Raw genomic sequence first — 60,948 nt, 5'->3', positions numbered from 1 at the left:
TAGTTTTAAAATTTGGTCATAAGTTATAATTAAACATATGAATATGAATAATTTAAATTTTGTCAGGAGTAATGGTACCGTGAGATGATGTCTTTTAATTTTTCAGACATTTAAAAATTAAATTATAGTTTCAATAAATTAATTAATAAATTTTACTTAATGAATTATTGATCTAAAAATATTAAATGATAAATATTTCGTAATTTATCCAGTGGTTAATAAAAGTTTTTAAAAAAACTAAGAAGTCAACTAAGAAGTCAACCGCTTCGAAGGCATCCATCCTTTTGACATTTCCAATAAGAGGAGGGCATTTATCTAATTATGCCCCTTCGTCTCTATGGTCTACTTCCTTCCTCTCGCTCTTTCCCTTTTCCCCTGGACTTGTTACCGCCACCGCTTTAGCAGCAGAAGGCGTGAAGGGCCTGAGGTTGATTTCTTCGTCTTTTCCTCCCAATTCTTCTCGTTCACTCCACAATCTCTATTGAGTTATTTTCCCACTTCGATGGATTTGATGTAGTTGTTCTCAGAATTTTAAGCTGCTGGTTTTTTTTTCTACCAGATTGTAGTAGTGAAAAAAAGCATTCTTTGGCGACCATGGCATTGAGGAGGAGAATGCCTTCTTCCTTTTTTTGCTTTGGCTATTTGTTTATTGAGTTGGTTGTGCTCCTGGGGGTGCTGGTGCAGAGCCCTTTGGCTGGGGGTAACGGGGTCTTTAGGGTGCGTCACAAGTTCCTGGGTCGCAGCCATACCGTCGGCGATCTTCGAGCTCACGACCGGCGTCGTCACAGCCGGATCCTCGCCGCTGCCGATCTCCCCATTGGAGGCGTTGGTATCCCCACCGACACCGGGTTGCTCTCTCTCTGTATTTGATTTCTAGCTGCTCTTTCTAGAACCGAATTTGATCCTTGTTTTTTTTTCTTCAAAAAATTATTTTCCCCCTATTTTTGGGCGTTTTGGTGGGGTTTATAGACTCTATTTTGCTGAAATTGGAATCGGGAACCCGTCGAAAAATTACTACGTCCAAGTTGACACAGGGAGCGATATCTTGTGGGTGAACTGCATCTCTTGCACCCGGTGTCCTCTTAAGAGCGACCTCGGGGTATGAAAAAAGAAGTGTTTTTGAGTTGTTGCTAACTTCCTTTGGCCTCTAATAAAAGTGAGTCTTGGACTTGGTTGCTGCAGCTTCAATTGACGTTGTATGATCCAAGGGCCTCGGCAAGTGGGGATTTGGTCTCATGCGATGAGAAGTTTTGTGTATCCACTTATGGAGACATTCCAGGCTGCGTAGCAAACTTGCCGTGCCAGTACAGTGTGCTGTATGGTGATGGGAGTTCCACTACTGGCTATTTTGTGACAGACACCATCCAGTATGACCAAGTCTCTGGCAACCACCAAACAAAACCGGTCAATGCAAGTGTTACATTTGGGTGCGTCTCTCCTATTATCTGCCAATTTGATATTTGATGCTTTTAACCAATATTTCTGCACTCAAGGATTGGGAATTACAGGCTTAAACCGGTCATCACATACATTTTCTTCTTGGCATGTTATGACAGGTGCTTAACCTTGGTGTTGCTTTTGCCTGAAGTATAGTTTTAACGCTTTTCGTTCTACCTGGTAGTTCCCTCCTAACATTTTTTAATATAAGTACTATGATAGAAACATAAGGATTGAATGGGTTGGTCCCCTTGTGTCTGATAGTTTCCCATCACTAAATGGTGTATTAGGTCCATCACTAGGAAAACCAATGTACACAATTGCAATTATTGTGTTTTTTCACACAGACTATCATGGGCATTTCTGTTGATATACTGAAAAGTTTGATTTCTGCTTGTTTGTCCTAGGACATCTAGCATTTGATGTTGCTAGGAAATTGGTAATGCTTAGATGCCAGTGACTAAGAAAATGATGCTTCTTTTTTACAGTTGTTGAAACCACAACAACCAACTACCTGTAAAGTGAGAAATACAAAAATGTATAGAAGAAAACGACACAAAATAATGCAAAAATAGATCAACAAGAGAACATCTCTTGTGGATCGACAAGACTTTGCATCATATTTTTGCTACATATTGTAGGATCAAGATAAGCGCCAAAGGGAGTTGGGTGAATAGCGCTTATAAAAAGTTTAAGCAAAAATGTAAGGAAAATAAATATTGATTTTTTGAAATCAAGATTAATTTTGAAATCAATTTATAGTTTAAGTTAGAAAATAAACAAAAAATAAGAGTGACATAGATTGATATTTAATGTGGTTTGGTAATCCCTAGGTTCCTATTCCATGGCCTAGTGATTCGTTATGTGAATTATTCCTCGTCAAAATCCCACTATATTTTCTCCTTTCTCAAAACCTTTTGACGGATAGATCTTTACAAGACTTGGTTAAATAATTAAATATAAAAATTTAAAATACTGAACAATAACAAGTAATAATAATGATATCTTAAAGAAAAATATACCAAAAGTCAATATCAAATTGTTTGAATTGTGAGATCTTCGCTACCTATGGAGAGCTTCTAAATGCAAGAGAAGAGAGCTTGTATATGCCTTTTAGAGAGCTTTTGCTTCTTAGTTGATGCTCTTGATGAGTAGGAGAGTCCTCTATTTATAGTTGTAAAATGGTATGATCTGGTTGACCAACTTAACACTTTGGTTGATCAGGGTGACCCTAGTTGACCACTTTGCCATTCCGGTCGACTTAGTTCATCTGTTCAGTTGTCACATATATCGCATCATTTGGATCAGCTACAAACTATGTCACCTAGTCGACTAAATATTTCATGTAGTCAACCAAATAAAAGGCAACTCGATGTACAAAGGTCTTGTCAATGCAGGATGCCGAGGAAGGTTTATTATACGCAATCTTACTTAACATTGCAAGAGACTATTTCTATGACTCGAACCTGTGATCACTAGGTCACACAACAACTTTATTGTTGCACTAAGGCTTCCCTTCCAACCAACCCAAAATTTTTTTATTTGATCTGAGTTCCTCCATTATCAAACGAGGAAGGGGAAAACCAAAAAAGACTTGGTTAGCAACAATAAAACAAGATAAAATTTATTTAAATATAGATGATGATATAATAGGAGATAGAGCTCAATAGCGTAAAAGGATTTATACAGCCGACCCCACGTAGTGGGAAAAAGTTTGGTTGTTGTTGTATCCGAGTTCCTCCATTATCCTAGTGCTGATTGCTAACACATCATATGGTTCACCATTTCTATTCATCCGGTCAACCAACCCAAATAACTTTCGAGGCTGAATCTTATTAGTGATTGTTTCCCTTGGCTACGTCAATGGTTGACTAACTTATCATATATGTGTTTTGTTCATAAATAATGCATAGGCTTTTTAGTTTAGTTGATTGTGCCAACGTTATCACATAATACTTTAATGTTTATGTAAATTAGCCCAAAATCTTCTAAAGTATTCATCATTATAATAGTTGAGCTATAAACTTACCCATTGCAATGTACTCAGCTTCAGCAATCGATAAAGCAACACTTAGATAGGTGGCATCTCCAACTAATTAGAGAAGAATCTAATAGCCGGCATCTCTCATTGACACTTTTTTTTTTGTCCAACTTGCAGCGCATAGTAGAAGTCAAAGTACCCAAGTCAAAATTTTCTTTCGTAAGGTACCATGATCCAACATTAAGAATACCCTTGAAATAAGATTCTTTTAATGGTAGATAGGTGGGACACTTTGGCACACATACTGCAAACAATCAATATATCAGGTTGGCTAGCACTTACAATGGACTACCAATTGCTCTCCTATAATACTTAAGGTCCACTAGTTTTCGTTCGGGTTCATGGTCTAGTTAGTTTAAAGCCATAAGCGTGGCTATTTTTTAGCATTTTCATCCGAAAACTTTTAATTAGTTTTTTTTGCATACTTAGTTTGGTGGATCTACCTTCTTTAGTTTGTTTAATTTGGAGTCCAAAGTAAAAAAGTTAGATCACCTATAAAACTCATCTTAAATTCACTTTCCATTTTAAATTTACTTAAGAACATAGTATTTGTTGAACTAAAGATTATGTCATCTATATATACTTGTGCAATAAAAATATTATTGTTGTAGGTTTTAATAAATAAGGTTGGGTCAATTTGTCCACACTTAAATCTTTAGAAACTAAGTATGTTGACAACCTTTCTCACCAAACCCTAGGTTCTTATTTTAGTTCATCTGAGGTCCTTTTTAAGTTTGAATACATGATTAAGGCAATTTAGATTTTCGAAACCTTGTGGTTATTTAACATAAATTTCTTCTTTTATGAACCCATTTAAGAATGCGGGCTTACCATCCATTTGATATAACTTAAATTCCTAATGGGTTGCATAAGCTAATAACATCCTAATAGACTCAAGGCTATAGGGACATAAGTTTCATCATAATTTAATTCCTCTACTTAACTAAATCTAGAGACTACTAATCATGCCTTGTTTCCGATTACATTTTTGTTATCATCTAACTTATTTCTAAAAACCTACTTAGTATCAACAATAGTTTTATTTTTAAGTTTTGGTAGTAAGTCCCAAATTTGATTTCTATCAAATTGTGCTAATTCTTCTGGAATGGTTATCACCCAATCATGATCAGGCAATGCTTCATCTATAATTTTAGGTATAATTTAAAAAACTTAAGACTACTTGACTTAAATTTCTATAGAATAACCTAGTCGTTACTCCTTGGTTTGTGTCATCTAAAATTTGTTTAGGTGGATGACTAGAACTAGAACACACTCTATGCACCCTACTGGATTGAGGTTCAACTTGATTTGTTTCTTCATTTTGTTGACTTTTAGATTCAATTTTAGTTTCAAGTCTAATTTTGTTAGTCATCTTTTGCTCCTCTAGATTAGTGTTTCCTAGGATTAGTTTTTTAAAATCTACCTTAACTTATTTACCTAAGTCTTGGTTTATTTGAGATTTTCTTGGGTAAGTTTTGGTGTGTTCATAAAAAATGACATTGGCGGTTGCTTTAACTTTTAAAGACTTCTTGTTATAGACTCTCTGCTAGCGGTTGAGTATCCAATGAAGATTCGTTCATCAGACTTAGTAGAACATTTTCCTCAGTTGTCTTTAGTGTTTAAAATATAAACTTCGTATTCAAACACTCTCAAATGTTCCCGATGTTGTACATAATATGCAACATTAACTATCTTGGTCCAAAAGTAACCAAGAAAGGTGTATTCATTTAGCATGGTATTGGCTGCTTCTTGTAGGACTCAATTTTTCCATTCTACAATCCCATTTTGTCATGGAGTTTAGGGTTATTCTCCTTCACGATCACTTCTTATCTTCTTAATTTTGCTGTTTTTCTTATTTTTAACTATTTAAAAAAATTGGGTAAATTTATCTAAGGCTTCATCCTAATGTTTTAAAAATTGAACCCAAGTGAAATGTGGAAAGTCATCAATTATCATTAAGCAATATTTGCCTTGACTCCATGACTGTCAAATAAATCTGTGTAGTAATTCTAGAGTGCAAGTGGTTTTGGTTTGATTAGTCAATTTATGTGTTGATATGGTTTGCTTACCTTCTTGGTAAGCATTAGAGACCTTGTCATTAGTGTAAGTCAACTTATGTAAACCTCTTATTAAGCCATGTTTACCTACTTTTGAAAACTGTCTTAAGTAGATGTGAGTCAGTTTCCTATGTCCCAATCATGGTTCCTCTTGTTGTGTTATAAGACACTTGAGTGAGGAACTAGGTAGGTTGATCGAGTACATGTTTTCTTTTCTAACTTCTATCAAAGAAGCATCAATGTACCTAGTGTGCTTTACCACACACTTGGTGGAGTGGAACTCCACTTTATATCTAATATCACACAATTGATTAATACTCAGTAAATTAAACTTAAGAGTTCCAATAAACAAAACTTTTCAATATTAAATTCTGAGCATAGTTCGATGTTACTTGACTTGAGCACTTTTAACTCACCATTATTGCCCAAGGACACTGCTCCTATGCTCTTGAGCTTGAGGCTGGTAAACTTTCCTTTGTCTTTGGTCACGTGTCTACAACACTCTAGCAACCATTCCTCTATTTCTTGCTGATCCTGCATTCAAATAATCTATGTTATTTTGGTATCCAATACTTGTTAGTCTTCTTTTATTAACAATAAATTGCTTGGGAATCTAACCTTTAACAATTCTAGAAATATAAATAGGCTTCCTGCTAGCAAGAGATATGTATGACTTTTATTGTGCATTTGACTGAAATCAAAGTCCAACATTATGATACACAACATGTTAAGACCCAAGTATAATGTTTATGTACTTGGAGTCTAATATGATGAACTTGTCTAAAGTTTTCTTCAAATATTCAACTTAAAGTTTTAAGGAAGAATTCTCTTCCTCGGTCTTTCGGAGTTGACGTTCCTTCTTGAATCTTACCGCTCTGTTTACTTGAGAGTACAGATTCATTCCCAGAAAATTTTCATCCGTTTATTTCACGAAGAGGATGGATTTTATATCCTTTCCGTTTATTAGTTATAAAATAACATATGGATGGATTTATAAATCCATCCGCTGATCCATTTGTGAATATAATTTCATCCACCCAAAATCGGGCGGAACACATTCCTTCCTTCATCGATGCATCACAACTCTCAAACATTGGCACGGGCTGCACTGTGCGGGCGTTGGCCTCGCTCGGCAGCTCGCCCTATCGACCTCGCACAACCACCTCACTTGGGTGCTCCTGCCTTTGGTCCGTAAAAGCTTTCGAGCCGTTGCTCCCCTTGATCAGTATGGAGGAGGAGAGGAAGTGGAAGCCAGATGGAAGTAAGAAGTAGAGGAGCAAGGTAGATTTGGATCAGAGAAAGAAGAGAAGAAGCTTCCCTAAAATACATAGAACATTAAGTCCACACTACTCCCGTCCGAAGGCATGGGACGCGGTCGATGATGAAGGGATTCCAACTATTTATCTTCGTCTCGCTGGCGAAGGGCAACTATCCAGTAGGGGCAGCCTCACCCTCGCCACAAACAGCGGGGGCGGTCTTGCATGACCATCTTGCACTCGCACTGAGTAGCAGGCGGCTTGCACTTCCTCCTCGTGCGGTTACGAGCCACGGGCAGCTGTATAGCGCCGCAAGGCGGTGACCACTCATGCAACCTTGCTTATGTTTCTTTCGTTTCGTCTTCCATCTCTAGGGATTCTTTTCCTATCCTTTCTTTTCTTTCCTTTCTTTTCCCTTCCCGTAGAGATTTATTTCCTTCCTTTCTTTCCTTCCACAATCCACACCTCTGAGTAAACAAAGCATACAAGTGGAAGAAGTTAAGGTGGTCTCCCCCTTAAGGTCTTTGACCTACTTAAGGAGTGACTTGATCCTGTCCTTGAATTTAGTTGATGTATTTGTAAAGCATGCTATAGTTTGCTATAACTTTTCTACTTGTGGATCACATACCTCATCGGCAGACTCTTTTGAATCGCTGAGTAGATCATCGTCTTCAAACCATCTTCTAGTAGAGACTCAAACTCATACTTTTAAGCTTTAGCTTGAGCCATGAATTAATGCCATGTGTATGGTGGGATGATTTGGCTCATCCTCTTTTGACTCTTCAGAAGATCACTCGTCTCAAAGTGTCTTAGTGGCTTTAAGGGTCTTCTTTCTACACTTCTTGGGTTTTCATCTCTCTTATCTTTGAGTTGAGGACATTCAGATTTGTAATGCCCCTTTTTGTTACACCAAAAACATGTAACACTTGACTTTGACTTAATGCTTTTGGTTTGAGTAAATTATTTGGCCTTGTTCTGAATTGAGGTTGTCACAACCCTAAAGATTGTTAGGGTCGTTTGTGCTGGGGGCGGGTGAATAACTTGCCGCGCGCTTGTTGCCTGCTTCGTGATGGTGATGTGCAGCGGAAAGAACACGAAACAACAATACAACATTAACAAGTAGGATTTACTTGGTATCCACCTCAAGAAGAGGTGACTAATCCAAGGATCCACACGCGACACAGACTTCACTAACAAAAATACTCCTTCTCGGTAACTACCAGAAGTGGAGAAACCTCGTACAAGACTCACCCAAGCATACAACTCAACACAAGATGAAAATACAAAGAATACAATTGAAAAACCTTTCTTTTTGTTCATTTGCTGCTTGTAGATGCCTCTTGAACCTTGGAAGTGCAACAATACTTGTGTCCAAGAGCTTCCAAGAACTGGCGGTGAGTAGTTGGAGAAGTCGTGTGAAGATTGGGAGAAGAGTTGCGTGTGAAAAGTTGTTGAGAAAAACGCTCGCAACGGTTATATACTGTGTGCTCCAACGACTCCCAATCGATTGGGCTTCGTCCCAATCGATTGCCACGTCACATCCCAGCCATTACAGCCATCCATCGCTTGCATCCTGCGCAACGGTCGAATCCCAATCGATCGGCCGATCGATTGGGGAGGCTTGAATCGATCGGCTGATCGATTCAGCCTTCCTCGCATACATGCATGAGAAACATCCTCCAATCGATCGCCTGATCGATTGAGACCCATTCTGTGCTTCCGACATTTCTTCCCAATCGATCAACCGATCGATTGAGATGCTGTTTCTCGTAACATTGTGCTAATCGATCGGTTGATCGATTGACCTTCCCTTGACTTGCTTAAACCAAGTCTAGGGTCCCCATATCTAACTTCCGGTCAACCGTGACCTGTTGAAACTCCTCATGCCTAGCATACGGTCAACCTTGACCTGTTGGAACTTCTTCACCAAGTGTCCGGTCAACCCTTTGACCCACTTGGACTTTTCTCCTCGTGCCAAATGTTCGTTCAACCTTGACCCACTAGGGCTTTCCATCTGCCTGACTTCACTCACCATGACTTTCACCTACCTTTACTCACCAAGACTTTCACCTACCTTCACTCACTAGGATTTCCACCTGGCTTCACTCACCAGGATTTTCCGCCCGACTTCACTCACCGGGATTTTTACCTGCTTCACTCACCAGGATTTTCCAACTGTCTCGTTTCATTCATTAGGTCTTTCACCTGGCTTCACTCACCAGGATTTTCGCTTGTCTAACCTCCAGTTAGGACTTTCCCAGTCAAGTATCCGGTCAACCTTGACCTACTTGATTCTTTTTCACATCAAACTGATCAATCCTTGACCAAAGGGGAATTGTACCAACAATTTCTCCAATCGGACGATTGCATCTGCAATCTCCATGTATTGTCAAACATCGAAACCCAAACATCGAGACTCAAGTTTGAGCCAACTCAAGCTTAGTCAACCTGGTCAACCTTGACCTAGGGGATATTGCACCAACAAAGACTTCCATCCTTATATGAGGAATAACTTATGCTCGGACAATATGCATCATTGTCTCAAATAGTGTTGTAAATGGCGGTAGGCGGTGGCGAGGCGCCATCATCTCGACCGCCTAGGCGGTTAATTTTTTTTATTTTTTATATATAATATTATAAATTATCATTATTCTTTATAATATTTACTTTTAATAAAATATATTAATTAAAAATTTAATCTAAATATTTAAAAATAAATAATAATAATATAATTTTTTAAATATATATTAAATTAATGGGATAATTTAATTAGATTTTAATTAAGTTTATTTAAATTATCCTAATCATAGCGGAGTTGTTTAAAATTATTAAACTAAAGTTATTTAATTAAACTCTAACTTACCTATATACCCTGCTTCGGTAGGGCAACGAGTCTGGCGTGTTGTTAGGACTATGCGTCGAGGGAACTAATAAGTAATAACATTAAAAAAAATTTACAAGAATGTATATAATTTTAAAATATGAATGCTAGTATAATTTTACAAGAATGGTTACAAGAAGAAAATTTTACCCGGAGTTCGCAACATTCTTGTTCGTTTTGCTACTGGAGTTCCAAATTCTCCTTCAGCTTTATTATACAAGTCCAATTGGATGTTTGCTTTAAGACGATCATCAGAAGACAACATCCTATCCATGTAAGTATACAATCTATCTCTAACTTCATCACAATCAGAAAATCTTTCTTCATAACGCAATTGCGGGTTCAAATAGTACCCGACTGCGTGTAGAGGATGATGAAGTTGTGGAGTCCATCGTGAATCAAATTTTTTTCAAATGGGCTTGTATTTTTTGTCAACTCCCCCACAATTAAATTTTATTGTGTCTTTTGCCTTATCCATAAGTTCATAAATATATCCCATGGCCGATCTCTCCTCCGAATCAACTTCCCTTAACACACTTACAAAAGGAACAACACTCTTAACACAAAATGCAACCTGTGGCCAAAAGTTGGGATCATTAATAACAATTCTCTTCACGACCTTCCCCTGAGTTGCTTGAGATAGTGGTGAACTAACCCAATCTTCGGAAGCAAACATTTGTTCAAGTGGCCTTTTAACCTTATACATACTCTGAAGAGTGAGAAATGGAGTAACAAAGCGAGTAACAGCGGGACGGAGAATTTCTTTACCGTTTGTATACTTTCTCATCAAAGAAAGTATAGTCCCATGACCATAAAGGAACTTCACAACCATCTTAGCTTGCTCAATTGTGTTAGAAAAAATCTTCAACTTTGCAATATCCTCCAACATTAGATCAATGCAATGCGCCGCACAAGGTGTCCACCAAATTCTATGTCTAGTCTCCATAATATTTTTCCCCGCCTTAATGCAATTCGAAGCATTATCTGTGACAATTTGAATTACATTTTCCTCTCCCACCTCATCAACAACATCATCAAGATATTTAAAGATCAATTTTCAATTTTTAATAGAAGCTGATGCATCAATAGATTTCAAAAAGAAAGTGCCGGCGGGACTATTTACCAAAAAATTGATCAAACTTCTATTCTTTCCATCCGTCCAACCATCGGACATAATAGTGCATCCATATTTTTTCCATGCTTTTTTTTGCTCCTCATATATTAGGTTGATGCCATCAACCTCAGCTTTAAGTATCCAAGTGCTTAACTCATGCATTGAAGGAGGCTTGAACCCTCTTCCATATTCCGCAATGCCTTCAACCATAGGCAACCAATAAGGATCATTCACAACATTAAACGGAAGTGCGGCAGAGTAAATAAAACGACCAACTCTACGCTTCACATCAACCAGTAAATCTTTTTTGTATGTCGAATTTAGGGTTGTTTGTCGAGGTTCGGAACTAACAAATCCATGAAGGGTATCTTTACCTTTTGATTCACCACTATCAGAACATCCAATTGAATTTCCCCCTACACTTCCAACTCTTGATAATTGCGTACTCATATTCGGGGACCTTCACCAATCTCTCGTAACAATTCGGTTTGTTTGCTTTTAGATGCTCTAATTTTGTCAAGTGATTCTCTAATTTCTTTCTTAATATCATCCGGAACACTAACACAAGGTGTAACCCCTTTATGAGTTTGAGCTAAATGTTCCTTCAAGCGAGTAATCCCTCCATTCGATATATGATGACAAAATTTGCACCGAACAGATTTCCCCCCTTCATTTTGATAACAATACTTCCAACCAATATCTTTTTTACCTTTTTTTGACAAATTCGTAGACATTACAAATTCCAACTAGACAATCAAAATCCTAGAAAAACAAAAGAAAAAAATCAGAACAAATAATTAATTAATTAGAAAAAAATGGGAATCAATCCAGGCATCTAGATCGATCCAAGGAATTGGATCGATCACTAGATCGATCCAGGGCAACCCTGGATCGATCCAGATACCCGACTTCTGGAAATCGCGAAATCTTTGCTCCTTTGAGAAAAAAAATGAAGAAAACGAAAGGAAGGAGAAAAGCTTACCTCCAATCGCTGTCCCTCGCCGCCGCCCATAGGTCATTGCTCGCTGCTCGCCTCTCGCAAGTTGTCGCTCGCCGATCGCCGCTTGTCGCCTCTGCCCTACCTCGACGGTCACGATTCGACTCTCCTTCGCCCTACCTATTGTGTAAGCAATTTGCAATTATAGCGCCCGTTATGGGCTGCTAGGTCATGATAGCGCACGCTATGTGCGCTATCTACGCTTTTGTCCCGAATAGCGTGGGCTATTCGGGACAATCGCTAATCAGCGAACGCTGCAGAGCGTTCGCTGATCGTAGCGCGCGATAGCGTGCTATGTAGCGCGCTATTCGCCGCTATTGAAAACCCTGAATTATACACATGATCAAGTTGATTGAATGGCTAATGAAGTTGACTAATACAATACCAGGTTAATTGAACACCCGATGGGTCCGCACCTACTAGGTCTGCCAATTCCAGATCAATAGGGATGACAAACCCCCTTGTACCTTCGTGTAGTCTATCAGTTGGGTTCCATACCTTAAATAGGTGTAAGGTATAGACTTTATGTTGAAATAACACTTACTTTCTATTGTTGCTTATCTTTATAGTTGTATTATCTTCATTTTCCCTTCTGTAATCAACATTTATGCTGATTCTTTTTTATAATAATTTTAATGCTACAGTTGTGGTGCTCAACAATCTGGTGATTTGGGTTCATCGAATGAAGCACTTGATGGGATTCTTGGTTTTGGCCAGTCAAATTCGTCCATGCTTTCACAATTAGCTTCTGCAGGAAAAGTGAGCAAGATATTTGCTCATTGTTTAGATACTACAATTGGAGGAGGTATTTTCACCATAGGACATGTAGTGCAGCCGAAAGTGAAAACAACACCCTTGGTACCTGGCCAGTAAGTAATTATCTGACTCATGAACATTAGTGGTTAATTTCCCTTTTTGTTCTGTTTTGTTATAAGCTGTTGAGGGATTGAACCTGTTCATAATGAGATAATATAATGTACAATTATTTCCAACAATTGATTCTTTAGATTTATAGTAAAATCTGATATTTTACATGGAGCTGTAACATAAATTTATTTCTAGTTAGATATTTTTCTTTTGGAAAAAGTATTATGCATTGTCCTGTGAGATTCAAAAATATCTGGTTCCTCATCCTTTATTTATTCTACCATTTGGATTATATTCAAAGATAAAATGCTAAATTAACTGTTGGAAGCCAAATTGTCTAACTATAATTTCAAAAAAAAGAAAAATCAAGTTGTAGAAAATCATGAGCACCCATAGAATGTAGAATTAATCACTTTTAGATTTTAATTTATGTCTATCCATGAGTAACAGATGCATGTAAATTGGTGTCCCCTTGTTAAGGATAGGTAGACAGAGTAAAAGCCTCTGATAGTAACTCCAGTTGCTCCTCGACTGTAAATGCTTTAGCCTAGCTAGTGCAGGTATTCCACTTTTTGTACTTAAAGTTTCTTTCAGAGTTACAAACCTTGTTTTTTAGTTTAAGAATTACTATTTAAATCTTTTTCTTCTTCTTAGTTTTACTGTTAAATCTTATATTTTTTCTTCTAAGATTTACTGTTAAACATTTATAATTAAAATAATATGATAGCGATTCTTCTTTTTAATACTGAGTTAATAACTAGTTATTACACCCTGAAGTTAACTATAAGATGTGCTTATCTTGTCTTTCTTTTTTTTTTTTTTTGGTACCATAATTCTGTTATCTTTGAATTTCTAACTTTTTTTTAAAAATTTCTGTTAATAAGCCCTTTGTTTCAGGATGCATTACAATGTGAATTTGAAAGCAATTGAAGTTGGTGGATCATTTCTCCAGCTTCCTACTGATATATTTGACACTGGAGACAAGAAAGGCACAGTAATTGATAGTGGTACCACACTAGCTTATCTACCAGAAGTTGCCTACAATGCACTGATGAGTGCGGTTAGAAAATTTTTCGGACAATCATGCTAATTTGAATTCTTTTTGTATATTAGTTGTTGATTTTTCCCATTTGTAGATACTTTCTAATCATCAAGGATTGAGAATCTTCACCATTCAGGACTTTATGTGTTTCCAATATTCTGCAAAGTGAGTTTCCAATTGCAACTATGTTATTTATGTTTCAGAATTTCGAAAGGTTAGTATGTAGTCAAATTCTTGTATGAATCTCTAGGAACACCATCCATTGTCACTACTAGATAAAACATTGTGTGAGGCTGTGAGCAACATTTTTTTTTTCTGAAACATCTCTATCTGCGTGTTAAATGCTTCCTAATTGCAGATGTATTTAATTTTTTTTGTGGGTTTTGATTGATATCTAGGTTCCGAGCAATACTTTTAGGATCATATTTATAATCCATATCTCAATAGTTTAATGGATAAATCCAGCCTATTTTGTTGATAATGCTGATTATCATAGTGTGCTCCATGGTTTCAACTTCAATTTTTGAATGTAGATCAGTTCTGATCGACACGATTAAAATGTATCATTCTGATTCACAACTGATATGAAACCTTATTGGCACAGGGAAATGCCACTATCCTGCCCATGCAATTTAATTTCATTTGTATCAACCAAGACAAGATTTGTTGCGGCTGGTACCATTTTAAACTGGCTGTGAAAGGAAGATTCTCTTTGTATAACCTATCCTATAATTCTATTTATCAGATATAAAAGAGTGAGGAAGGGAGAGAAGAATCAACAAAACTATAAGAGCAGCAAAGAGTAGTGATGTTGGAGTCGAAGAAACCAAAAATATCTATATACCTATGCTTGTTCTCATGTCAATTGTGTCAATCCAAGTCTAAGTCTCAAGTCTCAATGGTTAACTGAGATATATTTATGAACATGTCGAAAAACCAAAGGATATCCTACGAGTATTATTTAACCCGAATCTTGAAGAATTATATGATTGATCTCACCAAGATGCTACAAGAACCAATTCTCTCATACAGTGCATGATACTCATTTTGGTATCAGTAAAATCATTTATATATCTTTATAAATTGTTTCTCTAACTTTTTAAATGCTATAAGCTTATATTTGAAGGTAAACAAGCTAAATGAAAGTGAATTCTTGGAGAAAACTATTCGAGTTGATCTCAGTATGCTTTGAAGCATAAAACATGACAAGTGCTAGCACAACAAATGGTACCAAAACTATACCATTTCAGCCCAACAAATAAACTCTGGCATAGAACGATCTTTAGACTTCAGTGTGTACATATTCTCATGAGAATGACCCACTTTGACCTTGAAAAAAAAATATTTTCAAGATGCCTTGATATTTTAACATGCAACATTATTTCCATTTCTCTTCTGTTACTTGAGACACCATCTCTTTAATTAATTAATTTATTTATTTTTGGCATAAGTTCTTTAATTTAAAGTTAATGCTTTATTTCATATTTTCATCATATAGCATCTATGCTTTCATCATATAGTTCTTGTTTATTTAGTTTAATGAATTAGACAGAATTAATGAATAAGGTCGAGTAACCTAGTTCTGGACCATCTTAGAGATTGTTTTACATGGTTAACCCAAGTGTGTGGTTGCCTGTCAAAATGATAATCCTTTTCCTTCTAGTCTGAGAGAAAAACTTTTTCAGGAAGAATACTTACAAACAAATCAGAGTTGGTTTACCTATCATGACCATGATTCTATTATCTTGATACAAGTAATCTTCTAAATGTATTTAGGATATAAAACTGTATGTGTGAATTTGGATACTAAGGTCTAAGCACTTTCTGAAAATTAGTGATCACTGTGCTTATATTCCTTGTTTCTTAGGCTACCTAATTATAGTTAGATGAACTATACCTTTATGATATTTTTGGTGCTTCACATCTTTTCAGCATTCTTACCTAATTTATATAGTTCAGTTGTATCTATTCAAAATTAACAAAGTTATTACCCATTTGTTCTAATCTAGATATCTATTTTCAATATAATTGTGAAGTTAGTTGGCTTACTTGTATGTGTCGTATGATAATTGCAGTGTGGATGATGGATTTCCAGAAGTAGTTTTTCATTTTGAGAATTCCCTCTTGCTAAATGTATATCCTCATGATTACCTTTTCCAAAATACGGTAAGCTCATGTAGCTCTATATTTAGTTAGTTATTTTCAAACTTGGCTGGAATTCTTGATTTCGTTCATATCTGCACTTTTATGCAATTGGGTTGCTTCTTGACATGATGCTATTAGTCTTCTTTTTATTCTTTGAGTTGCATTTGCAACCAAGTGTAGATATGGTTGGTTCTAACGCTGCTGTTATCATAGAGACATATTGTTGACCATCTTACACTTGTATTTTCCAAAAGAATTTCCTTCTCTTTATTTGTTCTAGTTTTTGAGCAATATTATGTCAGTTAAAGTGATCAACAATAGGTGAACAGTGGATTGAGCCCGCATCAAGGTTGGGCATAGGCCCCACAGGCATAGCTGAGTTGGTACCTAAGTGGTAGATTTGCATCACGGGAATCCCCTAGGTTCATTCCCATAGGGAATTATATTTGCATCACAGGAGCAAATATGTACTACGTCTATCAGGAATAAATTTACCCAAATTCTAGGGAATTAAAGTCAAGGGGGAGTTAAAAAATTAGAATGACATTGTCATCAAAATTGGGATGAAGGGGAGCCTTAGCACAATGGTAAAATTGTTGTCGTGTGACCTTGTGGTCACGGGTTCAAGTCGCGGAAACAACCTTTTGTAGCGCAAGGTACGACCACATATAATAGACTTAATATGGTCAAACCCTTCTCCAGGAGCCCGCATTGGCAGGAACTTCGTGCATTAGGTTGTACTTTTTTATTGTCATCGGAATTGGGATCGCTTGGAGGTGAATCATGGATTCACAATTTGCATCTTAACAAGAAGATACATTATAGATAAGTTGGCTTATCTTATTGAATTAAATATGTAGGTCAGTTTTAGCAAACTTACTACTTTGGCATTCTGGCTTGATGTCCAACATCTCACATTTTTGTTGTTTGAACTCATTTCTTTGATGTTCCTACTTGCTAACAATGTCAATTTTGCTTTCTGTTGCGGCAACTATGACTTATACTTCACATATGAGGGTTTGTGATATGATAACTACATGTCTTTTTTTCTCCTTTTGGTGTTCTTTCAACTTCCATCTCGCAGTTTTCTACTGATTATTAATGCTGCTTTACATTACATTTCCTTCAATCTCTTGTTTGTTGTTCGTCATTCTTGTTTTAACTTGATGTCTTAAATTTGATCGTCTTTCTCTTGGCATTTGAGCAAACAGAAAAATGTTTTCTGTTTTGGCTGGCAAAATGGCGCAGTGCAGTCCAAAGATGGGAAAGATATGTTTCTTTTAGGAGGTACAAATTTGGAGTTTTTGTTTTAGAATTATGGAGCATGACTTCCTTTATGTAAACTCAAATTTGTTTTGTCCATGGATATTAAACTTCCTTGAGAATGCAAACATAACTCATATATTTCACATTATTAACACCATCTTTATCAAGATGAGACATATAGTTTGAGAAATCAATTTAGCTTCGCATATGGAAGATTGACAATGGATATTATTTAATATCACAATTAATAGAAAAATATAGTGAAAAGTAGGGTTTGCGTATGATTTTTTATTGAGCTAGAAAAAGTTTATGATAGTCTCTAGATAAATATTATGGTGGGTTTAAAAGGAAAGGAATATCTAATAATTATATTGGTATGATAAGTATGATTAAGGGTTAATGTTTTGTCTCAAGTTGAGGTCTTAGTAGAGAAATTATACCAATGCCATGTCGTGTGCCGATATGTGGTGCCAATGCAATTAGGAGTTGGAGGGAGGAACAAAGAAGATGAAGAGGTGACAACTTACGTTGTTGAAGTTGAGCTCTCGTGACTTCCAAAAGCCTTGCCTTCGCTCTCATCGTAGAAGCTACTCCCTTACCTTTCATCATAGTCCATGGAAATCTTGTGCTTGCATCATCTCATCTCTAATCTGGACCTCCCATTATAGAAGCCACACTTTTGGCTCCCATCAGGGCCGGCTCAAGGCTTAATGGCCTATGCCTAGGGCCTCTATTATATTGGGGCCACCAAATATATATATATATATATATATTGAATATTTAAAATTATAGTTAAAATAAATTTTAGTCAAAATTTATTTTCATCGATCATTTTAATTTTTTATAGATTAAAGTTAAATTTGATTGGACTAAACATTATTTTCATCTGTAATTTTAATTTTTTACTAGCCAAATTATATTTGGTCAATAATTTTTAATTTTTTATAGATTAAAGTTAAATTTGATTGGACTAAAATTTATTTTCATTGATAGTTTTAATTTTTTACTAGCCAAATTAAATTTAGTCAATAATTTTTAATTTTTTTAGATTTAATCAATAATTTTAATTTTTTATAGATTAAAGTTAAATTTGATCATTTTTATTTTTTTACTTGTGTTAGTTTCGATTGATAATTTTAATTTTTTAATATTAAAGTTAGATTTGGTTGGTAATTTATTTTTATTTTTTATTAAAATTGGACTCATAATTTTTAATTTTTTACTTATAAAAATTTAATTCAATAATTAAAATTAAGTTTAGTTAATAAATTTAAAATACTTATTGGTTATACTTAATTGATATTTTTTTTATAAAATTACTTTTGAAATTAAAAGCATATTTAATAATGTACTATTATTTTTCTTTCTTTCTTCTCCTTTATTATCATTTTTATACCATTATTATTGTGTCCTTGTTCTTCTACGAGTTATTATGCACACTTTTTTTTAATAATTTGCTGTTGATATTTATTAGCTAAATATTTTTGACTAAATAAATTTAATTGATAATTTATCGAAGTTAAAATTGATAAAAAGATAGTTTGGTTCACGAAGGTCCTATGATATAGGATCCTAGGGACAGGTCTATTGTACATAGTGCCTATATCTACTAATCAAATATATTACATTTAGGTCACACAACAATAATTTTTACCGTTGTGTCAAGACTTTCCTTCATCAAAGTTAAAATTGATTAATGTTTTTTTAAAAAAATAGCAATTAAAATGTATATTAATAGTATTACAATAATTTATTACTCATTGTCAAATTAGTTAACATAAAATATTTTTTATTTTTTAATTTTACTAATAAAGAAGTGAGATTTGACACAAGATAAAATTATTGCATTCCTTCCAAATTGCATAAATAATCATTGACAATGTTTAAAACTATCCTTTTAAATTTTACTAATAAAATAAAATATCTCTAATAATATTTTTAATATTTATTTTTTAAAAAAATTATTAAGGTCTTAATTTTTTTTTTCCACCTAGGGCCTCAAGAATGATTGAGATGGCCCCGCCTAGGGCATTTGTGGCATGCAAGAAGGGCCCATGTAACTGCAGCAGACTTTGAAAAAGGAATTGATCGTGATTTGGAACATGTTCTTTCCATGACCCCTCTTTGTTGATATTTTCGTATTTGTATTTTTCTATATATTCTATTTTTTTTTATTCTAGCTTGGCTATTCCACCTAGCCGAGCCATTCCCTTTCCCTTTTATGAAAATATCACCTTCACATCCCATAGTAGCTTATGGAAGTCTTGGTCATTACCACATTATTGTAGATTGATGTAATGCATCATTTAGCTAACTTAAAACTCACATAAGAATTAATATTAAAATCGATGCAACGTGCAGGGAGGATTATCTCATAAAAATTAATTTCACACAAAAATTAAAATAAATTTTCATTAAATGAAAGTGAATTTGTATGAGGATCTAAATGCCTTTATTAGTGGAATAAAAACCTTATCCAATTATCTTAAGATAAGGCCAAACTTAACCTAACAAATATAACAAAATTTTAAAGGCTTAAGACAACATTTAAAACTCAAATTTTGAAAACTAATTCCAAAATTATATTGGATCGAAAGTGCTAGAGGGGGGAGGGGTAAATAGCGCTCGTGACTTTCACTTTGATTTTGGAAAACTTTCGAGTAAACGCAGCGGAAAAGTAAACAATGCAAACGCTAAGGATTTTTTACTTGGTTCGGAGCCTGGGGCGACTCCTACTCCAAGGCCTACGCTCGTTGAGCGTTTACTTTGGACAATCACTATAAGTTCGCAAGAGTACAATTTTATATTATAACAATTAAGTACAGTAAGAAAATATACCAACAACTTTAAGAATAGGAAATTCGAAGCTTCAGGTTATCGGTGTCTTGCTACAGCTTTATCGGGTGGTTCTTTGAGCAATGCACGGAAGATGGATCGTGTTTTGGTTGTTGTGCCTTACTGCTGCTCGAGACCTACTTATAAAGCTCGTGGAGAGCGCCTCCAACACCATGGAGGGCGCCCTCACCCACGCCGAATCCGCAGCGTGGATGAGCTATGAAGAAGTCGCCTCTTATCCACCTGAGGGCGCCCTCAAGCTCCATGAGGGCGCCCTCGCGCCAAGGTCCAGGGCGCCCTCAAGCTCCATGAGGGCGACCTCGCGCTAGTGTCTAGGGCACCCTCAAGCTCCATGAGGGTGCCCTTGCGCCTTGCTGCGAGAGGGTCTCTTCCTGCAAAATAAGTTAGTCCAACAAACCAACATATCCTGCAAAACAAAGTTAACATATAGATATGTAATATTAAAGTATTTAACAGTCTCCGAACTGTCCGGTTCTAACTTCGGATTCCCGACCAGAAACCCTAGGTCGAACCGACGCCTACTATTCCCTCACCGGGGAACGCGTCCTCACCTACTCCACTTAGGAGAGTTTATCTGTTGTCAGTTGATCCTCCAGACCAACTGGATTTTTGCTCAACGCCCGAGTCTCCAGGACTTTTTGCTGGACGTCCGCTCCACGACTTGCCCAGTCTTTCACTTGGTTCGCGACACCAAGACTTTCCACCTAGAGTCCTCGACCCTAGGACTTTTGCCCGAAGCCCTCGACCCGCTAAGACTTTCCGCCTAGGGTTACCACCCCTTAGGACCTAGGGTTACCTCCCCCTAGAGTTTTTCACCTGCCTAACCGCAGCTAGGACTTTTGCCTAACTACACTTAGGACTTTTCTGTAAGCTCATTTAAACACGTTAGATTACAAATAACCTTAACTTTGAACTCTTTGCCATAATCAAAACTTAGGTTCGATCGTCTGATGCTTCCCGCACCAACAATCTCTCCCTTTTTGATTATGGCAACAAAATTCAAAGTTAAGTAAAATAGAAGGTACTCAGAAAGTATAAATGCAATATTAAGAATCAAGCAATTGCAACGTTAAGTAAATGCAACAAACTATTTCTAGTATTCGCTTTTATTTTACTTTAACTTTCTTAATTTTTACTTTCCTCTCCCCCTTTGCCATAAATCAAAAATACATAGAGATGGAAAGAAAATAATCTACTCCCCCTTGAAAGATAGCTTGGGAAAATATTTACTTGTTTGAATTTTTGAAAATGATTTAGCAAATAATAATAGGTTTGCAAGTTAATTTAAATTCAGGATTTAAAACCAAGTTAATTTAAATTGAAATTTTAGTGAGAATTAAAAAAAACATATTGAAAAATACTAGGTTCAGACTTTTAATTCATACTTCAATCCAAAATAATTTAATCAAACCTTTAAAAAATATTTTTATTATCTCAAAGCCAAGTTAAAAAAATGATTTTTAGACTTAAAAATAATTCAGACTTAAAAATGATTTTATTTATACCCAAGAAAAAATAATTTTTCATCTAAAAAAAGTTTTAAATTTAAGTCAATAAATAATTTTTAAGTCAAAATAATTCTTAAGTCCAAATAATTTTTAAATCCATGTAAAATAATTTTCCAAGTCATAAAAATTAAAAGTAATTTTGAAGTCAAAATAATTTTGTTTTAAAACCAAGTAAAAGATAATTTTATTTAAATACAAGAAATTACTCCCCCTTGATTCATGCCAGCCAATTAAAAATTTAAAGTCCTATAGTCTAAACATGAGTAGCATTTACTAACAACCAACTGACTAACCTTTAATTACTAGCTATTTACCAAGAAGTAGTAGCTTTCACTTGGTTAGTCAAGTTAAGTAAGTGTTTCAATTAGTTTTGACTAAGCATGGATCACTTAACTTGATTAATATGATTTTGGTATTTAATGCCCAAACTTATGTCGATGCACAGACATAAGCATTCTTAAGTCCAGACAGTATTCTATGCATCTCACACTATTCTAAGTGTTTTTCATACACAAGCAAGTTAATCCTAGTGTGCTTGTGAGATGCTCTGGCTGAAACTAAGGGTACATGCTTTCTAGGGGTAAATTCCTAGGCTAAATCCAATATTTTGAAAAATTAATAAAATTGGGATTTTGAAAAATATTTTTCCTAGAATTTGAAATCAAAGTATTACAATTTTGAAATTGCACAAGAAGAATTAATTTTGAAAGCAACCTTTATTCTACTAAGCACATCCCTATCTGTCTTCTGAGTGCACTGAACTCAAGTTCAGGTAAGGGTTTTGTGAAAATGTCGGCCAGGTTTGACTTGGACTCAACATAGTTAAGTACAATTTCACCCTTAGCTATATGATCCCTTACAAAGTGGCGTTTTACTTCTATGTGTTTAGTTCTTGAGTGGTGAATTGGATTTTTGGTTAGGTTAATTGAACTTATATTATCAATTGAAATTTTTATGTTTTCATATTCTAGTTGATAGTCCTTTAAGATATGCATCATCCATAATAGTTGAGATGCACATTCCCCTAGGGCTATGTACTCAGCTTCAGTAGTGGATAAAGCTACACAGTGTTGCTTTCTGCTTGACCAACTTACTAGACACTGACCTAGAAATTGACAGCTACCATTTGTACTTTTTCTATCTAGTTTGCACCTGGCATAGTCTGAGTCAGAATAGCCAATTAGGTCAAAGGTGCAAGTTCTAGGGTACCAAAGTCCTACATTTAGTGTTCCCTTAATATATTTAAGTATTCTTTTAATGTTTGTTACGTGTGACTCTTTTGCACAAGATTGGTATTTTGCACACATACCTACTGCAAATAGGATGTCCGGTCGACTTGCAGTTAGGTAGATTTCCTATCGCACTTCGATAGTATTGTAAGTCTACTGGGGTTCCTTCTAAGTCAATTTTAACATTTGTAGCCATTAGAGTATTTCTATTTTTTGAATTTTCCATTCCAAATTTTCTAATTAATTCCTTGGCATATTTTGTTTGAAAGATATAAATTCCATCTTTAGTTTGTTTAATTTGTAAGCCTAAGAAAAAGTTGAGTTCTCCTACTAGGCTCATTTCAAATTCACTCTCCATTAATTTGGTAAATTCTTTTAAAAACTTAGTGTTGGTTGAACAAAAAATTATATCGTTTACATAAATTTGGGCTATAAAAATATCTTTTTCTAGTATTTTTACAAATAAGGTTTGATTTATTTGACCTTGTTTAAAACCTTTAGATGTTAGATAATTTGATAGTCGTTCGTACCAAGCCTTAGGTGCTTGTTTTAGTCCATATAGAGTCTTTTTAACCTAAAAACATGATTCGGGTGGTCCAAGTCTCAAATCCTGGGGTTGACTTACATATACCTTTTCTTTGATAATTCCGTTTAAAAAAACGGATTTTACATCCATTTGGTATAACTTGAATCCTTTGTGTGCTGTATAGGCCAGCAGCATCCTAATGGATTCAAGTCTGGCTACGGGGGTATAGGTCTCATCATAGTCTAACCCTTCTACTTGACTGAACCCTTTAGCTACTAACCTAGCTTTATTTCTTGCAATTTCACCCTTATCATCCAATTTATTTCTAAATACCTATTTAGTGTCAACTATGGTTTTGTTATTGGGTTTGGGTACTAGTTCCCAGACCTGGTTTCTTTCAAATTGGGCTAACTCCTTTTACATTGCTAGTATCCAGTCTGGGTCATGTAGGACTTCTTCTATAGTTTTGAGTTCAATTTTTGAAATGAGAGCTATCTGACTTAGGTTCCTATAAGATGATCTAGTTCGAACTCCTAGGGTTAGGTCACCTAAAATTTGGTCAGATGGGTGATGGTCTTATATTAGAGTCAATAATTGGTTCTTGTGATTGACTAGATTTTATTTGAATATCTTCATCATCTTCTATGTTTCTTGAATTAATATCTTCTGTGTTTTGATTAATATTTTCATTTATTAAGTTAGGTAAGTTATTTTCTTCATAAAAAATTACATTAGTTGTTTCTTCAACTTTTAAAGTATTTTTGTTATAAACTCTATAGGCCCTACTGGATGTGGAATACTCTAAAAAGATTCCTGGAATTGATTTTGATGTGAATTTTCCTAAGTAGTCCTTAGTGTTTAATATATGAACTTTACACCCAAAATTTTTAAAATAATTTAAGTTGGGAATCCTGTTGTAATATAATTCATATGGAGTTTTATTTTGTATTTTATTAATTAAAATTCTATTTTGAATGTAACAAACTGTATTAACTGCCTCAGCCCAGAATTGATTATTTAGGTTGTATTCATTTAATATGGTTCTAGCTACTTCTTGTAGGGTTCTATTTTTTCTTTCTACTAGACCATTTTGTTGGGAGGTTCTAGGACATGAATATTCATGTTTATATTCATTAATCTCGCAAAATTCAATAAATTTTAAGTTTCAAATTTCCTCCATGGTCACTTCTAATTTTTTTAATTTTAGTATCTTTTTCATTTTCTACTAAGTTACAAAAAGTTTTAAAGATTTCATAGGTTTCATCTTTAGATTTTAGAAATTTTACCAAGTAAACCTTGAGTAATCATCAATTAGTACTAAGCAATATTGGTTTTTACTTAATGACTTAGCCCCATGTGAATCAAACAGGTTTAAGTGTAGAAGCTCAAGTATTGAGTTAGTTGATTTATGGGTTGACTTAGTTTGTTTACCTTGTTGACATGCATTACAAATTGAATTTTTGATAAATTTTAATTTGGGCAATCCTCTAACTAAGCCATTTTGACTCATTTTTGAAATGAGTCTGGTATGAGTGTGACCAGTCTTCTGTGCCACAACTTAGTTTCCTCTTGTTGTGTCTAGGGATGACAATTTCACTCGAACCCGATGGAGGATCCGACATCCGACCCAAATGGAGGAGGGTATGTAGGGACTATCAATACCCAACCCGAATGCCCGATTAAATAATATATATACATATATTAAAGAAAATTTTCTTTTTCCAAAATCAACTTACTATTTTTGTTGATATTAGGACGAGAGTATATAGATGTTTAATCTATTTTTTTAATTATATATATATTTTTTATAGGTTGTTAATTTTAATATATTTTTGTTGAATGATAATAGTTGGATAGAAAGAAGAAAAATTATAATTATAGAAGATATTCAATCATTTAATGGGTATGAGTATACCCATCGGAGATCCTATACCCGATGGGTATGAGGATGGAGATATAAAATCCGACCCGAACCCGACCCATTGCCATCCCTAGTTGTGTCAATAGACACTCAAGTGAGGAGGTTGGTAGATCAATTGAATAGATATTCTTTTTCCTAATTCCTTTAAGTGTGATTTTAGGATTTTCAATATTTTTAATTAGGCATTCAGATTTTAAAAATGTGACTAAGTACCCTGAGTCACATAATTGGCTAATACTTAGTAAATTAAAATTCAATCGATCAACCAATAAAACTTTTCGAATATAAAAATCGGAACTTAGTTGGATATTACCTGTTCCGATTACCTTGAGTGTTCCGTCGTTGCCGAATGCGACGGACCCTAGGTCTTTGAATTTCAGCTTAGTGAATTTCAATCTATCTCCAGTCATGTGTCTGGAGAATCCATTGATCCAAATCTTTATGTTCCTACACATAAAGTATTTGATTTGGTTCAATTTGATGGATAGAAAGATAATTTGATTGAAATTAACTTTTAATGTTCCATCTCACCCAGGCTAGGTTATCAAACATGGTATCCCTATGGGTGATTGTGAGATGGTTTTATTGAGATAAACAGTTGCCGGTTCGGAATTGGTTAGATTAATAAATTAATTGATTAGTTGATTTATTAAGTTAAATTGATTTATAAATTTAAAATTGATTTATTTAAAATGAAATTATTTAATTAAGTTAAAATTGATTTATTTAAGTTAAAATTATTTAGTTAAAATTATTTATTAATTAAGTTAAAATTATTTAGTTAAAGTTATTTATTAATTAAGTTAAAATTATTTATTAAGTTAAGTTAAGATTTATTAATTAAGTTAAAATTATTTAGTTAGAATTATTTATTAATTATGTTAAAATTATTTATTAAGTGAAGTTAAGATTATTTATTAAGTTAAGTTAAGATTTATTAATTAAGTTAAGTTACGTTAATTTGAGTAAGTTAATTTAATTAGATCTAAATTATACCTAGGTCCATCTCACCTATTTCTAAATTATCAACCAAAGAACCTTATGGATTTTGTGAGATGGTTAATTTAAGTTATGTCTAAGGATTAATTTACATTTGAATTAGACTCAGGTTTTTCAATTGGTCAATTAAATACACATTTCAAATATTAGCTTCCAGGCTGTGGCGAGACACTAGACCTTCTTGGGTATAGGATCACCCACCACTTCTAGACAAAGCTTCTCAAAGAAATTGGATATTTAATTTTCTTTTTGAAATCTTTAGGTCTAACTAGTCAAGTGTAAATTACGCATAGGTCCTTAACTAGCCTAATCTAAGCATGTATAATAAAAGCAGTAAAAGTAATCAATCAAACAATTCTAAAAATGGTCTTCCTATCAAGGTAATGGATTTGATCCTTAGGGACCCAATATTGTCCAAGTCCAACTTGATTAACCAAGTTCGACTTGGGGACCCATGCTTGGATTAAATTGCTATTATTTATATTAACCAAAGATAAATATGACTTGTATTTTCTTTTAGTCTTGAATCCAAGTCCGGATCTGTTGTAAACGGCTCGCTGTTGTCCAAGAATCAGATCAAGATCCTTGGAAACCAGAGTGAACCGTTCCAACGTGTCCTTTAGTTCCTTGACTTGATTTTTCAGGCTAGAATTCTCTTTCTCAAGCTTTTGGACTTGAGTTGAGGTTCCAGTTTGATCAAGATCAGTCAAGGAGCTAGAGTTAGTCACTTCTTTAAGGAATGTTACTTCCTTTTGAAGTGACTTGACCCGGACATTCGATTTAGCTAGCTTACGTAACAAATAATTGACTAAACTGTATAATTTTTCTAACTGACAAGCACTTACAGTGGGTTTTGACCCTTCGGAAATGGATACGGATCAGTGGCTTCGCTCGGACTCGGCTTTCGATTCGTTCTCGGTCTCTGATTCGTCGATGTTTTCCCGGGTCGTCAGTGTAAGGAAGCTCGTCTACTCGAGCTCTTCGTCGGAATCTTCTGAAGAGAACTCGTCCCATGTGGCTTGTAGTGCCTTCTTCTTCCTCTGCTTCTTTGCTTCCTTTAGGTCCGGACTAGGGATGACAATGGGTCGGGTTCGGGTCGGATTCTATATCCTCCGTACTCATACCCATCGGGTATAGGATATCCAATGGGTATACCCATACCCATTAAAGGACCGGATATATTCTATACGTGTAATTTTTCTTCTTTCTATCGAGCTATTATCATTCAACAAAAATATATTAAAATTAACATCCTATTAAAAAATATATATATAATTAAAAAAAATAGATTAGACATTTATATAGGCCTACTAATATCAACAAAAAATAGTAAGTTGATTTTAGAAAAAGAAAATTTTCTTTAATATATGTATATATATTATTTAATTGGGTATTCGGGTCGGGTATCGGGTATTGATAGTCCCTCCATACCCTCCTCCATTCGGGTCGGATGTCGAATCCTCCATCGGGTTCGGGTGAAATTGCCATCCCTAGTCCGGACAATTGGCCTTGACGTGTCCCTTTTGATTGCACCCGTAGCAGGTTACTTCGAATTTTACCTTTGGACTTGTCTGTACCTTTTTGGTCTGAATCACCTTCTTGATATCCTTCTTTGTGAGCCCGTTCTTTTTCCTGTAGAGCTTGCGTACTAGGTTGACGAACTCGGCTTCTATCTCGTCATCGTCATTATCTGAGTTCGGTTCTTCTTCGGACTCGGGTTCGATCTGATGTTTTTTCCTTGCATCCTTTGTCTTGCTTGTACCCGCAAACAATGCAACACCTTTCTTGACCGACCGAGCATTAGTCTGTTCATGTAATTCGAATTCAGAAAATAACTCATCTAATTTAATTAAAGATAAATCCTTAGAAACTTTGTAGGCATCGACTATGGATGCCCACAAAGTGCTTCGGAAAAGCATTAAGTGCGTACCTTATAACATCGCGGTTCTCCACTTTCTGTCCGATCGCGTGCAGTCCGTTCAGTAGATCTTGAATTCGTGCGTGAAGCTGGCTAGCTGTCTATCCTTCCTATATTTTGATGTTATACAATTTATTAAAAAGTAAGTCACGCTTACTTACCTTTGTGTCGGACGTGCCCTCGTGCAGCTAGATCAGCTTCTCCCACAATTCTTTTGCGCTTGAGAATGGACCGATTCGGTTCAGCTCCTCCTTTGTAAGTCCACATTGGAGGGTGCAGGTTGCCTTAGCGTTAGTCTCGACTTTCTTGATTATGCTTGCGTCCCAGTTCTCGCATGCTACCGGTTTTCCTGAGCCGTCGACTGGAAGTGCAATCCCAGTCTTGATGATTATCCACATCTCGAATTGAGTTTGAAGGTATGACTCCATTCGGCCCTTCCGGTAGCCGAAGTCCTCACCGGTGAAGAGCGGAGGGCGGGTTATGTTGTAGCCTTCTTGATGGGCCATTATAGCAAAGGGATATCTCGCACACAAGAAAAACAAAAACTTGTTCCAAGACCAAGTCTTGGATTAGTAGTGCGGGGTAAGGAAAAATAAAATTCGAATTCGAGTGGTGTTGCACCAGCTTCGAGCAAAAACTTCGATTGCGAAAAATGGATCAGAAGGCGACAATTATACCGATTCCGATCGACTATGAAAAATAAGAAAATTACCACGAAAAAAATGCTTGAATGGTGGTTGCACCAATTCGAAGCGATCCCGCTCTGATACCAATTGTTAGATCGAAAGCGCTAGAGAGGGGGGGGGTGAATAGCGCTCGTGACTTTCACTTTAGTTTTGGAAAACTTTCGAGTAAACGCAGCGGAAAAGTAAACAATGCAAACGCAAACACCAAGGATTTTTTACTTGGTTCGGAGCATGGGGCGACTCCTACTCCAAAGCCCATGCTCGTTGAGCATTTACTTTGGACAATCACTATAAGTTCGCAAGAGTACAATTTTATAGTACAACAATTAAGTACAGTAAGAAAATATACCAACAACTTTAAGAATAGGAAATTTGAAGCTTCCGGTTGTCGGTGTCTTGCTACAGCTTTATCGGGTGGTTCTTTGAGCAGTGCACGGAAGATGGTTCGTGTTTTGGTTGTTGTGCCTTGCTGCTCGAGACCTACTTATAAAGCTCATGGAGAGCGCCTCCAACACCATGGAGGGCGTCCTCACCCACGCCGAATCCGCAGCGTGGATGAGCTCTGAAGAAGTCGCCTCTTATCCGCCTGAGGGCGCCCTCGCGCCAAGGTCCAGGGCACCCTCAATCTCCATGAGGGCGCCCTCGCGCCAGTGTCCAGGGCGCCCTCAAGCTCTATGAGGGCGCCCTCTGCTCAGCCTCCAGGGCACCCTCAAGCTCCATGAGGGCGCCCTCAAGCCTTGCTGCGAGACAGTCTCTTCCTGCAAAATAAGTTAGTCCAACATACCCTGTAAAACAAAGTTAACATATAGATATGTAATATTAAAGTATTTGACAGTCTCCGGACTGTCCGGTTCTGACTTCGGATTCCCGACCAGAAACCCTAGGTCGAACCGATGTCTACTGTTCCGTCACCGGGGAACGCGTCCTCACTTACTCCACTTAGGAGAGTTTACCTGTTGCCAGTTGATCTTCCAGACCAACTGGACTTTTGCTCAGCACTTGAGGCTCCAGGACTTTCTGCTGGTCGTCCGCTCCACGACCCGCTCAGTCTTTCATCTGGTTCGCGACACCAGGACTTTCCACCTAGAGTCCTCGACCCTAGGACTTTTGCCCGAAGCCCTCGACCCGCTAAGACTTTCCGCTTAGGGTTACCACCCCCTAGGACCTAAGGTTATCTCCCCCTAGGATTTTCCATTTGCCTAACCGCAGCTAGGACTTTTGCCTAAGTACATTTAGGACTTTTCTGTAAGCTCATTCAAATACGTTAGATTACAAATAACCTTAACTTTGAACCCTTTGCCATAATCAAAACTTAGGTTCGATCATCGGATGCTTCCCGCACCAACAAATTAAACTCTCAATTTGGAATCGTATCATTCTCTCCGACCAAGGAGAATCTGAATTTGAGTAAGTGGTTAAAATTTTCTTTAATAATAGTTTTCAAACGTAAACAACAATTGCTTCACCAACTTTAATAAACACATTTTCTTTATTCTCACCTTGATTCACTCTTCAATGAGTGATGAAGTATTCAATTTCTTCTTAAGAAATTGTCCTGACTTTATTTTCTTTCTTTTTGAGTGTTGGTATTACGTTAGTAATGTTACGAGTTGATGACAGATGGACTCATGGATCGCTCACAAGGATTTCATGGGCAGTGGATGAACTAGCGAATGAACTCACATATGGTTCCCAAACTTGTATATGACATATAAACTTGGAGCCTTGGAGGTGACAACTAAAATCATGGACAAAATGTATATGGAGGATGAACTCATGGACGACAACCAAACTTGCAGATGTCAAACAATCTCATGAATGATGGATGAAGGATGAGCTCATTGATTTCAGACTCTCTCATGTGTTGTTCGATGAGTGGAAATGAGAAGTTTCGCTTGTTTTGATCCATATAGAATGAAATTTGAAACATAAGGTCTAACTTTGTTCAACTCATCCATCAGAGGATGCTTAGAATTTCTTCTTGATATCTTCCAAAACAATACTATAAAACTTTTTTGAAATAGGGTAATATAGCAAAATCCCAACAGGTTGTCTTAGAAACAGTATTCTAAAAATCGGCCTAGGCGGTTGGCACTAGTGAGCCACACTGAAAACATACTAGTCGGTCGGCTTAGGTGGCCTTGTCCCCTAGGCGAGATTAGGCAGCCCTAGGCGTCGACTAATCGGTCGAATCGTCTAAGTGTCATGGAAATAATGCAGGGTTTTTATGACTTTTTTTAGTTTGAGCTTTTAGATTTAAAGCCCAATTAAAAAAACTGAAATGTAACTTTTTTTTTTGTGTGTGTTGGGCGTAAGTTTTATAAGCCCTAAAATTTGGTCCAACAAGAAAATCGATTTATTGGCTTGCCCTAGCGGCTAACATTGAACTTCATTTTCATCGTAATGAGTAACTAGAGCTATAGAAATCAGAGCGAATGAAGAAGTCTACACTTTGAAGAAATCAGAAAATTAAAAGGCCGGAGAAATCAATTTAAAGAAAAATTTGTGGTCTGATCTTTTCTCACGAGTGACTTGGAAGGGATTGAATTGAAGGTTGATCAAAGCATCATCCTTTGGAAACTTCATTTCATCATACACTCGCAATATTCATTGAAGTTGAAAGGTAATCTGTTTTAATTTTGATACTTACAAATTGAAAGATAATTTATTTTAATTATTATGTAATTTATGTCAATACTGTGGAATCCGCCTAGCGGCGCCTAGTCCCCTCCTAGGCGGCCTAGGAGCTAGGCACTGATCTGGCCCTTGACTAGCACCTAGCGAATTTTAAAACCTTGCTTAGAAAGAATTAAAGCACCTTGCTCTTTAAAATTGCAATAAAGATTTCATAGAACTCGAGGAACTAAGCTCTCTAAGAAAAATAAGAAAGCGCAAGAGAGAAAATCAAATCTCACTTTTCTCCCTAGAAAATTTAAATGAACATTAGGGAGAAAGCAAGACCACCACTTTAACATCTTGAAGCTCTGATGATTTCAGGATTTATGAGTTAATGTCATGAAGAATGATACCCTAAAGTTCCACAAAGCTTATATACCTTGGTTCAATGTTCACCTCAAAAAGTTGTATAACGTTTTTATTTGACTAGTTGACTTGATATTCAAAATTTGAACGTTGGAACCAATAATTTTGTTCATAGCCAACTGACTAGGTGTCTCTGGTTGATTTCCTAATGGTCTGTTGATTCAAGTTTAAACAGAAATATTCTATATCATGAAATTTCAAAATCAGTATGTTGGAGGTTTACTCTTTTCGTAGACTAATCTAGTTGATTGGATGGTCACGCCCAATTGACTGACACAAGTTGGAAATCCTCTTTGTTGGCTTACTATGCCGTAAGTTGCCCTAAGATTGAGGACTTGAGCTACAGACAAAGAACAACTAGGGAAACATCCTCAATTGAACTAATACTTAACCATACTATTGATTGAGTCGTAAAAGTTGAACTCCAACTACCTACAACTGTTAGCAATTGGCAATACTTTGAAAGCCCACTCGAACTTAATCAACAACATCTGTAAGTTATAAGGCTTGTGCATTAGATAACCAAGATCTTAACTAGACTATCATCCATCTATACGTGCTCTACCCATTACAACAGTACATTACCTAGAACATTATATGGTTGGATGTTAGAGACTGTATCGTGCTCGATCTCCCGTGGGCTGTCATCCCTGCCCGACTCAACCCATGCAGTAAGCTGGCCCAGCACAGCACAACCAACATCTTATTAGATCGTTTGAGGATAGCCTAGACTAGGCCATCTTGCAGGTGGCTGACCCAATTGTTACCTCTATCTCACAATAATGATGGTGTTTTTTTTTTCCATCATGTCAATCTAAGATTCCTAGTAAGTACTAATGTTTATAAAACAAAAAGGCATAATACACTAGCTCAAAATGAAGGAAATATGATGGGGTTTTTTAATTATTAAACTAAATAAGTGATCGTTGATACAAATTTATAGTATTTTTATTTTCAACAACCTTGAATTTATAGTAATAGTTTTGAAGAGCACGTAAAAGCTAAAATACTGAAAGGAGAAATGGGATGAAGAATTCCTGAAGTAGAATAATAGCAGAGAAGAGAGAGGAAAAAAGAACTAGCAGAAAAGAAAAGGGAAATCAGAAGACCAAGCGGATGGAGATGCAACATGACTGTTTGCACTAAGTATCACACTCTGAATATGAGTTAATACTGTATATTTTTCCAATACCCCATGCGTATATGTGAAGCTTTAATTCTTTTCAGGGAATAAACTAACAAAATAACCATGTTGGGGACAAGGATCCATATAGGAGTTTGTATAATATCTACCTTATTTGGAAAGATCTTTCCACCACCTAGTTTTTGTATCGATGGGTAGTAGTGAGCTCTTCCTTCATGATTCTAATGTGGATGGAGATTTTTTTTATGCTTATACACACTACTCTTGCTCATATAGTGATTATATGAAAATAATAATAAAGTTGAATATCATAGGATAGATAGTTTTTCCTCCGTATAAGCAGTACTAAATGATGATTCAAAAGATTTGAAGTTATCATTTTGATAGTTAACAGTGTTTGGTAGCTTAAAGAACTGTAGTTGTTCTCAAGATAAGTGGGTTTTGATGATTTCATGTCAAGCGATACTTGAAATGCTTACAAGTTATACGGGTTTGGCATGGTCCCAAAACTTGACCAACAAAATTTTTCGAGTGAAAGGGAAATAAACCAAAACCATGTTGGTTTTTGAGTTCTTAATTTTTCCCCCATCAGTGGGTCGAGCTTAGTTGTATTCCCCCCTCCCTCAAAATTTGTAGTTATTTTTAAAATAATATTATTTATATTTGAATATTTTACTTTACTACATTATTTCCAAGTCATTTTTTTCAACTTTGTGTCAAGATCTGAAATTAGATGTAACCCTGAATCTCCCAAAAGGAAACTGAACCTAAATAAAACCTAAAATGTTGGCATTTCATGGTGGAACTTTTGAATTTTTCTGCCACATCATAATTCAAAGTTTTTCTTTATTTTCTTTTTTTCTTAGATATTATTCTTAATTCTTAACAGCAGCATTATAATAATAATCTTAAAAAGAACCATAAGCTCACAGTTTTTTTGTGAAAGGACTCTTTAATTTGTTTACAAGGTGGGTAATTAGCAAACAATTTTGTCCCATTACGCGCATTTCAAATTGCTTTTTATGATTTTCCTTTTTGCAGAATCTATTGTTTGCATTAAGTGACTTAACAATTTCAAAATGATGATTTTTCTCCAGATATGCAGTTCATAGGTTAACTATCATAGAAGCTTCACCTCACATTTTCTGCTTTTTCAACATTATTTGCAGATCTAGCACTTACAAATAAGTTAGTTCTTTATGATCTTGAGAACCAAGTCATTGGATGGACAGAATACAACTGTAAGTGAAACTTAATTTACTATTTCTTGTTTTGCACATTAAACTTCTATTACACTACTTATTTATTATCCATGATTGATTTATTATGGGGTTGCTTTGGTATGAAATAAAGAGGAACTATTAGGGAGACAGAAAAATATATTAGACAAACTTTACTCTGCATTGTAGTTCGGAGAGGGTGAGTATGACAAGTAGGTTGGAACAGGACAGGAAGTTCAATTGGTTCGACAATCCATACCTCTTCGCTCATCCTTCAAGATTTAGTTCTCATCTACGACGGAACCCAAAATGGTGCAATGCCGTTAGGTAGTTATCAAAATACTATCCTATGATGTGTGCAACCATTTAAGAATGCCGTTATTACAATACTATTATATGTTGTATGCAACCTTTTTCAGAATATCATCTGCAACCTCCTCCCAATGGACTGTGGTTCAATTGACTGTCGCTAACACTAAATTCTTGATTTCAGGCTCCTCGAGTATCAGGGTCCAGGATGACAGGACGGGCGCAACTTACATCGTCGATGCTCATAACATTTCTCAAGGTAGAAGATCGTCACACCCAAGATCCATTTTCTTGTTGCTGCTAATGTTTGTGAGCCGTTTGATTTGTTGATATGAGACGGGCTAGTATATTGATTTACTTTAACGAGTTTGCCACATTCATATTCTTTTCTATAGAGGAAAAAGTGAAAAAAGAAAAGACAAGAAAATATATTCTTATTTTAGTGAGTTTGTTTCCGACATTGTTTGTGATTTCTGAAAATTCTCAACAAAATTCTAACTTGGATTGAGCATTGTACATAATTCAATCTGTTGCAAGATACTTCTTGCTGCAAATGCTCACAAGCAATAGCTGTAACCATTGCTTCAGGTTTTCTTTAGCTGCTTTGTATCGAGTAGCTTCATGGTTTGATTCAGACTTGCTACATTTATTTCTTGAATGATAGAACTTGAAGGTTGCACTTAAACTTTTCAATGAATCCTCAAAAACAATAAATCCATCAAGCATTTTAGTGAATGAAGAGTCTCAGAGCAAGAAAGGGAATTCTCAAACCCTCCAAATAAATCAAACACAAGCAAGCAAATTGATAGATTCAGTGGTTATAAGAACAATATAGACATTAGTATTTTCTCCCCTACTTATATTACTTTATTGCTTACGAATTCTTACAGCAATAATCAATCAAGCATTTCCATTATTCTTCATAAAATGAATGAACAGATGACAGACAACCACAAACACAATAATGGAGCTAATCAAGCAGCAGAAGTTAAATATAACACATCCTAATAAACTATTAAAACTCATGTGTAGATTTCTGGCCTGACTTGGTGATTCTCTTCTTGATGGGAAAGGGGAGCTTATTCCATGTAACTGCTGCCTTCTTGGCTTTTCGCCACCCTTTCTTGCATGAGGATTTCGCCTTCTTCAGGCCTTTCTTTAGGTGATGCATCAACTCCCTGGCTTGATCCTTGAGCTCATCCATCTCCCCCGTTTTAGTTGTATATTTCTCTAGCTAGATAAATTATTAAGTATTATTCTTAGGATGAAGAATGAGCAGAAGAAGAGATAAGTCACCCTCTTCTTTCTCCTGTTTCTTCGTCCGTTTTTCACTCTCATTTAGCCACGATTATGGAAGAAGGAAAAGAGCAGAATTGAATGGAAATAAATAAATGTACGAGGCATGATTCTCGTTATTTTAATTGAAAGGGTGGGTTCATACAAGTGCTTTTATCTTTCATTCTTTCATTCTTTCTTTTGGAGATGCATGATCTTTTTTATGGATGAACTTTATACAACACAATTCCATTTAGGAATTTTATGAATTTATTAGAGATTGAAAAACTAATTGGATAAAAATTGTATGTGTGTTAATCCATTTATGACCTATTCAAAAATTAGATAGATGTTTGATTATCAAAGTCTATAAATTATATATCTAATTATTTAAAATATTATGGTCAAAAACGCCGTTATTGTCAAAAGGAGCTAGAGGGACGCTTTATTGTCGTTATCATTAAAAAGGCGGTCTTTATTATTATTCCAATATTATATCTAGAAATTTGAATTCCAATATTATATCTAGAAATTATATATCTATGAAAATCATAAATCATAACAATATTTGAATCATAGTTCATAGTAGCAACTATGAACGATAACAATGTTGATCAATAAGTATTTGAATATCTCCACCTTTTGATGAATCCATTATAACTATGTAGATGCTATGTGTTGTCTATTAAGACATTGGAGCTGAGCTCCTTATGTCGGCTAACACAATTCACATAGGAATATGACCATTTTGCTACACAGATGGCATCGATTATTTTAGAAAAATGTAATAAAAAAAATAATCACGGATATGTATTCATCTAATATTTCGTCAAACATAAGTTTTAATTGTTGAATCCACATTGGCTCCGATACCAATTTGAATCTGATCAATCAGTTTGTCAATAAATTGATAACTTACATAAGATGTGAATTTTATCTCTTTTATTTTCTCAATATACTTTTTTTGGAACACAACACAAGAAAAAGAAGAAAGAAGAAATCTGCGTGTCTTTAATGAAGAAATATCTGTGAAGCCAAGTATACATGATGTCTCCAGCTTTATTTCAAGAGGCCCCTCTCCTTCCTTTCCTTGATAGCATTAGGTATGCAAGATGCCTCAAGTTCTATGAAACAAGTGTTCTTGTCACAGCCTCCAAGACCAATTAAAGAAATTAGCATTTTATTAAAGGTTTAAAATTTTAATTTTTAACTAAAATAATATTGTTTAAGTACCGTGTCAATGCTCCAATGTATGATACCAATAGTAAATTGAAGGTGAAAAGTAAGGTTTACACGAGCGAAGCCGAACTAAGATTTATGATGTTCAAACTAACTAAGTCAAGACAAAATTTATCAAAATAAACTAAGTTATGTAAATAGTTTTTCAAATTTAACATGATTTTTTTTTTACAAACTTGAATTTAGTTAAAATTTGACTTGAAGTTAATTTGTTATATATTATTGAACTTAAAATTCAACCTTATTTGATTATTTAAAATTTTATGTATTTTAAATTTATTTGATTGATTGTTGCGCTTATTAATACAAGTATTTTAAAGATTTACTTATTTAATATGTTGACAAGAATTTTATTAATATTATACTTATAAATATTATTGGAATAATTAAAATTATACTTATAAATATTATTGGAATAATTTACTATCCCTATTCATTGGAGGGTAAAGGTAAAACTTAGTGTGCTTTTAACATCTTACTAAATCTAACATCAAATTTACTCATAAAAATTTACTCATGAATTTTTCAATTCATTTATAATCCTAATGAAAACATCACAAGAAGAAAGTTTAGATTTTGTGTCACATTTAAAATGCTACAATTTTAATATTATATTCTACCTCAAACTATAAATAATAATATATATTATTTCAACCCATCTTAATTTTTTTTTGTAATATACAAATATAGGGTATCAAATATTGATATAATATAATATTCATCAATATGATCTACACAATGATACCATAGAGATCACCTAAGTTAATGATATTATTAAGTCTCGATAATGCCTCGGAATTATATGTTCTGACACTACGATATAAAATTTTAAACAATGCTCTACTTATTTCATAAGTGTGCTAACGGGCGCAGGATCCATGAGATTCTGTATCAAAAGCTCGGACCCGAAATGTGACCATAATTAATTAATACGATGTCAAACCAAAATTGCCCAACGACAAGCCACAAACACTCATGTTCAAGAATAAATATGATTAAAACATCTTTAATTTTATTGAAAAGCCATTCAACGCAAACATATTTATTGTAGAATGAATAACTCAAATCGTGTACGTAAGGTCATAAACGCAACCAGATATTCACTAGTACTTCTGTGCCTCAATACTAAAAATTCAAAAAAAAAAATAATAGGATAATGCTAGCCAGACTAGTGCTTTGATTTTAACTAAGGATTAGTAACTATTAGACATACCGAGCAACCTAAACAATTTCCTGGAATCTGTTCACATCATAAAACAACAGAATATACGGGCAGTTTAGAAGATAAAAGTAAGAACTTATTTCAAGAAGATGAGGATGGACGGATGCTCTTAGCCTTCTTGCAAGGAAGCATCTTCCACAGGCTCTGCCAGCTTCTCATCAGTTGACTTATCATCGTTAAGTAGTTCATGAGATGGAACGAGCATTTGTTGCTGCGATGAAATTATACCTGCTATGGCTTTCATTGCAGCAGCTGTCTTGTCAGAGCTATCTGTCGGCTCTGTGCCTGGCGCAGGAGAATCAGGTTTCTCTGATGACTCACCTTCTTGCTTAGGTGGTGGCACGAAGAAGGGTATTTTACCTCTTTGCCAGTCATGCAGAATCATCTTTGAAACCGTCATTAAATCAGCTTCACCCCCCTGAAACCCGTGAGATGAGGCAACAAAATATTGACTTGGGAATTGTATTGATAAAAAATATAAGATTATGACAAACATGATCACAGCAACATTACACTTTTTTAAACCAGGGCAATAACACAGACAGACAAACGAAGGGGAATAAGAATAAAGAATTCTCTCGGGTTCCTATATGCTAAAAAAAACAGAATGCAACAGGATGTACATAGCAAAATGATCTCCCTATTCAAGTTCATGGAACCATACACTGAAATAATCATGCGAAGAATCCTAATCCCAGTGATTGATTAGACCAAAAGAAAATACAGAAAAATACAACATACCTTCAAAAGTTTTCCTGTTGATTTGCTTAACTGGACAAGAAAGTCTTCCTCATCAGTCCTGAACAAAAGCAGTGTATTAAATCTGTCAGTTACTACAGAAAAATACAGCATACCTTCATCAGTTTCTTTTTTAAAAGGGGCTTTGGTTGACTTTAAAAGTTCAGATCAGAAGCCAGAAAAGGATAGTCGCAAGTCAAAATAAAATATCAAAATAGATTTGTCGATTACTACACAACTCAGCATAAGCGGTGCATGAGATTTGCCCAATGTCTCATCTTAAGAATACTAAGCCCACTCCGAAAAACAAAACCCACCATGGTGAATAAACAGTTTCGTGATGAATTTCAGACCGACACTGTCATTTATATCAACATATAATTGAACATGCTCTTTTTCTCCATTCTACAATTGAAAAGGCTCCATAATAAATATTATTCTGAAATCCTATATTACACATGATTACTTTGTTAAAGGTAACCCGAAAATAGTAGTTTTAAGTTATTAAAAATCTTATGAAGCATCTTGTTAATGACCTCTCTGAGAGAGTCTTCTAGGCATGTTTCATTTTTTAAACAAAGAGAAACTAGAAGATAAGATCTACTACAAACTGAAAAATCTATCTGTATCTCAAAGAGAAAGAGTGATATTATACCAATCATTAATTTTATATGCTCTCTGGAGATGTTCCTTTTTTACACGCTTCAGGACTTCTCCTATGTGCTCAGAGGCATCTTGCAAGTTTGTCACACGCACCTACCAACAGATGAAACCCAAATGTAAGAGCATTTCCAATGCCTATCACAACAGCTATATATTTGAGTATTTGATGAGAGGCCAAAACCAGCAGAAAAATGTTGGTGGCTAATTAACTAAAGCAAACAACTAAAATGTATCCAGAAGCAACATAAACTGTTGAACATAACCAAAATTCAAGAAAAAACTACAGTATGAACATACCACTCCCTTTAGAACAATGTCTGTTTCTGAATCCTTGTTCTGATAGACAACTCCAGGACAATCAATAAGGAAAATCCTTTTGGTCAACGTGATATATTGCCAAACCTTGGTCTCTCCCGGAATAGGAGCCACTTTACAAACCTGTGAAAATGAATGGATAAGCATCAATAAACAATATACAGCACAAGATGAAACACATTCCTTTTTCATGATAAACATACCAGGATAATGTCCTCAGGAGTGGAGAACAGTGAAAGTTTAAAACAAATAATGAGAGAACTATATGGTTCAAGTTTATTAGAACAGATAATGTCATTTCAGGACAACACGACAAAAATTATGGACATGTTCAAATACAACCAACAGATTTCAGGTGCGAGAGGTAGAGGAAGACCACGAAAACTCTATCTAATGTAGTCAAAAGTAATTTAAACGATAAAGCCTCATGTAGTCCAACTGAGTGATCCATGTAGCCAAAACCAAGTTCCTAATTTAGAAAAGGTCTCTACAAAAGTAGATTGCCAAATAAAAAAGAAATCAGAAATGAATCCCTTTTTAGGAAAGGATGTTTTGAGAAGCCCTAGAGAATCAAAATTAAAAACCTCCAGAGACAGTTATTTTTAAGATATCATTCTAACAAAAACATTCAGTTTTGTTATTTACTCAAATTAAAGAATCAAAAGAAAGGAAACAAGTTTTAGTTTCTCTACAATCCATACTATACTGGCAATCTTGAGTTCCGCACAAGGAGATTGAAAACAATAGTTTCCTGTTTTGCAACCAAAAAGAGCACAAAACTTTAAATGGGTGATTGTTGTTCACTATTCCATACCCCTTTTACACTAAAAATAACACTTTTCAGAAATAGATTAACTTTAAAGAGATTTTATACTTGAAATTTCCTAGTCATCATTATGAAGTAAAAGATCATTCTTTTTCTCACACTTGAATTAGTCAAGTGTTGATCAAAACCTAAACACACAATACAAATTCAAGATGTGGAGGTTACATTTTTCGTGCGTAGCGTGTTGATAACAGACGATTTTCCTACATTTGGATATCCAACAAATCCCACAGATATTGCTTGTTTGTCACTCTTCAAACGGGAGAACTGTCTAAGAACTGACAGAAGAGAACCCTGCAGGAAGACAAAGATGTCAAAGCTAGTTCACAAAAAAAAAAAGTTGAATATCTTCTCATCAAGTCATAAAGACCTTGCCAAAGGATTTGTTGATGCTTGCATGGAATGCTAAGGTAGGATAGTCTTTAGAAAGTACACGCAGCCATCCTTTTGTTGCCCATGCAGGAACTAGATCACACTTTACCCACAAGATCATCAAACAGAAACCACCCAATTTTTAGATTTTTTTTTTTAAAGAATAAACAGAAAGACCATCATAAGATCCTTTGAGATTTAAACCTTGTTCAGCAAGAAAACCATGTGCTTATGCTTGCAGTGTTCCTTTAAGTGCTTCTCCAAGTGGTAGCATCTTGTACCTTGTGGGTCCCGTGCATCTAGCACCTATATAAAACAGTCATTGAACTACAACTTTAGGATAAATTCGGCCTCAATTGATAGTTGAATTTTGATTGCAAAGAGTTACTAAAAAATTAGCACTTAAACTATGCTGCTGTACATTAGAGGTTTAAACTTTAGGAAACTATAACTTAATCTCTTGGATCTTCTTCCCTTGAAAACCTTCATGAGTGAGTGTGATATGAGGATTAAGTTTAATATGCAGATCATCTAGGCAAATTCATTGACTCAAACATGTGAACACATTGGTAAAATAATTTTTAGCATCAAATTAGGGTATGATCTCTACTACAAGTCCACAGAAGATAATTAGCATATAACCTCTATGATTTATGGAGTCTAACCTGGACTACCACATCAGATGAGTCCACAACTTTATACAGCTCACCCCATATCCGCTTGCTTTGGCCTTTTTCAAACATTGTATGTCTTACTAAGTCTCTTAAGCCATCTTCTTCATCTTCCTCCCTTGATGGAATATTAGCAGATTTCTGTTCATATGCATCTACAAGAATAGAATACAAATTGAAGGTCAAACAAATAAGAAAACACCCAAATACACTAATGAATAAGCACTTTATAGACACAATCAATTCAATCATTTTACATAACTGAGAGAACCTTGACCTGGACAACAAGGAAATCACAAGTTCCATCAGAAGCTAAGAATAGAAACCTGATAAAATTTCACCACTCCATACCTTGAGAAGTATCTGCTCTTCGAATCAATGATTCATAATCAAATGCCAAAAGTTTTGGGCGCTTTCTTTTCTTTTTTGGACCAAAAGCATCCGCAAAAGGCTCGGCATCAAGAAGATGTGCCTTGGCTTGCTGCATAAGACACAAATAAGGAAGTGGTTGGCCATAATTAGAGCAACAGGTCCTTGGTGATTTAAGTATCCTTTAAGTCAATTCACATGAAGTCTAAGGCCAGTCCAGTCACCAATATTAACTACAAATGATGGGGAGCATCAGTAATGTATAGATTGAACTTTGCCCTGACATCTTAAGTATTTATGAAAAATGGCCAGCAAGACAATTAAATATTTAACAGAGAAGTATCGAAAGGAAAAAAAAAAGATATAATTTTTGTTATAGATTAGGCTGATTTTATGATTCTTTCAATTAGGTTGGTTGCATCACAAAACAATGAATTGACTCAAGTCCATTGAGAATTTTTTAGCTAATTGAAGTCCTTCTCTGGACCCTTTTTCATATTTTGGCATTATATCATTCTCCAGTTTACACAATTGGATCGGCAATGTCACATTCTGAACCAATCTCCAAATTGTAATCAGCATAATCTAAAATTTTATGATGTAGAAAAGAATCAAAGAGAATGGAATTTTTTCAATCCTAGAAGAAATTATTTTTCTTTGATAGCACTACCTTTTGACAGAATACTAAAATAATTCATAAAATGCAAAGAAAACATTTCACACATATGGCAATGTCATAAATTGGATCCCTATCCACTAATTTAATGGCATTGGACTGTTATGCCATCCGAACCTACATCAACAGAGTTGCACAAGGAGCACCACATAGGAACGAGATCTATTTTCTTTTTCACTTTTTTTTTTTTTGGAAAACTTCAGTTTCAAACTATTTTTCTGCAATTATTATCAGGAAAGAAGAATTCCATACCTTCTGATGATCCTGTAAAAGGGACATGGGAAGTTTCCTTCCCTTCAATATCACATTGTAGTTATTTGAGAGTCGGTTCTGCAGCTCCTCTCGGAAGAATTCAAGTTCTTTTTGATTCACAACTCGCGTGTTTCCTGAAATACAAATGCAATGACATCAAATAATCAACCACCCCAAATAAACTTGAACCATTCTTCGATAAACGCAAAAAAACAAGATCAGTCATATCATCTCAGTAGGAAAACAATAATTAAAACCGTAATCTCTTTCTAAACATAAATCTATTGGGCACAATTGAACTCCATGATTTGAAGACGAGAAGAAATCTTGCTTATTGGAAATTGTGCAACGCAAAAATTGCTCATTTTAGCAAAAGAAAAAAACAATGAAAAAAAAAATAAAAGAAATAGGAGAACCAAAGCCACAATCGAAATTCAAACAAAATAGAGTTAGTAACGAACCGAACCATCGACGATCGGGCTCAATCCTGGTAGAAGGAAGCTCCTTGGACTGGAGCTCGTGTCTCAAAACCTTCCCCTTTCGGTCCCTCTTCGGCCTGTTGTTATACATCTTGAGCCGTCGCACCGTCGCGGCGGTCCGGGCGCCTTTGTCCACCCCGGCGCCATTGCTTCGATTGACATCGAGCGAGTGCCTGGGTTTTCCGGAGACGTTGACCTTCCTCTCCTTCTTCTTCGTCATCGTCGCCGACTGTGAGAACCGAGCGCACGAACAATGGAGAAGCCAAGCTGTTATTTCTAGGGAACGAAGGAAGTAGGGTTTTGTGATGGGGCGTTTACTTGAGGTAATGGGCCGGATCAAGTCTGTGTCTGTAGCTAGTCAACGTACAAATAGGCCCAAAGTCTTAGGTAGCAACATTCTTATGAAACACCTTTCAAGTTCAAATATTACTTATAATAAGTCACAATAAAGCAAACTACTTAAATTATCCTAGACCCGCCTTTAACTTTTTAAAATTACTTCTCAAAGTCTCAAACTAAACTATTTTTTTTGAGAAATTACTTACCAGTCTCAATAAACTATTTAAATTATTCTAGAAACACCTTTAAATTGTAATTATTACTTGTCGAAATTCAATAAAGCTATTTAAATGGATGCTATTCCAACTTATAATTTGATGTTGTTAAAATTTAGAGTTCTACATATTGTACTCAATAGATCCAACTATGAACCTAGTGCCAAACAAACTTTATTCTAGGTTTTTTTTTCTTAGTATAATTTACATGATAATAACTAGGGTTAAATTTCTTACCAGTGGGGAACATTTCAAAGCCCATAAGGTGCGCACTTATCGTTCAAGATCAACATAAAAGAGAATTTCCTCATTATAGGAAAGTTCTTTTTTTAAAGAATTTCTAGTTTTCTCAATTGGTATTAAGAGAAGAGTGTAGGTTAGACTAATTGAAAAAAAAATATTATATATGTTGTGTTTAATATATAATTTGTTTGGATTTTTATTGTAATTATCATGTCATATTTTATAGGCTTGGATTATGTTGGTAGACATAGGTTTAAAAACAAACTAAGTTACAGTGTTTTTTTTTTTATCATTCTTTGAATGTTATTCCTATTTACTAAGATAGATAATAGTCTATTATGTAGCCTTGTGACTAAATTATTCATCCTAGAAGCATTATATTTGGATCTAAAAGTGTGATCACAATTTTTTGCAAATGGTACAATGCATCTAATGGTTTCAGCGGCACTTGTGATCCCAACAAGTTGTATTCATGTCAATGTTATTAGATCTTAAGTGGAGTAATTTATAGAGCGGTAGATCAATTATCTAATAGTAGCAATGGCATTCGATGTTGGAGGATTTTTCTTTTATTAATAGGTTTGATAGGAGACTAATTTATCTTTGTTGGGATCGAGAATATTAGATGTATTAATACAAGTGGGTTGATGAGCTAGTCTACTTTTCAATGAAAAGGAAAACCGTCATATTTCAAAGAGATCGACCAATTGAGAGATGTTAGCTAGAGGTAAAAATAATCATTATCGTTATAGTATGCCATGTGGATGTTGTCATTCTTATAGTAGCCAATGAGATTAGAGATACTCTACATGTTGAGCATGGTGATTAACATGACACATATCAGGAGGTAGGTTATAGATCGATAACGAGAATTTGATGGATTATCTTAACACCTTTCAAGACCTTATGAATGAACTAGCCTAGGATGGGGAGAAGATCTCTTCTAATTGTGACTTAGTGCGTATATTTATTACTATGATATTTCATTTATTTGATCTTTTAATGAACATTCTTTGTTACTTGTTATTTATTTTAGTATTCCTTTTTAATATACATACCATAAGAGAACTAATATTGTATTTTTCACACATGGTGCATGAGAGTTATGAATAGAGTGTGTTACATCCATCTTAGAGAGTGTTCTATGGGTATTAATGATTCGGGAGCATGATGATTAGAATTGTTGATGTCTAATTGTGTAGCATGTGACTTTGGGACTATTTTCGGAGTTTGGAGATTATTACGTTTGCTAATATCTAATTCGAGACTACTTAGACTTAGAGATGTGAGAGTTTGTCATAGTTAGGGGCTGCCTTGCATGACTAAGAATAACATGAGTTGATTGATATGTAAGTATTGTAAATGCAGAATTATAAGGATTTTTTTTTTCGCGCTAAATGTTAGATTTAATTTTTTTTAAGGTGGACTCACATGTAATTTAAGATTTGCAATATTGAAATCTATTAAGTGATTTAACTTAAAGTTATTGGATATCGTGTTATTAGACGTGGACTTTATATGTGTAGAACTCATTATTCGAATCCATTATCATTTATAGGCTAATAATGGATGTGCACTATATAATGGATTGATCCCCAGAGGATTAGGGTAAACTTGACAGACTCCTTATTCCCCATTGACGTGAGAGTTTTCGGCGCCGTAACCCTAATGCCTTTGGAAGGCCAACCTCCTCCACCTTCTCCTTCTTCAGGGATTTCAGATTTGAAGATGACGCTTAAGACAATGACTCTTCCGCATTCAGGTTCCATTATCTAATTTCAGTTCTTGTTATTTTGATCTATGTCATGTTTAATTGATAAAACTAAATTTTCTTATTTTTGTATTTACTATACGTGTTCGTGTTATAGAATTCATGCGGCTTAGGTTTTTCAAGAATTAACATGTGATATTAGAGCTAAGACAATGCTTCATCGTTTCCATGGCAATAAAGTTAGAGTTTTTTCTTTGATTTGTTGTGTTGATGCTAGATTAGGATTTACTAGTATATACCATGTTTGATCATTGAAAACTCTTGATATGAAAACCTAGGAAAGACTTGTTTTCCCATATTTTTCACAGTTCTTTGAAGAACACTGAGAACAACGGAAGAATCGCAGTGTTTAACCTAATTTTTAGGTCAAATCATGATGGCTCAATCGATTGGCCTGGTCAGCCAATTGATTACCAAGTTTAAAATTACAAAGAAAACCGAGCTGAATCGTTTACTTGATCGATTCAGTTGACACCAATCGATTAGTGAATTTTTCCAATTGATTAACTTGACTGAATTGAATATGGGATTGATTTTAATCTATCGGATCAATCGATTTGATGCTACCAATCGATTGACAATTTTTGTCAATCGATTAACAGCTTAAAATCACAATAGAAACAATTGGAATCGATCGGTCAATTATTAAAATTATCTTGATCGATTGAGAATTTTTTCTAATCGATTAACATTCTTCAACTCCTGATAAAATGTTTCTAATCAATTAAAAGCATTCAGTAATCGTTTATCAACCAATTCCATTGGTTGATTTGTTCAATCTTTAACACCTTTTATTTACGTGAAACAATTCAATGCATGTATGTAAATTGATTATTGTATTGCATGATGACAAAAGATAAATACGCTCATCCCTAGCGCCCCTGTCAACCGTTCCCAGGGCCAACACGGAGGACGACGATTATTGTATTGCATGAATCGATTAAATGTTGCATGTGAATCGATTAAATGTATTGCATGACATTAATCGATTGCTTGAATCAATTAAATAATGATTCAATTATTGAACTTCAAGGAAGATTCAACATTTTAAGGGTGGGTTCGGTACATGATCATGTAGTCGCATATAGTAGATTTTTAAATTGATTGAGATAATTGATTGTCATATAGTATTAATTGATTGATAAGCCTAATTTTGAGTTATTAAGGCTAATTAAGTAATTATCTATTCGGTTAAAGTTCCCAGTATTTTCTTGGATCTATTTACACAAGGTGCTATTAAGTTAAACTATTATATCGGCTCAAAGGAAGACACTTTAAGTAGGTTTAGTGCATTTTGTGTTGGTAGACATATATCTATGCTAAGAGTAATTAGCTCAAAGGAAGACTATTTTTATATCGGATATATGCTCAAGGTAGCTAACAACTATGGAATAAAATTTTATTTTGTTCAAATTATGTATAAAATATGTCGGTCTAAAGAAGACATATTATGTGGCTGATTAAGATTGTTGTGAGATATGAACCAAAATATTGTTAGTATTAGCCCTACTACCAATTATGAGATGATTGACAAGAACACTTTTTGTATCATATTTTACTAATTAATAAAAGATAAAGTTGGTTATTATATTTACTTCAGTTCAGTGCCGAATGAATAAGTATGATAATGTCCTAGAGTAGTAGGTTCTAGTCTACAACATATTAATTGATTGAATTGATAGTGAGATATTGTAGATATATAGAATGCTACTTTTAACTAGTCTTAGTCAAACATTAATATGCAAGGACAATATTAATGCATTGAGACTAGCATGTAGGTCAATTGATGACTTAATCCCATAAGTCATGGATATGAGATATCATGTTGACACATGAGTATATAGTAGAGAATGTACTGAATTGACCCATCATAAAATGTTTCATAGATCGTTATATGAGTGTCATAAATATTTTCATAGTGACTATTGGTCTGAATAGTCCTTAGACTTGAAGTCACTACGGTTCCCTATATAAGGAGTTGTGTACTTTGCTATTGACAAACGTCACCTGTAACAGGGTGGACTATAAAGTCGATTACTGAGTTTGCAATAAGTTATGCGGAGGGATGTGAGTGATGTAAATGTGATCTATCCCTTCTAAATTATGGAAGCGATATCTAAGGGCCCCTTGATTAGTAGGATACAAGAATGCATGACCATACTCAAATGAGTCAATATGCAATATTGAGTCTATTTGATTGAGTGTGTCTACTTAGAGATCAAGAAACACAAAAATTGATAAGAGGATGACATGGTCTATGTCTCATTGATCAATCTAGATATCAAGGATAAAAAAACTAAGTTAAACAAGATAATAATCACGGACAGGTTGTTGGGGAACTTATTGTTGGGGATCGGACGGCCGGCTTGAAGGGGGGTTGGATAGACGGCACCCCCAAATAAGCGCTTCCTACGTATTTGTTAGCACAGCGGAATACAAACAATACAAATACAAATATGAAAGCTAAAGACTAAGAATGAGAAAGACAAGCAAACCAATTGACACGATCGTTTAACGTGGTTCGGAGATTAGGGCTCCTACTCCACGGCTGTCCGTAAGGTGGACGATCCCGATCCTTCGGTGGATTACTCCCCGGCAAACTCCGGCTAGCTCACGTAGCTCCTTGTGGGTGGAGAAACCTCACCACAACCCTCACAAGAACTCTTTTGACGCTAGGGCATAAGTAGACTACTAATAGAGATTAACCACCTCTATTTCGTCAACTCAAACCAAGCTCCCAAGCTTTGGTTTTATAGGCCACGGGTTGGAAAACCCCGCCTACCAATCGATTGTTAAAACATGCAGTCGACTGCCTTCTGTGAAAATTCGACCGTTACATCCCAACGGCTCGATTCCACACATTCTCTTCGCTGCCAGTCGACTGCCCCAGTCGACTGCACCAGTCAACTGCTAAAACATGCAGTCGACTGCTACAGTACTGCTACAGTGACGCTACAGTAAAACCCTAAAACTAGGATTTTACTCCTAGTACAATCTCTCGTGCACTCGTACCCTCACCCTTATGACTCACTTGATTCTTCCTTTGCAGCTTTGACCTTTTGCCTTCAAGCCTACTTCCTTTGGCTCTCGTCCCTCGGATGCATTCAAGCCCGCGGCTCGTACCCAATGCCATCCTTCGCGTATGCCTCGAAGTCGCTTCCCTCGGCCCTTGTCCTCGCTGCCTTGTCTACGGTCCCTCGGATGCTCCATCCTTCACCGGACCCGAAGCCATCAACCTGAGTCACATGTGTATCCTGCAAACCTGCACAACTCAAATACACATATCAAATACAAGGGTGAACCTAACTTAAACCCTTTGCCCAAACACCAAAACACATGGTCCCGCGGACCATTGGGATTGCTCCAACAATCTCCCCCTTTTTGGTGTTTGGCAATACGTTTAAGTTAGGGAAAACATATAGCAAATGAACATGCTAAAACAAATGGACTTACGTTGCCAAGGCTACACACTTGGACTTACACCGCCGAATGGACTTACGATGCCAAGGCTACACACTTGGACTTACAACGCCGAATGGACTTACGATGCCAAGGCTACACACTTGGACTTACAACGCCGAATGGACTTACGATGCCAAGGCTACACACTGCCAAGGCTACACACTTGGACTTACAACGCCAAATGGACTTACGTTGCCAAGGCTACACACTTGGCAACCGCCGAATAAAAATCAATGCATTTGAACCTATCACAAGGCTCCCCCTACACCTAAGCTCCCCATTGAGTTAGGAATTTTACAACGGGCTTTTTAAGAACCTATCCCAAGGTTCCCCCTTCACAAAGGTACTTTCAGGTTTTCCTAACTAAACCTTACTTCTCCCCCTTTGCCTAACATCCAAAAAGTTCTCCAACAATATCCCAATTGTTGAAAACTTATCATTCAAATTGACCTAAACTCATATATTAATCCCCCATGGATTTCATACACTTGTATGAGTTGACTTGGTCAAAATTCAGTGCTGAAGACAATTTCAGACTGATATCAGTCGACTGCAAGAAGTACCAGTCGACTGATCGCTACTGGTCGAGCGAACAGAATGCTTCTGTTTCCAGCCAGTCGACTGCAACTTTTAGCAGTCGACTGGTGCAGTCGACTGCCAAAAGTTGCAGTCGACTGGCACAGTTTTTCAGCCTTTTTCAGCATTTCTGACCCACTTTCAGAAATGCACCAGAAATTCCACAGACCTCCAAAAATTCCCAAATTTTGTGGAGAGATCTGTTTTACCCATGTCTACTTGGGAAAAATACATTCAAAAATGTATCAATCCCAAGATTGACACAAAACTCAAAACTAGCTAAATGGTTCAATTGAACCTTGACCTAAAGTCCTAGTTTTGGCTTCCTTTTGATGTATTTGCCCATACTAACCCATAATGCATCCCTAGCATTGATTTATATGGCATCTATACATCAAAACCAATTATCATGCTATATGACCCCAATTGTCATATTTCTTGCATGAAATACAAACCATGTGTGCCAAATCCCTAGGTTTGAGACTCAAATCCGTCTCTAAACCATTTGGCACACTCCATGGCTCCTCTAGACCTCTAAGTAGAACCCACCTGAGATCCATTGGCCATGGGTCCCAAATTGACTCTTTGAGCTCCCCCTAGAGCTCTTAACCTTAGCCACCTCCTTAGGTGACTCATCTATTGTGGCTAAACCACAATGATGTCCCTTAGAAGATCTCCTTATCTTCTTGACCTTGGACACATCATCCTTGCCATAATCATATGCAACCCTAGCATATTTCTTTTCATTGGCCTTGGACGACACTCCCTTGCCCTTATCATGTGCTACCTTAGCACATGGTCTCCTTTTGACCTTGGAGACACTAGATCGGTATCCCAAACCCGATCTATCATTGTTGGGTTTTTGACTCCCCAACATCATACTTAATCCCTTAGATCCAATAGTGAATCTCTTAAGGAATTTCTCTAAACCATCAAGCTTTGCCTTCAAAGCTTGATTCTCCCTTTCTAGGTTCCTAAACCTAGAGTCAACATGTCCACCTTGGACATTCCTAGACCTACCCTTTCTAGGCATATGTCTCCCCTTCTTGGGATTAATGCCTTGGTTCTCCATTACCTTCTTCTCCTTAGGTAATGAGAATTTAACGTGTCTAGGTCTATCATGTATAGGTCTCCTAGGGTTATGATCTACATTTACCCTATTTCTATCATGATATTTAAATCCAAAATTTTTCATTGCTACATAATGATAATCATTATTTCTCCTAGCATGCATGGGAAGATAAGAATTTGAATTTGAATTACACTTCAAATTAGGGTATACCTCCCTTACCCTTGAAGCTCCCCCTTGATTTGAGCTCTTCTTCTTCTTCTCCCATTTCTTTAAATGTGCAAGCTTCTTGAGCTCTTTCTTCTTTGGGCATTTGGTGTGGTAGTGGCCCTTCTCTCCACACGTGAAGCATATAATGCGCATTTTCCTTCTTTGGGCTTCTTCATTCCTACAACCCTTGTTAGTGTCTAAAATAACTTGATTGGGTTTAGGAATTACCTTCTTCTTACCCAATGGACACCTACTCTTGTAGTGTCCCTTCTCATTGCACCCGAAGCACATAATGTGGTCCTTTGACTTTGCTTCGGTGGAGGTGCTTGCTAAATTGACCTCTTCCAAGACCTCTTCTTCTTCTTCACTTGCGGTGGAATTTTCTTCAATTATTGAGGATGTAGATGATGCCTCATCTTCCTTCTCCTCCTCGGATGTTGAGCATGGCTCAACTTCCGTTTGCTCCTCTTCAACTTGAGCAACTAGACCCATCTCAATGGGTTCTTCTTCCTCTTGTGTAGGTTTAGGTTCTTCTTGTAGAACCATCTTCACCTTGCTCCACAACTCATGGGCGTTCTTATACTCACCTACACCATTTATCACATGATTAGGCAAAATATCAATCAATATAGATATTACCTTTGAATTTGCCTTCGATCGTGTGGTTTGCTCTTCCGTCCAACGTCGTGGTTGGAGTCTTTTTCCTTTCTTGTCTTTTGGGACTTCAAACGGTTCTTTAACCACCATCATGGTGTCCCAATCCGTGTTGAAGAAAACCTCCATCCTCATCATCCAATACATGATATCCCCAAGGCTTCCTCCTTCAAATTTTGGAGGGACAATAAACCCGGCCATCTTGTGCTTCCTTGGCGGTTAGTCCAACGGAGAGCGTCCTCGCTCTGATACCACTTGTTGGGGATCGGACGGCCGGCTTGAAGGGGGGTTGGATAGACGGCACCCCCAAATAAGCGCTTCCTACGTATTTGTTAGCACAGCGGAATACAAACAATACAAATACAAATACGAAAGCTAAAGACTAAGAATGAGAAAGACAAGCAAACCAATTGACACGATCGTTTAACGTGGTTCGGAGATTAGGGCTCCTACTCCACGGCTGTCCGTAAGGTGGACGATCCCGATCCTTCGGTGGATTACTCCCCGGCAAACTCCGGCTAGCTCACGTAGCTCCTTGTGGGTGGAGAAACCTCACCACAACCCTCACAAGAACTCTTTTGACGCTAGGGCACAAGTAGACTACTAATAGAGATTAACCACCTCTATTTCGTCAACTCAAACCAAGCTCCCAAGCTTTGGTTTTATAGGCCACGGGTTGGAAAACCCCGCCTACCAGTCGACTGCTAAAACATGCAGTCGACTGCCCTCTGTGGAAATTCGACCGTTACATCCCAACGGCTCGATTCCACACATTCTGTTCGCTGCCAGTCGACTGCCCCAGTCGACTGCTACAGTACTGCTACAGTAGCGCTACAGTACTGCTACAGTAGAACCCTAAAAACTAGGATTTTACTCCGAGTACAATCTCTCGTGCACTCGTACCCTCACCCTTATGACTCACTTGATTCTTCCTTTGCAGCTTTGACCTTTTGCCTTCAAGCCTACTTCCTTTGGCTCTCGTCCCTCGGATGCATTCAAGCCCGCGGCTCGTACCCAATGCCATCCTTCGCGTATGCCTCGAAGTCGCTTCCCTCGGCCCTTGTCCTCGCTGCCTTGTCTACGGTCCCTCGGATGCTCCATCCTTCACCGGACCCGAAGCCATCAACCTGAGTCACATGTGTATCCTGCAAACCTGCACAACTCAAATACACATATCAAATACAAGGGTGAACCTAACTTAAACCCTTTGCCCAAACACCAAAACACATGGTCCCGCGGACCATTGGGATTGCTCCAACACTTATGTATGGTCGGCTAGAAGGGTGGTTAAATAGTCAGTGCCCTCAAATCGATAACTTCCTATAATAGTTAGGTTACGCAGTGGAAATACAAAGAAATATAAACAAGAAAGGTAAAGACAAGCAAACAGTTAACATATCCGTTGTCGTGGTTCGAAGATAACTTGCTCCTACTCCACGGTTGTCTATAAGGTGGACGATCCCTATAATCCTTCGGTGGATCAAGCCTCGAAACTCCAGCTAGCACGAACTCCTTCTCGGTGGAGTAAACCTTGCACAACCTTGATCAATACACCGCACGCCAATCACAGCTTCAAGGTAGACTACTAATAGGGGTTAACCATCTCTATTTCGCCAACCTTAACCAAGCTCCCGAGGCTTGGTTATATAGGCCATGGGTTGAAAAACTCCGCCTATCAGTCGACTGGTGAAAGTGTCAGTCGACTGCCCTTTGTGGAGATTCGACCGTTACAATCCAACGGCTCGATACTAGTTGACTGGTGAAAGTACCAATCGAGTGCTCCACACTGGAGCGAACATAAGTATTCTGTTCGCTCCCAGTCGACTGTACCAGTCGACTGCTATTTTCATCGGTCGACTGGTACCCCGAGTACAGTCTCTCAACACTCGGACCCTTACCCTTACGACTCACTTGACTCTTCTTCGTTGCATCCTTGACCTCTTACCTTCAAGCTTACTTCCTTTGGCTCTCGTTCCTCGAATACATTCAAGCCCGCGGCTCACCCCCAATGCCATCCATCGTGTATGCCTTGAAGTCGCTTCCCTCGGTCCTTGTCCTTGTTGCCTTGTCCACCGTCCCTCGGTTGCTCCATCATTCACCGGACCCGAAGCCATTAAGCTGAGTCATATGTGTATCCTGTAAATCTGCACAACTAAAATACACATATCAAATATAAGGGTGAACCTAACTTAAATCCTTTGCCCAAATACCAAAACACATGGTTGCACAGACCATTGGGATTGCTTTAACAATCTCTCCCTTTTTGATGTTTGACAATATGTTTAAGTTAGGGAAAATAAATAGCAAATAAACATGCTAAAAACAATGGACTTATGTTTCTAAGGCTACACATGGACTTATACCGCCGAATGAACTTACGTTGCCAAAGCTACACACTTGGACTTACACCTCCGAATGAACTTACGTTGTCAAAGCTACACACTTGGACTTACACCGCCGAATGAACTTACGTTGTCAAAGCTACACACTTGGACTTACACCGCCGAATGAACTTACGTTGCCAAGACTACACACTTGGACTTATATCGCCAAATGGACTTACGTTGTCAAGGCTACATACTTGGGGTTACACTGCCGAAAGGACTTACGTTGCCAAGGCTACACACTTGGACTTACACTGCAATGGAAAATGTAAACATGCATTGGAACCTATCCCAAGGCTCCCCTACACCTAAGCTCCCCATTGAGCTAGGAATTTTATCACAGGGCTATTTAAGAACCTATCACAAGGCCCCCCCCCCCCCCCCCCCTACACCTAAGCTCTCGAGCTAGGATTTTCACCACCGCAAAGGTATTTTCAGATTTTCCCAACTAAACATTATTTTTCCCCTTTTGCCTAATATAAAAAAGCTACCAACAATATCCAATTGTCGAAAACTTGATTATCAACCTGACCCTAACCAATGTTGAAAATAATTTTAAACTGGTATCAGTCGACTGCTAGAAGCACTAGTCAACTGTCCTTATTGAAACAAACTCACAAAACCATTCTGTGTTCGATAAACACTGTTACCAGTCGACTGGTAACTGTACCAGTCAACTGGCACAGTATTTTCAACCCAAACAACATTTCTAACCCAACTTCAGAAATACGTCAAATATTCTCCAAAAATTTCCAAATTTTATGGAGAGGTCTGTTTTACCCATGTCTACTTGAAAAAAATATATTAAAAAAAATATATCTATCACCAATCCCAAGATTGACACAAAATTCAAAACTAGCTAAATGGTTCAATTGAACCTTGACCTAAAGTCCTAGTTTTGACTTCCTCTTGATGTATTTACTTATACTAAACCACAATGCATCCCTAGCATTGGTTTATATGGTATCTATAGATCCAAAACCAATTATCATGTAATATGACCCCAATGTCATATTTCCAAGCATGAAACACAAACCATGTGTGTCAATTCCCTATGTTTGAGACTCAAGTCCGTCTCCAAAACACTTGGCACATTCCATAACCCATCTAGAATCTCAAGTAATACCCACTTGAAATCCATTGGCTATGGGTCCCAACTTGACTCTTTGAGCTCCCCCTAGAGCTCTTAACTTTGGTCACCTTTCTAGGTGACTCATCTATAATTTTTAGGTCATATCGATGCACCTCCGGTGACACTTGGCCTACAAACCTAACCTTCTTAACCTTGGACACCTTGTCCTTGGTTAACTTTTCCTTACTTTTAAATGGTTTTCCCTTGCCATTTCTTGACTTCTCCTTGCTATAGTTATATGCAACCCTAGTATAAGACTTTCCCTTTGATAGATCGAGTAGTGCGATAGAGGGGGGGGGGGTGAATATCGCATCTTTTTAAAACTATTCTTTATCTTTTAAAGTCAGAATTAAGCAGCGGAAAGTAAAGAGAGACAAAAGCGTTTACTTCGTTCGGAGCCTAGCTCGACTCCTACTCGAAGGCCCGCGGTCCTTGACTGCACCGATGGGCAAAACACTATAATCCTTCTTTCCGAAATCCTCGGAAAGAAGTGAATCGTACAAGTACAAATATGTAAGATAGTAACACTCCTACTATCTTACAGAAATTAAGTATAGTACTAAAAATATATACCGACAATAGAAGTAGTAAATCGTAGCTCGGTCGACACTGTTGGATGAAGTCGCTTGCAAACTTGATGACAACGTGTAGCGTGAGTAGCTTGCAGAAGAGCACAAGAGTTGATCAGAAAGTTCTATCTGGCCTCTGACTTCGAGCCTCAATTTATAGGTATGATGGATGTTCAGTCGACCGATCCCTCTGTTCGGTCAACCGAACCAGCTCTGATCCCTTCCAGCTGGAGTCTGACGCTGGCTCGATATTTTGCAATAACTGGCCTTCAATGGTTCGGTCGACCGATCATGCCTTTCGGTCGACCGAACAAGCTTTTTCCTTGTTCATTGAAATCAGCCGAGATCTCTATTTATTACAGCATTAATATTGATTGGATCAGTCGATCGGTCCTCTGGTTCAGTCGACCGATCAACCTTTTTCCCTTTCCTGCTAATCTCTGCTGATGATCTGTCCTTTGCTGAGTCACCCTGGTTTGGTCAACCGATCTTACTGTTCGGTCGACCGATCATGCTTGGATCGGACTCTGGTCTGATCGGTTCTGAATTGAATTACTGCTTTAAGTTTGCTTTGTTCGGTCGACTCATCCAGTCGAACCTGCAGCACAGTGTTATGAAAAAACTTTCCTACAAAATGTTGGATCGAGACCGCGCTAGAGGGGGGGGGTGAATAGCGCTCGTGGCTAAATTTTACGTTTATCAAAATCGTGAAAATATCGGAGTTAAAACACTCAGCGGAAAGTAAACAAACACACAAAGAGACAAGCTTTTTACTTCGTTCGGAGCCTAAGGCGACTCCTACTCGAAGGCCCGCGATCCTTGATCGCTTCCAATGGGAAACAACTATAATCAAGATATAAATTACAAATTACACTGAAAGTATTGAAGTAAACTTGTACTGACAACTTAAGAAAGAAGAAGATTGAAGCTCCGGGTCGTCGGAATGTCGCAGCAGCACTTTGGAATGACTTTGTTAGCAGCACGTTGAAGAAGGAAAGCTCAGAACTTGATATTTTTAAGTGCTGGTCGAAACCCCCTTATAAAGGGTGTTCAAGGCGCCTTGAAGGCTGTTCAAGGCGCCTCCATGCTGTCGAGTCTTCCGCGTGGATCAAATCTGATCTGGTCGAACTTCATCCCTTTGAGGCGCCTTATGCCCTGCTCAAGGCGCCTTCCAAGGCGCCTTATGTTAGGATGTATACTAAAAGATTAGCTTTTGGTATAAACATTTATCTAGAAATAAGAATCACATTGGTCAAATGTCCACATTTACGATAAATGTAGTTGCTCAATTAATTTATATTGTAGATAACATGATGTGTGGTGTCACACATAGAAGATCATGTTATCGATTCCTTATAAATTATAAACAGTAGCTCACGGCCAAGATGGAAAGGAACAAATCATTGGGAGGTCGTAGTGTAATTAGGTGTTAGTTTATCTTAACTATATAATTACACTAGTACACTTAGAGTGTATTAAGTAGGACCATTTGAGGTCGTTCCTTTTATACTGACTTTATGAAGGAACAAAGACCTCAGTTATTATGGAAGTGTGTGCTCTTAATCCTAATATAATAACAAACACATATATTTGATATTTATTTCTTTAGTTTATCAATGGGTGAGATTTAGTTCGATAAATCAATAAGCCCGATAAGTTGGGAAATGATATCACTTATATTGTGTGTTGTTGATTATAGAAGGAAACTGTGTCCTAGTGATCTAGGTTGAGAATGTCCTCAAGAGGAGCTCATAAGGATTGTCATGTTAAACCCTGCAGGTGGACTTAGTCCGACATGACGATGAAGTTGAGTGGTACTACTCTTGGAGCTAGATATTAATTAAGTGAGTTGTCAGTAACTTACTTAATTAGTGGACATTTGTTATCTTAAACACAGGGAGACTAACACACTCATAATAAGAAGGAGCCCAAAATGTAATTTGAGATTGGTGCGGTAGTTCAATAATAGTTCTCTAGTGGAATGAATTATTATTGATAAAATTAAGTTGTGTGTTCGGGGCGAACAAGAGATGCTTAATTTTATCGGGAGACCAAAACCAATTCCTCCTCTCGGTCCCTATCATAGCCTCTTAATTATAGAGTACTATACCCACCTATACCCACCTTCTTACCCATCCCATAGGGGCCGGCCAAGCTAGCTTGGAGACCAAGCTAAGGCCGGCCAAAGTTTGGTTCATGGGTGCTTCAAGGTGGCCGACCCTAGCTTGGGTTCAAGCTTGGTGTGGCCGGCCCAAATTAAAATAAAAGGATTTTTATTTTTTAAAATTTTTCTTATGTGGATAACATGATTTAAAAGAGAGTTTACAAATTTAAATCTTTCCTTTTATAAGATTCTACAAAAGATTAAGAGAAGAGCTAAATCTCTTTCCTTATTTGTAGATTAAAAGGCTGATTTTAATTTTGGTAAAAACTTTCCTTTTAACCATGTTCATGATTTAAAAGAAAGTTTAAAAAATTAATAATTCTCTTTTATTAGTTTCTACAAAAGATTAAGAAAAAATTTGATATCTTTCCTTATTTGTAGATTGAAAGGAGATTTTAATTTTTAGAGATAACTTTCCGGAAATTATCCACATGTTTAAAGAAAGATTTAATTTATAAAATTTCCTTTTAACCAATCATGAAGGGATAAAAATTATTGGAGAAATTTTTTATAAATTTCTGGAAGCAAATAAGGAAGTTTTAATTTGTGTTTAAAATTTTATTTGCTTGGAAATTTTATGGTGTGGCCGACCATTGTAAATTGAAAAGAAAAATTATTTTTAATTAAATAAATTTTCCTTTTCAATGGCAAAAGAATTAAGGAAGTTTTTATTAAATTTTCCTTATTTGCCAAGACCAAGGATTATAAAAAAGGGGGTAGAGAAGGCTTCATGGGGAATAACTCTATTCTATTTTCTCCCTCTTTTTCTTCCTTGGTGTGGCCGGCCATCCTCTCCTCCTCTCTTCTCTTTGATGGCCGAACCTCATCCTTCTTGTGGAGACTCATATGGTGGCCGGATCAAGTTTAGAGAAGAAGAAGAAGAAGGAGAGAAAGAAAGTTTTGTTTCTAGCATCCCTTGGAGCATGGTGGTGGTGGCCGAACCTCTTCATCCTAGGAGAAGTTTTGATGGCCGAAACTTGCAAGGAAGAAGAAGGTGCTTGGTGGTTCTCGTCTCGGAAGATCGTTGCCCACACAACGTCTGGGATTATAAGAGGAATACGGTAGAAGACCTAGAGGTTTTTGTTTGCAAAAGAAAAGGTATACTAGTATTTTATTTCCGCATCATACTAGTTTTATCTTCATGTAAAAATACCAAATACAAGAGGCATGCAATTCTATTATTTCGAATTTGTTTTCGATGTTGTGTTCTTTTGTTTTTCTTTTCCTTGTGATTTGATTGTTCTTTTCGGTTGACCTAAAGTTATTTAAGGAAATTAAATATTAGCTTTCCTTAAAAGGCTTTGTCTAGGCGGTGGTGGTTGTTCCCATATCCAAGAAGGCCATGTGCCTCGCCATGCAGTCCTGGAAGCCGATTTTGGAAATTGATATTTAATGAAATTAATAACCTAGGTGATTTGGATCGAACGTGTTAAGTTTCGCAGGAGATCCAAGTCTAAACCTAAAAGAACAAATAGATTAAACTTTGGATCAAACGCGTTAAGTTCCGCAGGCGATCCAAGTTTAATTTAAAAGAACACATGGTAGCTAAGAAAAGGTTCAGACCTTTATACAAAATTTTTGTACAGTGGAACCATTAGGTTTTCCGGGTAGCAACTAACACCTTATACCCTCACCAAGGCGCCTCCATTGAAGCTTTGCAGCCAGGTCAACTTTTGCACCCGAGGCGCCTCCAAGCTCCATGGAGGCACCTCAGATACTGTTCATCCGAGACAAATCTTTATTATTTTGTACCTGCAAGACATATTAGTCCCAAACAACATCCTGCAACACAAAGTTAGCACAAAATAACAGTATGAATAATAAAGAATGTTTATGACTGTCTCCAGACTGTCCGGGTCTGACTTCGGATTTCCAACCGGAAACCCTAGGTCGACCCGACGCCTACTGTTCCCTCTACGGGGAACGCGTCCTCACCTACTCCATTCAGGAGATTTACCTGATGCAGTCCGGTCCTCCAGACCGACTGGACTTTCCGCCTAGGGTTACCACCCCTAGGACCTAGGGTTACCGCCCCCTAGGGGTTTTCTCCACCTAGGGTTACCACCCCCTAGGACCTAAGGTTGCCGCCCCTTAGGGTTTTCTTCCACCTAGGGTTACCGCCCCCTAGGACCTAAGGTTGCCGCCCCTTAGGGTTTTCCTTCACTTAGGGATACCGCCCCCTAGGACCTCAGGTTGTCGCCCCTTAGGGTTTTCCTCCACCTAGGGTTACCGCCCCCTAGGACCTAAGGTTACCCCCCCTTCCTTAGGATTTTCCCCTGCCTAACCGCAGTTAGAACTTTCCTTAAACCTTATTTAACCACGTTAGATAACAAGGAATCTTAACTTTGAATCCCTTTGCCATTATCAAAACTGAGGTTCGATCGTCGGATGCTTACTGCACCAACAATGTCCCCCTTTTTGATTATGGCAAACGAAATTCAAAGTTAAGTAAAAATGCAATAGAGATGCGCATAAATAAGCACAAGCATAAATAAAGCATAGGCACATTCACAACAAAATTTTCGTTTTAATTTTCTTTGAATTTTAATTTATAATTTTCTTTGAATTTCTTCCTACTCTTTGAATTTCTTCCTACTCTCCC

At 36.5% G+C, this 60,948-nt stretch overlaps 2 protein-coding genes across 3 annotated transcripts; one reads left to right on the top strand and one right to left on the bottom strand.

Moving 5' to 3' along the window:
• The first annotated feature begins 324 nt into the window (after positions 1-324).
• Positions 325-34,959, top strand: LOC121968286 (aspartic proteinase 36-like). Of its 2 annotated transcripts, XM_042518726.1 has the most exons (12): positions 325-427; positions 560-848; positions 970-1,099; positions 1,183-1,427; positions 1,509-1,556; positions 12,428-12,652; positions 13,548-13,710; positions 13,787-13,857; positions 15,768-15,858; positions 17,049-17,124; positions 34,102-34,173; positions 34,646-34,959. In XM_042518726.1, the coding sequence occupies exons 2-12, from the start codon at positions 595-597 to the stop codon at positions 34,789-34,791; spliced, it is 1,521 nt and encodes a 506-aa protein (XP_042374660.1). In that variant the 5' UTR covers positions 325-427; positions 560-594; the 3' UTR covers positions 34,792-34,959. The 2 variants fall into 2 exon arrangements, with proteins under 2 accessions (XP_042374660.1, XP_042374665.1); XM_042518731.1 differs by lacking the exon at positions 1,509-1,556.
• A 3,165-nt stretch (positions 34,960-38,124) lies between these two features.
• On the bottom strand, positions 38,125-43,843 carry LOC121968272 (nuclear/nucleolar GTPase 2-like). Its single transcript, XM_042518720.1, has 11 exons — positions 43,541-43,843; positions 43,080-43,213; positions 42,134-42,263; positions 41,777-41,937; positions 41,316-41,417; positions 41,110-41,214; positions 40,905-41,033; positions 39,896-40,036; positions 39,591-39,691; positions 38,939-38,996; positions 38,125-38,615 (listed from the first exon to the last, which is right to left on the bottom strand). Exons 1-11 carry the CDS (start codon positions 43,776-43,778, stop codon positions 38,307-38,309), a joined length of 1,608 nt encoding a protein of 535 aa, XP_042374654.1. The 5' UTR covers positions 43,779-43,843; the 3' UTR covers positions 38,125-38,306.
• Positions 43,844-60,948: the final 17,105 nt, after the last annotated feature.

This window comes from Zingiber officinale, chromosome 1B (genome assembly GCF_018446385.1).
Source record: "Zingiber officinale cultivar Zhangliang chromosome 1B, Zo_v1.1, whole genome shotgun sequence".
NCBI classification, from domain to species: Eukaryota; Viridiplantae; Streptophyta; class Magnoliopsida; order Zingiberales; family Zingiberaceae; genus Zingiber; species Zingiber officinale.
This window is presented reverse-complemented; position numbering and strand designations above follow the sequence as displayed.

Excerpts from the sequence above, each read along its gene's own strand:
- LOC121968286 (XM_042518726.1), top strand. The coding sequence starts at position 595 with ATGGCATTGAGGAGGAGAATGCCTTCTTCCTTTTTTTGCTTTGGCTAT. Across the intron at positions 1,428-1,508 it reads AATGCAAGTGTTACATTTGG|GCTTAAACCGGTCATCACAT; the intron begins GTGCGTCTCTCC and ends TGGGAATTACAG. Across the intron at positions 13,858-15,767 it reads TGTTTCCAATATTCTGCAAA|TGTGGATGATGGATTTCCAG; the intron begins GTGAGTTTCCAA and ends TGATAATTGCAG.
- LOC121968272 (XM_042518720.1), bottom strand. The coding sequence starts at position 43,778 with ATGACGAAGAAGAAGGAGAGGAAGGTCAACGTCTCCGGAAAACCCAGG. Across the intron at positions 43,214-43,540 it reads GCCCGATCGTCGATGGTTCG|GAAACACGCGAGTTGTGAAT; the intron begins GTTCGTTACTAA and ends TTTGTATTTCAG. Across the intron at positions 41,418-41,776 it reads CATCTGATGTGGTAGTCCAG|GTGCTAGATGCACGGGACCC; the intron begins GTTAGACTCCAT and ends TGTTTTATATAG.